At 42.3% G+C, this 72,089-nt stretch overlaps 1 protein-coding gene across 1 annotated transcript; it reads right to left on the reverse strand.

The window, feature by feature from the left end:
• Positions 1-12,523: 12,523 nt before the first annotated feature.
• On the reverse strand, positions 12,524-50,672 carry LOC105007854 (NLR family CARD domain-containing protein 3-like). The gene is made up of 14 exons (XM_034295647.1): positions 50,455-50,672; positions 50,227-50,343; positions 26,982-27,150; positions 26,785-26,889; positions 26,095-26,208; positions 23,016-23,100; positions 22,651-22,879; positions 20,613-22,404; positions 20,238-20,411; positions 18,798-18,854; positions 17,546-17,685; positions 15,714-15,769; positions 14,831-14,969; positions 12,524-13,888 (listed from the first exon to the last, which is right to left on the reverse strand). Exons 3-14 carry the CDS (start codon positions 27,107-27,109, stop codon positions 13,332-13,334), a joined length of 3,576 nt encoding a protein of 1,191 aa, XP_034151538.1. The 5' UTR covers positions 27,110-27,150; positions 50,227-50,343; positions 50,455-50,672; the 3' UTR covers positions 12,524-13,331.
• Positions 50,673-72,089: the final 21,417 nt, after the last annotated feature.

The raw sequence follows: 72,089 nt of genomic DNA on the forward strand, positions 1-72,089 counted from the left end.
TAACACACCAGAGGCTGTGACCGCAAGACAGCTTCCACTGCTGCTGCCACAGCCTTCAGACAGTAGGGGAGCACTTGTGCCACAGCCTTCAGACAGTAGGGGAGCACTTGTGCCACAGCCTTCAGACAGTAGGGGAGCACTTGTGCCACAGCCTTCAGACAGTAGGGGAGCCCTTGTGCCACAGCCTTCAGACAGTAGGGGAGCCCTTGTGCCACAGCCTTCAGACAGTAGGGGAGCCCTTGTGCCACAGCCTTCAGACAGTAGGGGAGCCCTTGTGCCACAGCCTTCAGACAGTAGGGGAGCCCTTGTGCCACAGCCTTCAGACAGTAGGGGAGCCCATGTGCCACAGCCTTCAGACAGTAGGGGAGCCCATGTGCTACAGCCTTCAGACAGTAGGGGAGCCCTTGTGCCACAGCCTTCAGACAGTAGGGGAGCCCTTGTGCTAAAGCGTCTAATTTAGAGGAGAAATAAATAATTGGTCTTAGTCTTAGCCCATGGACAGGAGACATGTAACCATCCTTTTCACACACAGCTTGAATGAACTTCTTTTTTTGGATCAGGCAGGCCAAGTGTGGTAAACAATGACATAAGTATATGATACATTAGAAAAGCATGCAATAAAATGCTAATTAATTACTTAAAGATCATACAATGAGATTCTCTGGATTTTTGTTTTAGATTCCGTCTCTCACAGTTGAAGAGTACATATGATAAAAATTACAGACCTCTACATGCTTTATAAGTGGGAAAACCTGCAAAATCAGCAGTGTATCAAATACTTGTTCTCCCCATTCTAGTATATGACTTGACTCCATCAAGCAAACAAATGTTTGAAAAACATTAATAATATAACCAACATACATGCTACCGCATCAGCCTTTTTTTCTATGTATTGAAATCATGTGATATCGTATTTATTCCCAATAAAAGGTTAAAACCACAATTTTGTGCATGTCATCCATTTAACATTAGGGTTTTAATCCTGAAGTGCTACACCTGTTGTTGAATTCCTTAATACATTTTACATGATTATAGGTTTGTATTTTTAAAACACACATATCGATATCCTGAACCATTATGGTCTGTTCATGAGCTTGTCAAACATGAGCTTCCGGAACATAGTCTTCCATGTTTCTATCTTCCATTCTACGGCCTATTTCATAAGTCAGGCTACCACAGGTGTATCGCTCAGTACCAAAGACATTACTGTTCTATTCCTTCACTATTCACTCACTTTAAAAACCCTTCACACAAATCTTAAAACAAGTCACAGATCTTGAAACTTAGGAAAATAAAAAAAGCTAGTCATTAAACTATATCCACACACACACTCAGACACACATCCTAATCCTCCAGGGCAACCTCATAAACCCCTCCAACCTCCCCATGAGAAGCTGCGCTTCTTTGGTGAATCAAATATTTCTGAAAGTCACTTGTATATCGCTCAGTACCAAAGCCACTATTGTTCTTAAGCAGTCACTTGAAAAAGATCATCATCATTATCTTCTTCCGCTTATCCGGGGCCGGGTCGTGGGGGCAGCAGTCTAAGCAGAGATGCCCAGACTTCCCTCTCCCCAGACACTTCCTCTAGCTCTTCCGGGGGGACACCGAGGCGTTCCCAGGCCAGCCGGGAGACATAGTCCCTCCAGCGTGTCCTAGGTCTTCCCCGGGGTCTCCTCCCGGTGGAAAGGCGTTCCGGAGGCATCCGAAACAGATGCCCAAGCCACCTCAGCTGACCCCTCTCGATGTGGAGGAGCAGCGGCTCTACTCTGAGCTCCTCCCGGGTGACCAAGCTTCTCACCCTATCTCTAAGGGATCGCCCAGCCACCCTGGGGAGAAAGCTCATTTCGGCCGCCTGTATCCGGGATCTTGTCCTTTCGGTCACGACCCAAAGCTCATGACCATAGGTGAGAGTAGGAACATAGATTGACCAGTAAATCGAGAGCTTCGCCTTGCGGCTCAGCTCTTTCTTCACCACGACAGACCGATACATCGACCGCATTACTGCAGAAGCTGCACCGATCCATCCCCGATCCATCCCCGATCCGTCCCCGACCCGTAGGCGCAGGGAAACGACCCTCTCATTCACCGGGGTAAACTCCAACACATGGCGGCAGAGCTGGGGAGCTATAAGCAAACCCACACCAGCCCGCCGCCTCTCACCATGGGCAACTCCAGAGTGGTGAAGAGTCCCTCCTCTCTCAAGGAGTGTGGTTCCAGAGCCCAAGCCGTGCGTAGAGGTGATCCCGACTACCTCTAGTCGGAACCTCTCAACCTCACGCACTAACTCAGGCTCCTTCCCCGCCAGCGAGGTGACATTCCACGTCCCTAGAGCTAGTTTCCGTGTCCAGGGATCGGGTTGTCTAGGCCCCCGCCTTCGACTGCCGCCCAATCCTCTCTGCACCGGCCCCTTATGGTCCCTCCTGTGGGTGGTGAGCCCACGGGAGGACGGCCCCATGTCGCTCGTTCGGGCTGGGCCCGGCCACCAGGCGCTCGCGAACGAGCCCCAACCCCGGGCCTGGCTCCAGGGTGGGGCCCCGTCTGCGCCATGCGACTGTGACTTGAAAAAGATCTTAAAATCTAATGGAAATTAAAAAGCATAAGGCCAACCCAGTCTTTGGCCAAGAGAAAACCTACCCCTTTTTCTTAGTTTAAATCCTAGTTACCAAACACATCCAGGCCAACCTCATAAACCCCTCCAACTTCCCTGAAATAGGCATCCTTAAAAAACAGCTTCACTTTTGAGGCAAGGTCTTACACCCAAACCTACCCATCACCCCTCCCTACCCTGAGAGCCCCTAAAACCAGACCCCTTATTATTGTTCTTAGGCAGTCACTTTCTTAATACAATGCTCTGGTGTAATTCTCAGTACCACAGCTATTATTGTTCTTAGGCACATCTTTAAAAAGCTAAAGATCAGCTATGGCCAAGAGGAAAACCTCCCTTTTGTTTATGACACTCCCTTCCCTGAGAGCCCCTTGACCATCCCCCCTCCCTACCCTGAGAGTTCCAAAAACCAGCCCCCTTCCCCCCGAGTGCCCATCATCCGTCCCCTCCCCATGAGAAGCCCAGCTTGACCAGCCCCTACCTTTCCCTAAGAAACCCAGGCCCATCACTCTCCTGTGAGAAAAACATTTAAAAAGCATCAGACACCTATTAAAACAAATACATAAAACACTTTTATACCTCATAAAAACCATCCCTCCCTAAAAGACACCCGTGAAGTCCAGAAATTAACCCTGTTAACCTTTGACATGGTCGTTAAAATATGAATCCCCATAATCCCTTTGATCCTCGGTCACACCACTCAAAGGTCAAAGGTCAAGCCCTAAAGCCCTAACTCAGACACATTTTTCACAAAATGCGATAAACAATATATTACTTCTCTCATATTGCACTGCTGTTAAAAAAGAAAAACATATTTTGGCTAGATTTAAACAATCTAAAATTGTGATTAATTGCAATTAACTACACAAGATTATTTGAGTAATCGCAATAAATTGTTTCAATTGTTTGACAGAGCTGGATTGAACATAAAGTTTATCTGTACTTAACTAATATGAAATTTCTGTTGATCTCAAAAAGGACATGTATTCATTTCAAAGCTATGAAAGTGCACACCTTTTGGTTTCATTTTGGGTTTTTTAGATTAAGGGCAGGATAAGGTTTAATGAGTAATTATTTTTTGTTTTTCATGGAGTTGATAACTTTGGTCAACTATCATTTATATACTGTTCACTTAAAAGCTGTGAATTATACTATATTAAAAATGTTGTGTACATTTCACACAATAAATGTAAAATGGATTCAAGCCAACCTTTAGGTTTAGTGTTGCACTACAGGAACGTTAAAGGGGCAGATGAAGATAAAACCTTATTGACCACCTGCAGCAATTTCTCAATTTCTTTATTATGCTATGATCTTAATGAGTCTAGGGTATTTGTTATAATGTTTACCTTGTTGTGTGGAATTCATGAGTTTTTCATCTATGTAATAAATTACATATGGTAGATCAATAACTCCTAGTCATTTTTAAGCCTATGATCTCCGTAGTCCTATTTTATGTAGGCTTCAATACATTTTGGAACTTTTTGTCATAGTGGCTTTCTGACATAGTGGCTATTCCTCTGGGTTTGAACATTCAGACGATGAAAACATTTTTTATTCACTGCTCCGGAACTATAGAAGTTGGATGCTTAATTCTTCTTCCACGTTGTTATGGATATTCTACTGCAAATACCAACGTATCTTGTGTGTACTTTCGTCAACTAGAAGCCCCACAGTCGCGATCACAAAACCGCTTGTTGGCGCGCAGCGCGTACTAGGTCACAGAAGTTAGATGCGTCATTTCTTTTGCACGAGAACAACGACATTCCGCTGCAAATAACGTTTGTGCACTTTCGTAAAGCAGAAGACCCGCAAATATTGATCACCTCTAGTCTTTCCGGATTTCAGCAGCAGCCCTAACTAATTATACTTGATCTTATTCTGTTGTTTAGAAGTGTACATAAACCAATCCAATGCGAAGTCTATCCAGGGCCGTTTGAAGGAATTTGGGGGCCCCAAGCAAAATGGACATGGAGGCCCCCCCACACGCACCCAAAGCCTACAGGAACCACAGCATAGCCATACAGTTTAAGTTCACCCACATTTATTTATAAAAAAGGTTTACAGTGCAAAAACTGCTGTTGCATATACTGTGCATAAATAAAAAAAGTTTACAGTGCAAATACTGATGTAATGTGCTATGTGCATAAGTTTTGAACATTTTGAACAATTGAACATTGCAAAAAAAAAAAACACCACTGTACAATAAAATCAAATATACATTAAAAAAAGTGCACAATAACTAAATCCAACATAATTTAACACACACAAACATTAAAAATGTTCAGTTTTTACAAACGTGCAATTTAAAACTGCTGTTTGCGAGCCTTGTCTTCAGCAAAGGCAATCACGATGTCCTCCATGTCCAAAGACCGGCGAACATCACGCTCAATTGACATAAGTGCCAGTCCTGTGAGCCTTTCTTGGCCCATGGTGGACCTCATGTAATTTTTTATCAGCTTCAAAGCTGAAAAGCTCCTCTCACCAGAGGATTATTATTTTGGATAGATTATTTTGGTAAATAGATTATCACGGTGGAATAATAGTTCATTTCATTAGCACTTTCATCAAAACCTATTACAAAACTACAGCAACGTCATGGAATTAAACAGCGATTTTGGAACAGATCTGCGTCTTCCTTATCCCGTTAAAAAACATATTACAGTATTTAACCATATTCCGTTTGTTCAAAAAAAAGTTAGACTAACTGTTCGTTACAAGCAGCATTTGCCGTCAGGCAGGTAGCTAACATAAACACATTTTTACTAGCCTACCTGCTGCAAAATTACATCATTTGCACAAGACAAGTAGAGCTATTTTATCCAGTGTAAATTATTACTTACCACTATCTTGTTTTTTCTTATCCTCCTCTTCCTTTCTCTTCTTTCGTTTCTGGCTTCCAGAAGCATAAATCCGCTTCATGATGACTGCCGAGGTTTTGTATTTTGCCGGCAGCAGAGATCACGTGGTTGGCTGGCTGCTGTCAGCGACTAGTAGTGAGAGGGGCCCCCTTGAGGGGGATCCCGATAATAACAGTGTCATTGCACTTTACTGCATTGCATTGACTATCAAAGGGGCACAGTTTGTCGTTGCATTTATTCTCAACCAGTCGTTGTCTTGGGGCCCCAGGCCAGCTCGAGGCCCCAAGCAATTGTTTGGTTTGCTTGCCTTGTGGCGACAGGCCTGAGTCTATCAATATCACCCCCCTCCCCAAAAGAGAGAGAAAGAGCGAGCGAGCGCACCAGGGGGATAGGCGCGTGTCTTACTTACCATATTCCCAATAAAGTCATTATGCACTTGGATTGCATTGAAGACGCATTCAGTTGCTACAATAAATTGTTTTGAGAAAAAATAAATGGCCAAACGGTTACAAGGCGAAAGAAGTGGAATAAATGATTATGGAGAGCAAGGATATTGAAAATGGGTCTGAACATTCAGACCATGAAAAGTATCAGGATGGAATCCACCCATTGGTAAAATAGGGTAAGTGTAGCCTAAATGCTATTCTATGATAATGATTATTATTATTATTTTGCATTGTTTTAGTGGAATTACTAGGCTTATGGAGATTATGGAGATTGATAACTTGATATAACGGAATGGTAGCCAGTGGTCAAATGTGGGCCTATTCTGTGTTGTGTAGAGGGTCACCTGTGTATATAACCTTCCAAAGGAAGACTGTACACAACCCAGTTCTAATATCCACAACTTCCAGATATGGCACATGTAGGGAATTCCAAAGGAAATAAAGGCACCCCCTATTCAAGACACCTCATATTGGCATTTACAATGATTTTCAGAATGTTTGAGAAAAACATTTATGTGGACAGAAGTTCAGGTTCATTTTATTATTTTATAAATTTTAAAACCATTCAACTTGTACTTATTCTGAACCCCTGGGGATATCCAAATGTAATGTAAAACCTATTATATTTTACTATTCTATTTTAATATAAAACCAAAATATGTCCAGTTGCGTTTTCTGACTATTTCACATTATTACTCATGTAAGTGTCAAAAAATAAATAATTCAATACAGCCTTCATGTAGCTGAGGGTCTGCAGCATTTCCTTCTACTATAAAGGATGACCATTTTAGAAGCCACTTTACAACCCTAGACCTCAGATGATTAAAAAGAAGTGAAGGCCAGCTTTTTTATTTCAATACATTCTGCATTCTCTGTAAATTCACTTAATGGAAAGACAATCACCCTGCACAGATATTGAATTGAGCTTGTTAAAAGAAGTGATTGTTGGTGTATTGATTATAGAACTACTGAAATTTAGATTAGAAAGAATAGCGGATGTGGAGGGATTTCTTATAAAAACTGCCATCGTAACTAGAAAGACGGAGTATGAACCTATTAGAAACTGCTATCGTAACTAGAAAGACGGAGTATGAACCTATTAGAAACTGCTATCATAACTTCAAAGACGGAGTATGAACCTATTATAAACTGCTATCGTAACTAGAAAGACAGAGTATGAACCTATTATAAACTGCTATCATAACTAGAAAGACAGAGTATGAACCTATTATAAACTGCTATCGTAACTAGAAAGACGGAGTATGAACCTATTAGAAACTGCTATCGTAACTAGAAAGACGGAGTATAAAATTTTAGAAACTGCTATCGTAACTAGAAAGACGGAGTATGAACCTATTAGAAATGATTGTTTTAGTCATATGGAATAAATTATGTATTGATAATGTGTAAGTAGCTGAGAAAGGATGAGGTTGATTAAAAGTAAGATTCATATTGTGCAGGAGCGAGAATAAGATAATGCATAATATGTGGGGATTTGCACCGGTTACGGATGGTAAACTGTTAAGTCTCCTGTGACTAATGTTTGGAAGTGATGGGAATACAGGAGAAAACAAGAATGTAGTTTCAAAAGAAAGACAAACATCAAAGAATAAACTACAGGCAACACTACTAATATAGGCCTCCTTCTCCGAAGTGGGCGGAACCAGGGAATGGGAAGAAGAATTGGATGTGATTGAGGCCATGAACAGCAGGGGATCCAATGTGTCTCCTAGCCAATTTGCCCCTGACTGGGTCTCAGGCCCAGGAATGCAATCCTACTTCAGATTAAGTCGTCAGGTTGACAGTTGACACTTTTCCCTGAAGCTCCATAGCTTAGCACAGTTCTTGAACATTTATGGACAAAGGTTTGAATGGGCATTGATAAGACACACAAGACTGAACAAATCTTCAACGTAAGTTTACATAGACCACCCTATGCATCTCAGTGACCGCTGAGAGTGGCAGCTGAGAGCTAGTTTTGATGCATTGGTTAATCATGCTGTCCATGAAACCTGTGACTCCCCATGTCGTACATTGACTCTTCCGGTAAGAAACACATTTTGACAAGCATAATTTTTTGACATCAAGGACTAGAAATTCAGCAGTTTTTCTTTTCTTTTCCTTTTTTTTATACAGAGACAGACTGAGACCAGGGTCTCTTTTTCAGCTGAGCCCTGTGTACAGCACTTAAAAAACAGAAAAGTAATTAAAAGAAACATACAATTTACAAATAATAGCTTTTACATTAAATAAAAATGTTATCCGTTATCACTGCTTTAAAATGTCTTGTAGAAACCAAGACATCTAGTTTAAAATTCTCTTGAAGTTTATTCCGGGAATGAGCAGCATTGTATTCAATGGCAGTTTTCCCTAGATATGAATGAGCCCGAGGAATCACCAAGACCAACCAATCAGTGGAGCGAGTCACATAACCGTCAATTGTGCAATACATTTTAGCAGTATGATAGCTGGGACATTTGTGCAATAAAATCTTATAAACAAACATTAACCAGTGTCTGGACTTTCTGGATATTAAGTCCCAGGACACTTGAGTGTACAAGAGACAATGGTGAGTGTTAAATTAGGAACCAGTAATAAACTGCAAAACAGCATGATAGACTGCATCAAGAGGCTCCAGCACAGAAGCTGAAGCTTCTATACAGTATATCACCATAGTCAAGTACTGCCATGAAAGTAGCTTCTACAATGTTGTGGAAAATGTTTGCGATTTATACGAGTAAAAACTTCTCAGTGTCTGGTATAACAGTTGATTGTTTAATTATGTGCACATGGGAACAATTGCTTTCACAAAACAGAGTGTAAGTACAGAGACCAACAGAGTAGTGTCATAACATCTGTTCTGATCACATATTATGGCTTCTAGCTCTTTATACTCCCCCTGTCAGAGCCCAAAATATTATGTAATACATACAAAACAAGTCGTCATACTAATAGGAAAACAAGATAGAACCCTATACTGCCGTGGCAACCATAGTTCCAGGTCATAGTTACCAGACCTCCTGATCAGAGCCACCCCTAGTGTCCTACACAAACGGAAGAATACAGAGGACCCACAGGCAACTTTACCTTGGAGCCAACTGAACAGGGTTGTAGATAAAATAGGGTTGAGGCCTGGCGCCTTGGATGTGGCCCTAATCACTTATAAGAACAGGGCATGCTGAACTAGGTCTTCTTCTAAATGTGGCAACCATGAACAGTCTAAATAAATTTCAGGCCTAGTCTAAAACAGTTCATTTATTACAGTTAATTTACAGAATAAAGGATAGAATAAGAATAGGGTAATAAATTGATCCTTAACAATGTCAACTCTATGATGGTAAGACAGACATTATTTGTTTCTGTAAAAGAAACCAATCCTAAATCTTAGCTTCTTCACCAAGTCAGCAATATGTGTTTTAAAATAAAGATTTTCGTCCAACCTAATACCCAGGTATTTGTAAGAGGGAACATGTTGTATAACAGAGCCATCCAGGGTAGTAATTCCAAGATCATCGGAAGGTACATTTCTGGACTTCAAGGAGAAGAGTGTATTGGGTGTATTCATTTTACTCAAATTCAATACTAACTTAGATTGGAGATAAGCAAGTGCTAGAGCATGGGATGGGGCAGTAGCTTAGAAATGATATTTACAGTCCCTCATATTATCACAAATATAATTTATGTATAGAGTGAACAACAAAGGACCTAAAATCAAACCTTGAGGAACACCCTTTTGCACAACTAAGACATTTGACTTCATACCATCTATTACAATGGCCTGGGTTCTATCACTAAGATAATTCTTAAACCACAAACAAGTGTCACCCACCAGACCCAGAGAAGACAATTTCCTTAACAAAATTGAGTGATCCACTGTATCAAAAGTATTAGCATAAAATCTAAAAATCATCACTGCATTTATCCAACAATATTAGGGTGCATTTAACAAATACACTGTCAAAGAGAGAAGGTGGACACCAGGGTGAAACACTGGAGCAGAGAGGGCAGGGAGAAGATCCTAGCTATTAGATCCTGTTCACCCTGAAACACAGGAAAAGATGTGTTTGATCTCAGATCTGTCTTCTTCCATTCTGTGGTAATTTCCACAACATCCCTCAGCATAGCAAATATGTATCCTTGAATTGATTTTTACTGTGGTATATTTCTGAGGCAATGCAGCCATGCTATTCTGTCTAGTTTATAAATATGGCAAACGGCACATAGCAATAAGGCAAGACTACAATTAACACGTAGTTACTCCTGGCTAATATTCAACATGCAAGGGTGGGATCAGGGGGGTTGTCCCCAGCCAACCATTGACTCAGCCTCTCACCCCAATGTCTCAGATGAGATGTTTAAGATGGCTGATGTATATGGAATAATGGAGGAAGAACTTAAGGGATTGTCATTCTTCTTGTCAATATTTCTGCCACCGCTTGAGCCCACTGGCCATCTCATTTGATATGTCCTGGACACCACTGAAAACATGGCCAATTGGATACGGGGTGCTCTATGCAACTAACACTGTGGTTGCTGATGTATTTAGTATTGAATAATCAGCATGCACATGCTTTATTTAAAGTGACAGTCCACAGAAACACAAAACACGCAATTCGATTTTATTTAAGTGCTAGCCAATATGTTCTGTATATAAGTGGGTAAAATATTTTTTTCGCTATGATTTATTCTCAGTGAAAATTGTACATTAATGCATAACAGCTGTATGCAGAGATGGGCAGTATTTTTGATACATGTATTTCAAATACCTATTTCAAATACAAAATAGGACTTTGTGACTCAAAATAGGACTTGGAGTCACATTATGAGTTGCCGTGATGAAATTCACACAAGTTGGAACAGCCTGTGTGTCTATTGTTTACATTTCAATACGTTTCAATCCAGCCCACAATCCAGAAGTGCAAATAGCATGGGGGTGATGGGGCAGAGGCAGCAGGGCTCACTGCACCATGTTCCACCACATAAAAAGCTTTGTTGTCCTGACGGGCCCTGAGCCTCCGCCGGTCCGGGTGTGGTCGTCCCGGTCTTGCGGTCGGGAGCCCGCGCCTTTGGGGGGGGGTACTGTCACGTCCCGGCTGTGCCCCTAGCCATCTCTGCGCTGGGCTCGGGGCATAGCCAGGACAGGACAGGAGGTGGCCTTTAGCCACCTCTACTCCTATTTTTTGGTTTCCCCAATTGGAGGCAGGTGTTAGTTATTGCCTCCAATTGGGGACCCTATTTAAGTTTAGTTTGTTAGGCCCCAAGGCGTGGTTCATTTTGGTTTTGTGTATCCTGTGTAAGGAAGACCCACGTCACTGGTTGCTGCCTTTTTGTTTGTTGGAGTCCTTCTTTCTTTTGTTTGATTAAACATGGATTACCTTCCCTACCTCTACTCTGCGCCTGTGTCCTTTCCATCCCACGACCGTGACATTTGTTTACAATTATATACCCAATAACAATTACTATTTAACACTATACTATGTCAACATTTATACAGAATAAGTTTCACTATTTCAGTAAATCCTGGCATTGATCTGAGCTGTTGTTGCTTATTTTATGAAGTATTGAATAAAGAAATCTACTGAATACGTACGTCCTTGAACTTGGACGTGCACCTGGGCTGCTGGTGGGGTGGGACCAGGGTCTTCAGATTAATTATCAGTTATTTAGTAATTTGATAAAAATACTTTTGGTGTTTTACATCATCATGTAACAACTCAGCATAAAAATTATTCTTGAAAATTACAATTGAAAGCAGATTATCTAGCCAAACTTTTGTTTCGTCATAAAATAATGACCAGGTCTGTTTTAATTTTTCATTGATGCGTAACCTAGCCCATCATTTGGCAAGTAATATGTCTGATTTAGGTAGGCTGTGGCATTTAAACGATGCCCAATTGGCACTAAGGGACCTAAAGTGTGCCAAGAAAACATCCCCCACACCATTACACCACCACCACCAGCCTGCACAGTGGTAACAAGGCATGATGGATCCATGTTCTCATTCGGTTTATGCCAAATTCTGACTCTACCATCTGAATGTCTCAACAGAAATCGAGACTCATCAGACCAGGCAACATTCTTCCAGTCTTCAACTGTCCAATTTTGGTGAGCTCGTGCAAATTGTAGCCTCTTTTTCCTATTTGTAGTGGAGATGAGTAGTACCCGGTGGGGTCTTCTGCTGTTGTAGCCCATCCGCCTCAAGGCTATGCGTGTTGTGGCTTCAAAAATGCTTTGCTGCATACTTCGGTTGTAACGAGTGGTTATTTCAGTCAAATTTGCTCTTCTATCAGCTTGAATCAGTCGGCCCATTCTCCTCTGACCTCTAGCATCAACAAGGCATTTTCATCCACAGGACTGCTGCATACTGGATGTTTTTCCCTTTTCACACCATTCTTTGTAAACCCTAGAAATGGTTGTGCGTGAAAATCCCAGTAACTGATTGTGAAATGCTCAGACCGGCCCGTCTGGTACCAACAACCATGCCACGCTCAAAATTGCTTAAATCACCTATCTTTCCCATTCTGACATTCAGTTTGGAGTTCAGGAGATTGTCTTGACCAGGACCACACCCCTAAATGCATTGAAGCAACTGCCATGTGATTGGTTGATTTGATAATTGCATTAATGAGAAATTGAACAGGTGTTCCTAATAATCCTTTAGGTGAGTGTAGATCTGTCAATGTCCAGTCAAATCTGTTAATGTTTACATAGATCTGTCAATGTCCAGTCAAACCTGTAAATGCTTACATAGATCTGTCAATGTCCAGTCAAACCTGTACATGCTTACATAGATCTGTCAATGTCCTGTCAAACCTGTAAATGTTTACGTAGATATGTCAATTAAGACGGGTATCTCAATTTGCTGTATTTTTTTGGTCTCGTTCCCCTCTTCGGACTGAAGCAAAATTTGACTTAGAGTCCAGAGGGTTTAATAGGAAATATGCCCTTTTTTTAAATAATGGTATGACATCTTATGATAATACATTGCATTTCCCAATATTTATTTTCATAAAATCATGGCCTTTTCATAATATTGTGAGCCATTTCAAAACGTAATGAAATATTTCAACATTTAATGACATATTTTAAAGCGTATTTTACGATCACAAGCGATATGTCAATCAAATCAAAGTGGTTGGTCTTTAGCCGCTGATCCAGCAAAATAACAGTTGCTCGTTTATTCAAACTGGATTTTGCAGGATTTTGCAGCATTAGCACTTGTGCTGAGTAATAACAATAAATGAAAAGGTTTTCTTGGTGATTCAACAAGTTGATTCATTCAATTGATTCATGACTCTAGTTTACAGGTTACATCTTCAGTGGTGTCAATCATGTATTTACTCGCTACTAGCGAATTATTGTCAATGTTTTACTACAGTGTGCCCTACTGAACATGACCATGAATAGAGTGAAACATCATGTTGTGTTTGACACAGGGATCATCTGACACAGAGACACTGAGGAGTCATAATAATAAACCCAAAACCCTGGATAAAGGGCCTCAGTGAATGTGCTGTTGAATGTGTACAGGTGGGTCAGTGTGTCAGAGGAGACCCTGTAGAAGGACAGAGTGCCGGCTGGCCAGTCCAGATACACTCCTACTCTGTGGGAGCCTGAGGAGGTATCAGGTAGGACAGATCTCTTGTTATTGTGCCAGGCATAGTAATTGTTACCATCACAATCCAGTCTCCAGGACCTCTCATTGTATCCAAGACAGCAGTCATCACCTTGTCCTCTCCTGTTGATTCCTTTATATGTCACTCCTATCCCAGTCCCTCCTCGACTCCACTCTACCTCCCAGTAACAGCGTCCAGACAGACCCTCTCTACACAACACCTGAGGCCAGTAGTCAAATCTCTCTGGGTTATCAGGATACGGCTGCTTCTCTTCCCCATATGTCACCTTTCTGTCCTCCTCAGACAGACAGAGGTCTCTGTTTACTGTGTTTAGGTCCAGTGTGAGATTACAGCACCCTGATGGATGAGACCAAGAAACAATATAACACATCATTAACATTCATATTATACACACACATGCATATTGTATTTCTTTATTGTCCTATACTGGATATCAAGACACTCAGACAAAACACACAAACACACACATACAGAATGAAACATACACACACAGACATGTGAACACACACACCAGCTGTACAGTGAGGGAAATAATTATTTGATCCCCTGCTGATTTTGTACTTTGCCCACTGACAAAGAAATTATCAATCTAAAATTTTAATGGTAGGTTCATTTGAACAGTGAGAGACAGAATAACAACTAAAAGAAAAACACATGTCAAAAATGATATAAATTGATTTGCATTTTAAAGAGGGAAATAAGTCTTGGATCCCCTCTCAATTAGAAAGTTTTCTGGCTCCCAGGTGTCTTTTAAACTGGTAACGAGCTGAGATTAGGAGCACACTCTTAAAGGGACTGCTCTTAATCTCATCTTGTTACCTGTATAAAAGAAACCTGTCCACAGAAGCAATCAATCAGATTCTCTCCACCATGGCAAAGACCAAAGAGCTGTCTAAGGATGTTAGGGACAAGATTGTAGACCTAAACAAGGCTGGAATGGGCTACAAGACCATCGCCAAGCAGCTTGGTGAGAAGGGACAATGGACGGGGCCATGTACCATCAAATCTTGCATGAGAACCTCATGTACTAAGTACTAAGTCATGTTTTGCAGAGGGGTCAAATACTTATTTCACTCATTAAAATGCAAATCAATTTATAACATTTTTGATATGCGTTTTTCTGGATTTTTTTGTTATTGTGTCTCACTGTTCAAATTAACCTACCACTAAAATTATAGACACATAATTTATTTGTGAGTGGGCAAACATAAAAAATCAGCAGGGGATCAAATTATTTTGTCCCCTCACTGTATGTGTACTGTATAATAAATCACTTACATTTCTTCAGTCCTGATTTCAACCTCCACTCTCCACCATGATCCATACTGTGGAAGACGTAGAGGAGCAGACTGACATTCAGTGATACACAACTTGTCTTACACACAAACAGACACACACAATCACACACCATAATGTACTTCCAACACAAACACAATATACACAACCCCCTCCCCATCACACACACTAGATCCTCCCCCCATCACACACCACACTAGGGTTGGCAGATGAATCAAATTAGGATCCAAATTGCGATATAGACATGGACAATATTTTGGTTGCAACATGTACCATATCTAAAACGTTTTAAAAATGAAGGAGCCAAATGAACGGTTCCATTTTCCACTGTGAATGTTTACCAAATAAAGCAATTCAAAAAGAGTTGTTTGTTTGTCAATAGTGTTATAGAAATTATTGAACTGATGTATACTTAGTCCTATACATGTATGAATGTCCGCACCACTATCCGCTCCACTACCCGCCACTATACGCACCATCCTCCACTATCCGCACCACTATCTGCACCACTATCCGCACCACTATCCGCACCATCCGCCACTATCCGCACCACCATCCGCCACAATCCGCACCACTATCCAGACCACTCTCCGCACCACTATCCGCTCCACAATCCGCCACTATCCGCACCACTATCGGCACCACTATCCGCACCACAATCCACCACTATCCGCACCACAATCCACCACTATCCGCACCACAATCCACCACTATCCTCACCACTATCCGCTCCACAATCCACCACTATCCGCACCACTATCCGCACCACAATCCACCACTATCTGCACCACTATCCGCACAACTATCCGCACTATCCGCCACTATCCGCACCAATATCCTCACCACTATCCACCACTATCCTCACCACTATCTGCATCACTATCCACCACCATCCGTCACTATCCGCCACTATCCGCACCACTATCCGCACCACAATCCACCACTATCCGCACCACTATCCGCACCACTATCCGCACCACTATCCGCACCACTATCCACACCACTATCCACACCACTATCCACACCACTATCCACCACTATCCAGACCACTATCCACACCACTATCCACACCACTATCCACACCACTATCCACCACTATCCAGACCACTATTCACACCACTATCCACACCACTATCCACACCACTATCCACCACTATCCACACCACTATCCACACCACTATCCACCACTATCCACACCACTATTCACACCACTATCCGCCACTATCCAGACCACTATCCACACCACTATTCACACCACTATCCGCACCACTATTCACACCACTATCCACACCACTATTCACACCACTATCCGCCACTATCCAGACCACTATCCACACCACTATTCACACCACTATCCGCCACTATCCACACCACTATCCACACCACTATTCACACCACTATCCGCCACTATCCAGACCACTATCCACACCACTATTCACACCACTATCCACCACTATCCACACCACTATTCACACCACTATCCACCACTATCCACACCACTATCCACACCACTATTCACACCACTATCCGCCACTATCCAGACCACTATCCACACCACTATCCACACCACTATCCACCACTATCCACACCACTATCCACACCACTATTCACACCACTATCCACCACTATCCAGACCACTATCCACACCACTATTCACACCACTATCCGCCACTATCCAGACCACTATCCACACCACTATTCACATCACTATCCGCCACTATCCACACCACTATCCACACCACTATTCACACCACTCTCCGCCACTATCCAGACCACTATCCACACCACTATTCACACCACTATCCACCACTATCCACACCACTATTCACACCACTATCCACACCACTATCCGCCACTATCCAGACCACTATCCACACCACTATTCACACCACTATCCGCACCACTATTCACACCACTATCCACACCACTATTCACACCACTATCCGCCACTATCCAGACCACTATCCACACCACTATTCACACCACTATCCGCCACTATCCACACCACTATCCACACCACTATTCACACCACTATCCGCCACTATCCAGACCACTATCCACACCACTATTCACACCACTATCCACCACTATCCACACCACTATTCACACCACTATCCACCACTATCCACACCACTATCCACACCACTATTCACACCACTATCCGCCACTATCCAGACCACTATCCACACCACTATCCACACCACTATCCACCACTATCCACACCACTATCCACACCACTATTCACACCACTATCCACCACTATCCAGACCACTATCCACACCACTATTCACACCACTATCCGCCACTATCCAGACCACTATCCACACCACTATTCACACCACTATCCGCCACTATCCACACCACTATCCACACCACTATTCACACCACTCTCCGCCACTATCCAGACCACTATCCACACCACTATTCACACCACTATCCACCACTATCCACACCACTATTCACACCACTATCCACACCACTATCCGCCACTATCCAGACCACTATCCACACCACTATTCACACCACTATCCACCACTATCCACACCACTATTCACACCACTATCCACACCACTATCCGCCACTATCCAGACCACTATCCACACCACTATCCACACCACTATCCACACCACTATCCACACCACTATTCACACCACTATCCACCACTATCCACACCACTATCCACACCACTATTCACACCACTATCCGCCACTATCCGCACCACTATCCGCATCACTATCCGCACCACTATCCGCACCACTATCCTCACCACTATCCGCACCACTATCAGCCACCATCCGTCACTATCCTCACCACTATCCGCACCACTATCCGCACCACTATCCGCCACCATCCGTCACTATCCGCACCACTATTCACACCACTATCCGCTCCACTATCCACACCACTATCCGCCACCATCCGCTCCACTATCCACACCACTATCCGCCACCATCCGCTCCACTATCCGCCACTCTCCGATGAACTATATTTTCCTGATCTGTCTGATATGTATGGAGGACTAAATGTGCCATAATATGAAATGAATAAATACATGAATAGGTATATAAATAAATAAATACACATTAAATTTGCATCACCCATTTGAGTGAGCTGCCCACATTAGACTGTGTTTTATGCTTGAAACACTGTGATTGGACACTTGAGAAGAAACCATCAGACAAGGGCTGTCAATCATGTCGCACACAAACGAGTTTCAGTGTTTCCTTGTCCGTTATGGATTCATAATTGGATCACTTTGAGAACTATTTAGCCAGAGACTTTATGTCATTAGTATGTGTCAGGTGGAGGACTGGAGAAATGGGTATGTCTTGTTTGTGCCAGGCTGCCAGCACTGATCTATAGCTCAATAGTAGGCGTAAACCTTTACAATGTATGAAAAATACAGATTTCACCGTAGCAATGTTTTTTAGTTGCCAATAGAATACATTGAGGCTCAGAGGGAGCTGAGCCAGGTCGGGGCAGGCTGGGCAAAACAGACACAACTCAAGCAATATTATTTCCTAGGAACAATATACATTTTCAGTTTCAACATTTGATGTGTTGTCTTTTTGCTATTCCCTTTAGAACAAATGGTATATGTTTTTAATTACATTTTACACAGCATCCCAACTTTTTTGGAAACAGGGTTGTATTTAAATATAAGTAATGAATAATAATGGGTTTTCTGCATAATCACAAATTTCTGGCTTGATATCATATGTTTATGTTGACCTTGAGTACAGATTGGCAGGTCTGTATTTGACACATATTACATAATGCAAAGAAACATGACAGCTTTATACCACATTATTGAAAACATCAACAGACATACTTGAGTTTCTCCAGTCTACAGGTTGGATCCTCCAGTCCAGCAGAGAGCAGTCTGACTCCCGAGGCTCCTGGGTGATTGTAGCTCAGATCCAGTTCTTTCAGATGTGAGGGATTTGACTTCAAAGCTGAGACCAGAGAAGCGAAGCCTTCCTCTGTGACCAGACAGCCTGACAGCCTGTACAGAGTTGATGAAGTGTAATGAGAAAGTGCAATGAGAAATAAGAAAAAAAACATTATTTGAACATCAATGGATAGTGTGGTTTCAACTGCAAATCTCGTCACCGCCTGTAACAATATACAACTCGTATTTTGTTGGTGACTTGTACACTGTAGGTCTGTGGATAAGAGAAGTACTACAAGTGGTCCATGTCCCCCTGGTTGGGAACCACTGCTGTACATAAAGAGCTTCAACTGAGTGATAGAGAGACACGTCCTGATATACTGAAATGTAGCCTACTTCATAGGCACACTATTGTCTAATTCCCTCAGATTTAACAGATCAGTACAAAAACATTGTTAGGGTTAGAAATGTAATTCAACCTGCCCTTTACCCAAATAATATTTAGTGACCCTCTGCCTGGCTGCACCATGGATATAACCCCTGGGCTGTGGGTTATGAGACAACCAGTACATCACTACAAGGCCCAGAGACCTGTCTGAATTAGCTCACAGCTTCTGGCAGAGTGCTCCGGTGTTGATCAACTGTTGAAATTAGTGAGGCAGGTTATATCAGCAACTGCACACACATTTCCAGCACATTTTAACAATACGGCGATAAAACTGAAAACCGTGATAATTTTGGTCACCATAACCATGCAATTAAATATTCATACCGTTTCGTCTATACTATAAGTATGTTTCACAGAGCTGTTCTGATTCTTAGCACACTGCTCGCTCAATCAGGAAGTGTTTAGCTGTGCTTGAGGGTAACACATTCCCCATCTTTACAACCATGATTGAGAATGCAGTCAGCTACTCTACCACAAGGAGTGTAGTAGAGTACAGTGCAACGTGGCAAGGCAGCCCGGTGTGACTTCCACCCATCCACCCCGGAAGCACTGAGACAAATTACTCTGTACTATGATGGATCCACAGGCAGAGTCAGTATGATGTAACCAGGCAGTTCCTGGAGAAATGTTGTAGATGGGAAATTCAAGTCCTTATGAGACACCATGGTAGAATGAAGGGATGTCTACAAAATGAAAGAGTGTAATAGTAATATACTGGGAATGAATGGTGGATCAGTGGACATCAGAGGGGTGGAATGAAGATTAGTTCTAATGTTGGATATACTTGGACTAACAGAAAATTATTATTTATTATGAAATACTGTGTTTTTGTTTGGCATGGTGGTCCTGATAGTTGTGGTGTTTCCTTCCAGCCCTGCTGGGATGTCTGACAGGGTTTGGTCTTTACCAGGGATGGAGGCTTGGACCTGCTGGCAGCTCAGAGCAGGTGGAGGTGGGAACACAGCAGGCATTGGTATTTCCCCTCTGTTGTGTTGTTGTCATGGTTATTGTTATGTTGTCAGTTGTGTTTTTGTTTATTAATTTCTCACCTCAGAGTCTCCAGTCTACATTGCGGATCCTTCAGCCAAGCAGAGAGCTGCTCTACTCCAGTATCCTTCAGGTCATTGTTACTCAGATCCAGTTCTTTCAGCTGTGAGGGGTTTGACTTCAGAGCTGAGACCAGAGAAGCACAGCCTTTCTTTGTGATTCCACAACTTGACAGTCTGGAGAGAGAATATCATGATGTCACAAACAGAATAATAGTTCAGAATAACATTTTACAAATGACATTGTAACATGACACTAGAATGTTTATATACAATCGTACATACAATCGTTAATGTTGACAGTCAATAAATGTACTGCAGATTAAAAAACAGGGTTTTGTGTGTGGCGGGGAGGGTAAATTGAATGACTTTACTTACAGAGCAGTTCTGCAAGTTTTGATCACTGGCAGCAACCCCAGAAGACCTTCCTCTGATGTGGAGTATTTCTTCAGGTCAAACACATCAATCTCCTCTTCTGAAGTCAGTAACACAAAGGCCAGAGCTGACCACTGGGCAGGTGACAGTTCTTCTCTGGAGAGACTTCCTGAACTCAGGTATCTTTGGATCTCCTCCACTAGAGTATGGTCATTCAGTTCATTCAGACAGTGGAAAAGATTGATGCACCTCTCTGAAGAGGGATTCTTTGTGATCTTCTCCTTGATGTACTTCACTGTTTCTTCATGGCTCTGTGAGCTGCTTCTGGTCTTTGTCAGTAGACCTTGTAAATGCTTCTGATTTGACTCCAGTGAGAGACCCAGAAGGAAGCGGAGGAAAAGGTCCAGGTGTCCAGTCTTACTCCGCAAGGCTTTATCCACAGCAGTCTTGTACAATGTGACTTCAGACTTGGAGCTGGACTTTCTGGAAACTTTCCTGACGGTTGATTGTCGTTCCTCCATTATATTCTCATTATTGTTGATGATTGAGTGAAACAAATATACAGCAGCTAGAAACTCCTGAATACTCAGATGCACAAAGCAGTACACCTTGTCCTGGTTCAGCCCACATTCCTCTTTAAAGATCTGTGTACAGACTCCTGAGTAAACTGATGCTTCATTGATATCAATGCTGCACTCTTTCAGGTCTTCTTCATAGAAGATCAGATTGCCTTTCTGTAGTTGTTGGAAAGCCAGTTTTCCCAGTGCCAGAATGTTCTCTTTACTCCAGTGTGGATCTGTCTCTTTTTTCCCATCATACTTTACATTCCTGTGTTTGGACTGAAACACCAGGAAGTGTGAGTACATGTCTGTTAGGGTCTTGGGTAGCTCTACTGTAACATCTGTAGTCAACATGTACTCAAGGACTGTAGCAGTGATCCAACAGAAGACCGGTATGTGACACATGATGTGGAGGCTCCTTGATGTTTTTGTGTGTGAGATTATTTTTCTGGCCAAGTCCTCATCATTGAATCTCTTCCTGAAGTACTCCTCTTTCTGAGGGTCATTGAACCCTCTCACCTCGGTCACCTGGTCAACACACCCTGAAGGGATCTGATTGGCTGCTGCAGGTCTGGTAGTTATCCAGAGGAGAGCAGAGGGAAGCAGATTTCCCTTGATGAGGTTTGTCAGCAGCACATCCACTGAGGTTGACTCTGTCACATCACAACAGCTCTTGTTGTTCTTGAAGTCAAGGTGCAGTCGGCACTCATCCAGACCATCAAAGATGAACACAACTTTGTATGTGTTGTAGTTAGAGATTCTTGCTTTTTTGGTTTCAATTGAGAAATGATTGATGAGTTGAACCAAACTGAGTTTTTCCCCTTTCATCAAATTCAGCTCCCGAAAAGGGAGTGAAAATACAAATTGGACATCCTGATTTGCTTTTCCTTCAGCCCAATCCAGAATGAACTTCTGGACAGAGACTGTTTTTCCAATTCCAGCAACACCCTTTGTCAGCACAGTTCTGATAGGTTTGTCTTGTCCAGGTGTGGGTTTGAAGATGTCATTACATTTGATTGCCGTCTCAGGTCTTGATTGTTTCTTAGTTGTTGTCTCAATCTGTCTCACCTCATGTTCACAATTGACTTCTCCACTTCCACCCTCTGTGATGTAGAGCTCTGTGTAGATCTCATTCAGAAGTGTTCTGTTCCCTTGGTTAGCAATACCCTCAAATAAGCACTGAAACTTCTTCTTCAGGTTAGATTTGTGTTCACAACAAATCACAGCAAGCTGACCTGAATGAAGAAATAACACAGAGTATTGTGTCTATAAACAGTGACAGTATTGTAGGATTGAGTTATAAAGTAGAAGAAATAATACTGAGTATTGTGTTCAAATTATTAAATGATTCAACACATCACTAATAGAAGATCACCAGGTGTCTAAAGGTCACTACATTATTAGTGAGTTAAACAGCTACAAAAAGCTTTTAAACATTCCTCATAATCCAACATTCAACAGTAAAGTTAGACATCTCTTACTTTTCTCCAGTAGGTCAGCAATCTCTTTCTGGTTCATGTTCCGTAGGACATGCAGGGTGATCTTCAGAACCCCCTCTTTAGCACTGCTCTCCTGCTTCTCTTCTTCAGGGTCCACACCTTCTTCATCCTCCTGCTGACTCTCAAAGACTTCTGGGAGATCTGAACTCAGCCTTGTCTTGAACCTCTTTAACTCTTTCTTCACAAATAGCATGATATTCTTTTCAAGTAACTGAAAGGGGGACAATGAAAAAATTCACATTGGACAGAATCAATGTTACTGAAATATCAGACAATACTAATAAATTCATGAATGATTGACAAACCTTACTTAAACTGAAACAAATGTACATAAGAAAACCACATACACTGAATATAGAGGACAGGTCTGTTTGATGACTCTGGACAGATTGACCACTGAGAATCTCTGACTCTGATCTCTCCTGTAGGTTTCTGTGGACATAACATGACATTACATCTACACTTCCAGAGTGCAAACAAACTTCCACAAATTTTTGTATTCCCACTTTCTGGAAGAACTTATTTTTTCAAATTCAAAAACTTACATTTCCTAACCTTTAATCTAAAACTGAATCCTAAAGAAAGAAAGCAATACAGGAAAAATAGGGAGGATAAAGCGATAAATGAGAAAGTAGAATTTGAGGTCAAAATGGGTTCAAGTTCAAAGTTTATTAATCAAATGCATCGAATAACACAGCATCATACTGCACAAAGACATTTTTGTGACATGGCACACAACATCTATGTAGTAAGAATTAAGAAACATATAAAGCAAAAATATAGCAATAATATACATAACAATGTAAACTAGCACCAATGTTTTAAAAAGTGGAATGGGGAATATGAACAATATGGGTAGAAGTATTGAATATTATAGATAAAATATAGATGTAATATGCCCATGTGTGGTGCATACAAAATACGTTTTTAATGTACATAGAATGTACATGGAAAGACATCAGAGCATCTGGAATGTTCAAGTGTGATCAGTATGATCATAGATCAGCATTTCTGGTTGAGGAGCCCTATGGCCTGAGGGAAAAAACTGTTTGTGAGTCAGGAACTGGAAGATGGTATCAGTGTGAACAGACCATAGCCTGGATGGCTGTAGTCTTTGATGATGTTCTGTGATTTCCTATGGCATCATGTATGGTAGAGATGCCTTGCATGGAGGGGAGACCTCCACAGACCTCACCACCCTCTGGAGGTACTTGTGGTCTGTAGTGGACCAGCTGCCGTGCCAGGCAGTAATGCAGCTTTAGATAATGCTCTCAATGGTGCACCTGTAGAAGTTGGGGAGAGTTTTTACAGACATGCCAAACTTCTTGAGTCTCCTCAGGAAGTATAGTTGTTTTTGGGCAGTATTCACTGCCGAGTTTGCATGCCTGTTCCAAGTGAGACTCTCTCCACTTCAGCTTCATCTCCATCGTTTTGCAGATGAGATGCGTGTAGTTTGTCCATTTTATTGTCCAAGGATTGAACATTTGCAAGTAAAATGCTCAGTAATGGCATATTAGTATCTCGTCCGAGATATACATAGGATACTGGCATGTTTGTCTCTATTCTTTCTTCTCTGTCGGCGTACTGGTAAACAAATCGGCAGCAGGACAGGAATCACAGAAAGCGTAAGTAGTGTAAAAGTCCATATTCAATGATGAAAGTTTTTCAAAAGTGCTAGTCGATCGTACTGTGTGAGCTACAGTTCAGCAGGAACAAAAATAAAAACAATATAAACAACGTAAATAGTAATAAGCCAAAAATTATGTATTGAACCTGGAGCCATTGTCAGTGCGAACTTTCTCTACGGCGAACATCCTAAAAAGGAAGAAATTAAAGGAGGAATCCTGGTATAGTAACCAAAAATGTGGCAATAAATGGTATTGTGCTCATAACGTAGCATTGACTATCGCAATAGAAACATGTATGTCACGTCCTGACTATGCCCCTAGCCATCTCTGCGCTGGGCTCGGGGCATAGTCAGGACAGAACAGGAGGTGGCACCTCTAGCCACCTCCGATCCTTTTGGTATCCCCAACTGGTGGCAGGTGTTAATCGTTGCCTCCAATTGGGGACACAATTTAAGTTACTTGTTTAGCCACACCGGTGTGGTTCATTTTGGTTTCTCCCTGTGTAGGATAGCCCACGTTACTGGTTGCTGCTTTTGTTTTGCCTTCTTTTACATTAAACATGGATTATTTCCACTACATCGACTCTGTGCCTGTGTCCTACCACAACCTCACACGTGACAATGTGGGTTGTTAAACCCCTTTATCTCACAGTTAAAAACCACAACACAAAATGTTTTTCATAAACCTTGGCCTAGATATTGTATTGTCAAAAGAATGAAGTGAGTGTTACATTGTTTTAACGAATAATTTAACAGGTTCATTGGTTCTTTTTTCAATAGAAGGCTCTTCCTTTTTCAAGGAAACTCCTTAAAATTAAGAAGATACTAAAACCATTTGTCCAAAAAGTATTGGTAGTCATCTCATCTCATATATTTTAATAATTACATTTTTATACATTTTAATATGTTCTTATTTCTAACAAATGCAAATTACAATGTTTCCCTGTGTGAATGACAGGCTAGCTTGACTGGCGCTAAAGCTAGCTTCAATGCTTACAGACATTTTATTTTACTATAAATTATATCATATATATTCTACTTAGCTTGGTGTTTCATATCGAATGCTTTATAAATTCCTCACTTTCTATAAAATGTTTTAAATAATGTTAATCTGGTTCCTCAGCTTTTAGTCATTTGTCTTACTCTCTATCAACCAGTAGCTAATGTGAGCAACAGTAAGCCCATGATGCTGAATATGTATCAATAACACAAAAACTACTTTGTGGGTTTATTAATAAAATGCATTCTACTGCCTTTGTACCAGCTTGATTTAATGCATCATAATAAATATGAAACTATACTTTTTGTTATTTATCTAGCTTGTTAATTACCATGGTACAACTCATAATACAGGTTAACCATAGTATTTCCATGATCCAAATCTATACAGTGATTTGATGCAATAAGATGATGTTATAAATGATAAGACCATCATAATTAAAGTCTGAAAAACATGACATGTTTCCATGATTCAGACTAAACCATGTTATAAGTGGAAGTGACTTTCATAGTAACTGTTTTATAAAACATGAAAAGGGGTTAGGGATAATAAAACCAACACCATGAAAGATAGAAAAACGTGTTACCTGTACTTGTTTATATTCTGATGTCTTTAAAGATGTCATATAGATGTTTTTGTTAAATCTGTATACATTGTAAAGATTTGGTTTGTCTGTAATGTCTTTTTTGTTGGTTTTGGACCCAGGAAGACTTTCATGGCATCGGATTATGGAGAATTGAATGAACAAATAAGAGACAATGTTGACAATCACTGAACTTGACACTTTATTTTTTATTACCTTTGTTTAGTAGAAAAGTCTCCCTCTCTGAACTCCATTGGATTATTCATAGACCGGTCACTCTTCATGGACAGACAGCTGGGTACAGGGGAGGCTGGTCTCTTTTTATGGTCCCTGTAAATAATTTAGTTAAATACAATAAAACAGTGTTATTGTTTATAGTGGACTTTCTTAGTATTTATTGTAGTATTTGGACACAGTGAGTCTTTCTCTCTTGCTGGACCCTATAAATAATACTGAAGCAGGACTCAGAGTGATGTGTATATATTGGCAGGACTCAGAGTGATGTGTATATATTGGCAGGACTCAGAGTGATGTGTATATATTGGCAGGACTCAGAGTGATGTGTATATATTGGCAGGACTCAGAGTGATGTGTATATATTGGCAGGACTCAGAGTGATGTGTATATATTGGCAGGACTCAGAGTGATGTGTATATATTGGACTTGGTGATTGGTGTGTGTGAACCAAGTAAGTGTTTCTGAACTGTCTTGTTTAAATGTTAAACTAAAATAGTATTTATTTTGTACAATTGAGGACGTAATTATTATAGAAAAACATGTGCACCAATATTCAATACACACATAGAAGTCAAAACACCTACAGATCAATAATAAATACAATCCTGGATAGTATTGGTTAACAGAACACTAATAAACAGATCCACCATTAACCTGTCTGTCTCTCACCCTGAAACTCCCTTTCTGAACTTCATAGGTGGTTCCATAGACCGGTCACTCATCTCGGACACACAGCTGGAGACAGTGGAGGCTGGTCTCTTCTGCCGTTTTACCCTTCAACACAACAAGGGGAAATATTCAGTCACTTTTCTACTCTGAACGCAGATGTGGAAACCCATTCAAAAACCAAATTATTATGTTTTCACCTCTTAGCTATGGTGTCATGTTCCCCAAAAATACTCATTTTAGAGGCAGTGTCCTCCACCCTCTCTCTCCCCAGAGAGATTTGTTTTGAGGCAGCAACCCTCTTCTTTCTCTCCCCAGAAAGACTCATTTTAAAGGCAGTAACCCTCTTCTCTCTCTATCTGCTTAGACCTGGAAACACATGATGGAGAGAAACACAAACTTGCTGGATCAAGGTCAAGATCAATACTGTAAAGAATAGAATACAATGTGTGGATCAGATACAAATTGAAGAATGACATGAATAAATATTTTCAAAAAAAACCATTCAATAACAAACATGCAATCAGATTATGCTTTGACTTCCCTTTACTTGCATTTTACTGAAAACAAAGACCAACTAATGAACTTCCTCTTCTAGAATGTGGACTAGTTAAGCTAAGCTATCAGAACATAACTTAACACAGACAATGACTTCCTCCAAGTGGTCACTCTCTCTGCATTGTTCTTAGAATAATACAGATAATGGACTCCAAACATGTATTAAATAAGATGACAGTAGGTGGAGCTCACAGATATTTGATTCTCATTGCTTAGACATTACAGCTCATATTACATATGTTTTAATCTTTTTTAGATTGGACTGTGCAGGCACAAAGTGCCACAATTCAAGAATAACATATCACAACATAAAATGGCAAAGAGTTTGGGGATCTCATCATCTACGCTACATAATATAATTAAAAGAATTTGGGGTGATCTCTGTATGCAAGGGAAAAGGGCAAAAACCAGTATTGGATGGCAGTGATCTTCAGGATCTCAGACGACACTGCATTAAAACAGACAGGATTCTGTAGTGGAGATCACTGCCTGGGCTCAGGATCACTGTGAACACTGTGTAGTAAGGGGTGTGAGAGTGGTTAGAAGGGTTTCCATTAGATGGTTATCGGGGGACAGCTAGGGAAAAGAGTGCAAGGGAACGTAACCGTAGTGATAAATAAATATAAATTATAATATAAAATATTATCTTACTCCATATTGTTTGTAAATTTATGTTATCATAAATGACCATAATATGTAGCTAGTCCTTAATAAAGGTTAGCTACTCCATTCGTTATGAGCCTAACATTAAAATGATGTGTTTCTGGGTCCACCCAAACTGGTCAGAGACCCAGAACTCAGGGATGACAAGTCTGGTCACTTCGTGTGTCTGCTTATACAGGTATCTCACATCTTTTCATGTGACAACACTGAAGAAATGACACTCTGCTACAATGTAAAGTAGTGAGTGTACAGCTTGTATAACAGTGTACATTTGCTGTCCCCTCAAAATAACTCAACACACAGCCATTAATGTCTAAACCGCTGGCAACAAAAGTGAGTAGGGATTCAATGATTTGCCCATGCGATGTGTAAAAGCAGCAAAAAAGTGAAGTGTAAAAGTGAAGCAAAAATCCATCCATCCATCATCTTCCGCTTATCCGGGGCCGGGTCGCGGGGGCAGCAGTCTAAGCAGGGATGCCCAGACTTCCCTCTCCCTAGGCACTTCATCTAGCTCTTCCGGGGGGACACCGAGGCGTTCCCAGGCCAGCCGGGAGACATAGTCCCTCCAGCGTGTCCTAGGTCTTCCCCGAGGTCTCCTCCCGATGGGACGTGACCGGAACACCTTCCCAGGAAGGCGTTCCGGAGGCATCCGAAACAGATGCCCAAGCCACCTCAGCTGACCCCTCTCGATGTGGAGGAGCAGCGGCTCTACTCCGAGCTCCTCCCGGGTGACCGAGCTTCTCACCCTCTCTCTAAGGGATCGCCCGGCCACCCTGCGGAGAAAGCTCATTTCGGCCGCCTGTATCCGGGATCTTGTCCTTTCGTTCATGACCCAAAGCTCATGACCATAGGTGAGAGTAGGAACGTAGATTGACTGGTAAATCGAGAGCTTCGCCTTGCGGCTCAGCTCTTTCTTCACCACGAAGCAAAAATGAAAACAACAAAACAACAAAACAACAACAACACGAAGAGCAATGTTTCTGTACTTTTCTCTTTTAAAGTCAACACCACAAGGTCACGGACAGAACAGGACACACTAACCCGTGAAGCAGGTGTGTCGGTGATGTGTGCTACTGCATCTCCTGCCAGCGGTTAGTACACTCTCCAGATCCTTCAGGTTTCAGGGCTGTCGCTGGGCAATACAGACTTTCAGCTCCCTCCAAAGATTTTCTATTGGGTTCAGGTCTGGAGACTGGCTAGGCCACTCCAGGACCTTGAGATGCTTCTTACAGGGTCACTCCTTAGTTGCCCTGGCTGTGTGTTTCAGGTCAATGTCATGCTGGAAGACCCAGCCACGACCCATCTTCAATGCTCTTACTGAGGGAAGAAGCTTGTTGGCCAAGATCTCGCGATACATGGCCCCATCCATCCTCCCCTCAATACGGTGCAGTCGCCCTGTCCCCTTTGCAGAAAAGCATCCCCAAAGAATGATGTTTCAACCTCCATGCTTCACGGTTGGGATGGTGTTCTTTGGGTTATACTAATCCTTCTTCTAAGCTAGATGAAGTGCCTAGGGAGAGGGAAGTCTGGGCATCCCTGCTTAGACTGCTGCCCCCGCGACCCGGCCCCGGATAATTCATTATTTAAAAATCATACAATGAGATTTTCAGGATTTTTGTTACAGAAATTACAGACCTCTACATGCTTTGTAAGTAGGAAAACCTGCAAAATCGGCAGTGTACCAAATACTTGTTCTCCCCACTGTAACTATTGAACACTATATGTGAACAAATCCTGTATGTTTGTGAGTGTATACATATTGCAAACATGTTTCTTTTGGCCACAGTATATTGTAAGGAGCTATGAGCAATGGGAAACGGGAGGAACATCTTAACATGCACAAACAAATGTATGACAGCCTGCCATTGGTATGCCACTGTATGCATTGTAAGGTACAAATGTTCAAATAAGCTACAGTAAAAATGTATCTCAAGCACTCAAATAGGATACAGTAAAAGATGAGTGTCAAGCACACAAATAGGAAACAAATTTAACACTCTGTGTTAACTTTAACACTGGCACAGGGTTTATATTGGGCTACTGTACTTTGAACACTCAGGGTGTTATCTTAAAACTGGAGAAATTGTTGTTTGGTTTCAATATCCCCGAGCAGAAGTCATGGATGAACAGAGAGGTCTGACAACTGCTAAAGACACGTGACGCTGCTTTCAGATCCAGCGATGCGGAGGCCTACAGCTCATCCAGGGCCAACCTGAAAAGGGGCATCAAGTTGGCCAAACATTACCACAAACTGCGGATTGAGGAGCAATTCTACAACAACTCCAAACCCATACGCATGTGGCAGTGAATCCAAGTGAAGTGACATTTTCACTTAGGGGTGTACTCACTTTTGTTGCCAGCGGTTTAGACATTAATGGGTGCGTGTTGTGTTATTTTGAGGGGACAGCAAATTTACACTGTTATACAAGCTGTACACTCACTACTTGACATTTTAGCATAGGGATGACCTGGGGATCAGCACTTCTCTCTGCAAATGGACTTTGGACTTCCTAACCAACAGACCCCAGTCTGTCAGGTTGGACAACTTCACCTCCTCCACCCTGATCCTGAACACTGGTGTACCACAAGGCTGTGTGCTGAGCTCACTCCTGTACTCCCTCTTCACCCACGACTGTGTTCCTGTACACTGTTCCAACACCACTTTGGTAGGCCGGGTCAGTGAGAATAAACTCAGGATGTTTAAGGCTTGGGAAATCTTTTTGTATCCAAATCCGGCTTTAAACTTCTCAACAACAGTATCTCGGTATCAACAGTATCAACAGTATCTCAGACCTTTTTCCAGTGCTGTATTTAAATATAATATGAACTACGTTTTAAGTTAAGCATGTAGACTTTCAGGTGTCATTACATGTGTTGGTTTATCAAACACTTTTTGAATATTTAATCATGCATTTTGACCTATCCCCTGGCACAATTGTCCAAATTAATGGTCATTAATGTTAAGGTGATTTATAAGATGATTAAAATGTTTCTTTTTTTATCACTAATGAAAAGTTACTTATGTCTTTTTCATTTTTAAATATATGCAGTATTTCACTACACACTTGTGAATAATAAAAATTAAAAAATCAACTTTTCTGTCAACCCTGTTACTTTGATAGAAATCCCCTTGTAATTATCAAACATTTGAAGTCACTTCACTTTCAGAAATTAATATCAACTTGTTTTTTCCAGTTTTCTGATGTTTGACAGAGAGCGAAACACTTAACATTATGCTTAATGCCAGTCCTTTTACCCTGAATTCACATGGTTAATCATTTAAATATTCGATTTCAATAAATAAAAAACATCCAGTTGTTTTCAACTGTTTAATTGAGCTGTTTATGGTTTCATAGTTGACCAAAAAAATTAACATGACATATTTCATCATTCACTTGTTGCAGGATTAGGCTGTTCTGACTCTTCTGAACAGGTCTGGATCTTATTTAAATCTACTCAAACTGCATGATAACTTAACAATAAAATCAACCTCTTACTATGCTCAACCCCGTTACCAAAGTATTTAAGAAATTAGTAGAATTGTCAAATAAATAACTAAAATGACTTAATAACATAAAGGCGTAAAACATTTACAGACCAATAATTCACTGTGAAATTTGAATTTGTACACCTATTAAATGTATAATGCAAGAGCCTCATATGTGTCTAGTAATAATAAAAAAAACATCCCGATGTTTTACAATACATTTTTGATACAGTTAAGGATGTCCTTTGTCCAACAAAATACCTTAAAGCACAGTAAAACATTTAAAAATAACTTTTCAAAAGTAAAAGGGAAACTATCTTGTAGAATGACTCAGTTATCAAGCCAGAACTTCAAACTAAAGTTCATTTAAGCAATAAGGATTGGCAGCAGCATATCTATAATGGCAGCAGCATATCCATCACACACACACCTGTTTTTAATTAGCCATTATTATGTCTACAGCTCTGGAAACAATTCAGAGACCACTGAACATTTTTCTTTCCTTTCCAAAAATGTGAAAAGGATGGTTTTGATTCAGAGACCACTGCAAATTGAATGCTTTTGTTCCTCACTCAAAACTTTCCTTTTCAACTTTTTTAGAAAGTAAAGATTATGGTGCAGTGGTCTCTTAATTTTTTCCAGAGCTGTATTTAGGGTCCTCATTTTCACCCTCACCTCACAGGTTATTATGTCAATGTTTGTTTGAGACCGTGTGCTGCCAGAAGCAATTCTTTGTGTCGGTGTTGTTTTGTTATTTTCTCCTTTACACACTTGCTACCCTAGAACCTCACAAGTAGGGGCTGACTGTAATCGGGAACAAAACATTTTCAAAGTATTTGTAAGTACGTACATTCTACAAAAATTTTTTGATAACAGCTACGCAAATATTTTTTATATGACAGGACCTAGTCCAGTTACCACCATTTTATGTTCCTAAACTGAAACATACTTGTCTCAGGTGAAAGGCAATGCAAGTATTTAATTAAGTGAAATTCATAACACTAAAATAAATGCATATTAATTTTGTTACACACTGGCAAAATTCTTACCTTTTAGCTTGATTTTGTCTCTTGAACATTTCAAGTCTTTGTCCTCCTAATGATGACTGCCCTTTATTATTCTCTATGGTCTTTGGATGCAATCTTATCTGGTTAAAGTCTAGTGCCATAAAACCATAGTGAACTATTACGAGCAGTTTGACTTTTGGGAAGAACAATCCCTATTGCAGTGTACTATAAAGTAGTTAATCATTAATGATGACAAAGTATCTCCAACTTCAAGGTACCTAAGTGTAGGTCACTTAGAAATATCTTTGTTTTCAACATGTTGCTTGCATCAAATTTAAAATGGGCATTTATTTTCCATAAACAATAACATTAATCTGGTTCAACATTTGATCTGTTGTCTTTGTACTATTTCCAAAGAAATATAGGGATTCAATGATTGGCACATCATTGCCTTCTGTTTTCAACAGCATTTTACACAGTTTCCCATTTTTTTGGAAACAGGGTTGTAGTTAGGTATGTTAGATGTTTGTAATTTTTTATATATAATAATTTAGCCAATTTAGCTAGCTAGCATTTTTTTTTTGCTAGAGCAAAATCTTGCGGCTCCAGGGCAGCTGGCTGCGGCTCCAGGGCAGCTGGCTGTGGCTCCAGGGCAGCAGGGGGCGCAGTCAGGCCAAATTCCCCTTGTAGAAGCCTGAGGAACACTTCCGCGGAACCACAAGGGAACCATAGAAAATTGTTGCTCTTGGTCTGAAAGTCAGTGATAATATCTTAAAATGTTTCAAAACCATACCACATGTATTGCGAATATCTTATTTAGAGGGGGAGATAATATATATAGGGGTCTTAATCTCAAGTATACCACTAATTCATGCCATATTTCTCAACGTGCTTTATTGCAGGTTATTTTAATGAAATTGTTTGTTTCAACTATGTTTTTGGATGTAAATAGATTGATTAATTAATCCCAGGTCACAGAAAATATGACACACGTTTTGTAAAAAAAAATGATACTTACTGCAACCACACACACAGAGACAGACAGACAGACAACAGCATGACTAGCCATTTGCATGATTCAAGAGCAAAAAATGTATTTATGTCTCTATGAACCACTCATGTGCTTCATAGACACACACAGGACACACAATTCTCCTTCATTCTTTTTTTCTGGTTACCTGTTGCAAACACTGATAAAAATATGTAGTTGTCAAATAATTCTTATGATGCACTTAGTGTGATTTGAATTGAAAATGTAAATTTCACACGGAACAGAAGAGTTGACTTGTTTGTATTAACCAACATGCCCCCATGACAGAAAATGTATACTTTTTTTTGAAGAAGTCTAAATAAAATAAGATTAAATAAATCAAATGTTGTTCGCTTCTGGCTATTTTGCTGAATAATAATGGACCCGAGTCAGGGAGAGAAGCATGCCTCGATGGACTAGTGGAGTCCATCGAGGCATGGACTCCACTAGACCTCTGAAGGTGTGATGTGGTATCTGGCACCAAGACTTTAGCAGCAGATCCTTTATGTCCTGTACGTTGCGAGTTGGGGCCTCGATGGATCTGACTTGTTTGTTTGCTTAGGTAGGTGGTACGTGTCAAAGTAACATCCACATGAATGGCAGGACCCAAGGTTTCCCAGCAGAATATTGCTCAAAGATTCAAACTGCCTCTGCCGGCTTGCATTCTTCCCATAATGCATCCTGGTACCATGTGTTCTCCAGGTAAGTGACGCACACGCACCCGGCCATCCTTGTGATGTAAAAGTAATCGTAATTCGTCAGACCAGGCCAACTTCTTCCATGTCCCTGGTGAAGGTAGCCTAGGATTTCACCGGAGCTCTGGCAGAAGCAGGAGTGGAACGGGAACCATCGGCGAATGCCTGAAAACCCCAGACTTCATGCGCCGGAGAGTCCACCGGCTTGACACGTTCAGCCCAGGAGCCGAAGGACATGTCAGAAGGTTCCTTCAGCGTCGGCAGAGGAAGCTGAATCCGTAGGGCCGCCCTCTCAATCATGCCCACAACCTCCACGTAGAGAGTGGGCAGTTGGAGGGGAGCGGCAGAGGAGAGGTCGTCCTCTAAATATCCCGGGAGAGAGGGAGGAGCAGGAGAGCCGGCACCACACCCCACGTGGGGAGGGGGCGGGTCCTTCTGAATCAGAGGAGTCGGGCCCTGCTTAGGACCTTCCTCCTCGTCCTCAGACATATCGTCGTCCCACTGGAGTCCAGCACAGCGGAGATATCCACTTCCTCCTCAAAGAAGTTTGTCCTCTCTACAGGTGTAGGGGGGGGTTGGTGAGACCCTCACGAACGTGGGCCGGCCCCAGGAAGGAAAACACAAGACCTATTCTGGAAACACGTCCACGCAAAGGCAGGCTGCAGCTAAACATTTCTTCTTCGTCCTATAGAGGGGAAGGCGTGCCCGGATAGGCTGTTGCATCTTGCATAATATGTTTTCAGTACGGCCTCTGACACAGCAAAGGGTAAACCACTATGAGCTAAAGCCCCTTATGGGGGCGGAGCTCCACGACATATAACTTACAGGAATTAGCAGCTGCTGCTTTGCCAGGCGCTGTTCCAAACTACTCCACTAGTGTGCACCAGGGACGTCACTAGAAAATCATGGATGGGGGGCTAAGCCTCGTTTTGGGTGTAAAATCTATCAGGATATGGTCAAGGTATGGTTCGAGTATATGTGTTAGGGCACATTTAAAATCTGCAGACAAGGTTAGGGCCTTGAATGTCTCACTTACGGGCCAACAGGTCTATTAACGATGTTAGGACACATTAATTAAGATGAAACTGTTAGGGCACTTCTATGCGTTAGGGCGCGGGTATATGTGTTAAGGGACATTAATTGAGATGAAAGTGTTAGGGCACTGTTATGGAAATTTTGAACTAAGGTACATTTGAGAAATGTCTGTCTTTCTAATGGCTGGTATGTAAATCTTTACTTTGATTGTGACACCCATGTCTGTATAATATCAGAGGATTATTAGGTATTTGGGCCATGTCCTCCTGCCTAGACAAAGAAGGGTGTCAGTCCTTTCTGTTCTTTAGGATCGTAGGAGAGAGGGATCTGGTATATGTCTTAGGGGTCATTCTTGATTGGTCACAATGGGTTGTGGGGTTAATCATCTGCCGACCTGGAGGTTGTCTAGATGCTTTAAGTTTCCCTTAAGGGTTGAGAAAGTTAACCACATGAGGGAAGACACCATGTCCCTTGTGTCAAGCCCAGGACATGTGATAGAACAAAGGGCATGTGTTTGATTGACATGAGACCGATGGGCAACAACTTACCACACCCCTTTTTCTATGTAATAAATATGGATTGTTCATGTATGGAGTTACAGACACCTCAGACGATTATGTCTCTGTGCATAATAGTTAATAAAACGGTTATAATGTACAAAGATAATTTTGTCTCTGTGTCCCTTACTCCGAGTGTCGATACATTGGAATTTCCATCACAGCACTTCTATGCGTTAGGGCGCGGGTATATGTGTTAAGGCACATTAATTGAGATGAAAGTGTTAGGGCACTTCTATGCGTTAGGGCACGGGTATATGTGTTAAGGCATGAGGGGTTCTGGCGTGAGGGGCACGCTCACGTGTAATGAGATGTATTAATAAAAAAGGGTTTGTTTCGCTGCTCATGTTTTTTCTGCATTTGATGTTGGGTAAGTGTTGTGGTACGTATTTGGCGACAGAGTTCATGTTTCTGTTGTCTGGCAATGTGAACAAATGTATCTTTGAGAGTTTTTAGGTTTTCTGGTAAATGGTGTTTTCGTGGCCTACCGGGCAGATTGGAGGAATATGGCCGAGGTGTCGTATGGAAGTTACAGAAGGTATAATATGAGGTTGTTTGGAAGGCGTAGGCTACGTTATGTAGAACGTGGTGACTGATGGAAGCTTTGGGAAAGTTTGTGTGGGGTTTATTGATCTCTGTGTTCTAGTTCCTTTTGCTCAGGTTGGATGGATCGCCCCTCTGACCGCCCCCACCCACCCGCTGTGTTCCGCCAGGACCATCGCTGGGACTCCTTGGAGGTTTGCGTGGTCCCATCCCACCCGGCAACATTGCATCGTTGGAGAACATTTCCCTACAATCGACGTAGCCAACCCCACTGGTGGCCGAGATAGCCCCCGATTGGTTTCGCTCTACGGACCTTTTTGTTGTGAACGTGGTGATGCAATAGGCCGTCTGGAGGCCGTTTTTGCTCCACTTTGGAGGGAGTGTTGAGGGAGTCTACGTGGTTCAAGAAAAGGTCAAAAAGGGGGGAGTAGTAAACACCAGATCCGTAAACTCCGGTGTTTGCAGCGACTGGTACCAAAGAACACTACAGACCCTGGATTGAGGAAGAGACTATGCTAACCGCTATGTTTAAATTTATGAAGCTACCGCTAGTCATTCACTGGGCTTTGGGTTTAGGAAGATCCCAGTGGGAATCAAAACACCAGCTGTTTAGAAGTTGTGTTCCCGCAAGAAAAGAGACAGTTCCGGTTCTTTGGCCTAGCCGCGGGCGATCCAAGGGGAACATGCAGGAACGCTGAACCGCCTGAAGGAGGGGTGCTGACGGTCAGAGGAGACGGACCTGAGAGTATCGACTAGTGAGATAATTCCTTAACACAGCCCTGTTTTTCTTCTCTGATGAATTTAGATTAAACAGGATTTATACCTTTTCTTAGGATTTAGTAAACTAGGTGGTTGGTTTCAGTATGTCACAATTGATGGATTTGAGAAAGTATGGTAACTAGAAGTTATTTTTAGGGTATTTCAGTTATAGCAACTGTAGTTTTTGTTCCATGTCCTGACAACAATTTCCATGCAGTTAGCCTATTGTGGGGCGTTTCGTGCAGGATTTTAAGCAGTTGGACTTCTGGAATATCTGCAATTTAGGTTGGACCTTTAAATATGCAGTTAAGGTTGGACATTATAGTCAAAATCTGCAGTTGAGGTTGGACCTTATCGTTAAATATGCAGTTATGGTTGGGCCTTATTGCTGTATATTAAATGCGAGAAAGATGTCTTGTTTGTATTTCGACAGTAGGGGAATTGTGCCCCTATGTCTCCTTGTGCAACCTGTATTATAGGTAGGGGAGATTCGGTCCGGTGAGCAGGCCTCGGGTTGATTTCCAACCACGTAGAAAGGGCACTGATGTATTAGGGGCTATATCTGTTGCACATTTATGTTGTGGGGTATAACAAAATGCTGCGCTCAGAGGACCTCATGGATTTTGTCAAAGCTCTGTCCACCAATTTCAGAGACTGTAGGATGGAGTAGGGATTGCTCCTGTAAAATGCAAAGTTGTTGGTCAGCTTGTGGTTGGCAAATAGAATGGTTAATGAAGCGTGCACCAATTGTATATGCGCGTGCACCGATTGTGCTTGTTCTGTATGGGATTGTGGCCAGAGTCCACAATATTTGATCTTGTTTACCGAGGTTGTTGTTAACTTGGAAGTTTTGAACCGCCACTATTTGGAGTAACATAGACATGCATTAAAGTTGGACTAATTCCCTAGACTTTAGGAGGTTACTTGAGCCATGATGTTTGTGTTGTCACAACTTAGTTTGGCCATTGCCTGTGGGAATGCACATTTTGATATGCTAATTTGGGAGTTTCGCTGGGTGTTTATGGGTTTTATGGGTTTTAATTCCTTCACACGAGTGACCATGTGGCACAGTTGTTTTTTGATTTTCTTTGTGGATTTTGGGTTTTTGATGGGTATTTAGTTTTTTTTACTGAATGAATGTTAGATTCCTCCCAACTATCGGTTTTCTTTTCATGTCCGTCCTGTCATGGTTCTGCTTTCACACTTGGAGTCATTTTCTGTTGACTCTGTCGTGAAAGCAGGGGGGGACTGTATGAAATTATTATCTATGATGAAAAAGAGTTGAACATAGAGTTTAAAGAGAATTAAATAGGTATTTAAAGAGTTACTTGAAGAATGTAGTTTTTCTTTTTCCATAGTTATAACAGAAAATTGGCATCTGCTAAAAGTTCACAGTGTTTGTCTAATTTGTGTTTTTGGAGAAAAAAAAGATTATACAAAATCTAACATGATTATGGTTGAGTAGATCAATCTTACCATTTTGACTAGGTTTAGCTAAGAAATAACTAATTTTATGGGATGAATAGTGAATATGAGAATGTGTTCAGTTTGTGTGATATTTTATTAGAAGTAATCATATTAATCTCATGCATTATGGAATAAGTGGGTAAAAAGGTGCAGGGAGCACATTTTGTTATTCCTTACATGTTTACTAAGTTTAGCCATGTTTTAATTGATACTGAGAAAGTGATTCTGCATCAAGTTTTATTCTAGAAAACCAAGTTGAGAAGTTTTACATAGTCTAAATTGTAAAGAGAAGTACAGACCCCCTGGAGCTCAACTCACTCACACAAACACCAGTGTGTGGGGTGGGGGCTGTTTGAGATGGGTTTTTGACTCTTCTAAAGAGTTTGAACTCTTTAGAAGAGAAACAGACTTACTGGTGACATTATCAAAATTGGGTATTCTAATTCGGCTACAGTGAATACTTGGTGTTCATTATTCTGGTTTTGACTTGAAGGAACCGGAAGTGTCAATTCCATGTTTATTTACATATTCAATGACTCTTCATTATTTTTATAGACATGTATACCTATGCACTTAATTTCTGTCCTAGTTGGCAATAATTGGAATGTTAATGGGTAACAGATTTTATGTGTGAATGATTTTAACATAAAAAGTTTTGCTGTACTATGTTATAGTTTTGTAAAATGAAAATGTGTGGTCTTGGAGTTAATACAAAGGTAATGGTCTAGGAGCATTTAAATGGGGGTCCAGACATTTCAGATTTGTTCCGTTCTCTAATCATTGGGGTAATGATATTGACTGGGTCATGTTGTTAAAGAGTACTGTTTAGTTGCAGTCTACATCTTAATGAGTAAACTGTTTAAGGAATGATACCAAGGGTTTATTTGGTATCAAGAGGATGGATTGTTGTGGACATTTTGAACTAAGGTACATTTGAGAAATGTCTGTCTTTCTATTGGCTGTTATGTAAATCTTTACTTTGATTGTGACACACATGTTTGTATAGTATCGAAGGAGTATTAGGTACTTTGACCATGTTCTCCTGCCTAGACCAAGAAGGGTGAGAGTCCTTTGTTTCTTAGGAATGTGGTCCTTGGGGGGAAGTAAGGTCAGTTGGCCCCTTTAAGTAAACCCAACAGTAAACATTATGGCAGGAAGGATAAGGTGGGGGGACAGCCCTCCCTTTAGGTAAAACCTATGTGACACAAGACAGATGGCCGGCAACTTACCACACCCCTTTTTCCTCTATAAATACCAACTGTTCATGTATTCAGTTAGAGACTCCTCGGATGATTATGTTTGTAAGCGTTTGACGCGTCTCTCTTTATTTGCAAATAAATAAACTTACATTTTGTCAAGATAATTTTGTCTCTGTACTTCCTCCTTTAAGAGTTCTGATCGATGAAATTACTGGGTCAGTGGAGTCAAGCCAACAGAAGGGCTCTCCTACTGAGCTCACCGTCGAATCAGTCTTAATCTGAGGAGGCTGATGAAAGGGCCACAACAGTAGGAACCTCCTCTGAGACTAGGAGCACTCTTAAAGGGAGTGCTCCTAATCTCAGCTTGTTATCTGTATAAAAGACACCTGTCCACAGAAGCAATCAATCAGATTCCAAAATCTCTACCATGGCCAAGACCAAAGAGCTGTCCAAGGATGTCAGGGACAATATTGTAGACCTACACAAGGCTGGAATGGGCTACAAGACCATCACCAAGCAGCTTGGTGAGAAGGTGACAACAGTTGGTGCGAATATTCGCAAATGGAAGAAACAAAAATGAACTGTCAATCTCCCTCGGTATGGGGCTCCATGCAAGATTTCACCTTGTGGAGTAACAAAGATCATGAGAACGGTGAGGAATCAGTCCAGAACTACACGGGAGGATCTTTTCAATGATCGCAAAGCAGCTGGGACCATAGTCACCAAGAAAACAATTGGTAACACACAACTCCTTGAAGGACTGAAATCCTGCAGCGCCCGCAAGGTCCCCCTGCTCAAGATAACACATGTACAGGCCCATCTGAAGTTTGCCCATGAACATCTGAATGATTCAGAGGAGAACTGGGTGAAAGTGTTGTGGTCAGATGAGACCAAAATCAAGCTATTTTGGTCTCATCTCAGACCAAACTCAACTCGCCGTGTTTGGAGGAGGAGAAATGCTCCCTATGACCCCAAGAACACCATCCCCACCATCAAACATGTTTTGATGGTGTTTTTCTGCTAAGGGGACAGGACAACTTCACTGCATCAAAAGGACAATGGACAGGGCCATGTACGGTCAAATCTTGGTTGAGAATCTCCTTCCTTCAGCCAGGGCATTGAAAAAGTGTCATGGATGGGTATTCCAGCATTACAATGACCCAAAATACCCAGCCAAGGCAACAAAGGAGTGGCTCAAGAAGAAGCACATTAAGGTCTTGGAGTGGCCTAGCCAGTCTCCAGACCCATCAAAAATCTGTGGAAGGAGCTGAAGGTTCGAGTTGCCAAACGTCAGCCTCGAAACCTTAATGACTTGGAGAAGATCTGCAAAGAGGAGTGGGACAAAATCCATCCTGAAATGTGTGCAAACCTGGTGGTCAACTACAAGAAACGTCTGACCTTTGTGATTGCCAACAAGGGTTTTGCCACCAAGTACTAAGTCATGTTTTGCAGAGGGGTCAAAAACTTTTTTCACTCATTAAAAAGCAAATCAATTTATAACATTTTTGATATGCGTTTTTCTGGATTTTTTTGTTGTTATTGTGTCTCACTGTTCAAATAAACCTCCCATTAAAATGATAGACCGATAATTTCTTTGTCAGTTGGCAAACGTACAAAATCAGCAGGGGATAAAATACTTTTTTCCCCTCACTGTATGATTGACACGTTGTGCCTTGTGTTCTCATGTAATGATATAAACTGCAATTATAAAAATCTTAATGATAAAAATTGTCATGATAAAAAGTGATAAAAATGTAAACATAAAACTGCAATTGTGTATTTTTATCAATTCCATTTTTAATTAGAGAGCATTTTAATCGGGTGCATTTTAATCAATTCATTATTTATTTATCATTTCTACATTTTTGTTACTTTCATCCCTCATAGCAGGGTGCTGGCAGAGCATTCCGTTCTCCATCACGCTGTCCCTCGCATGCCCAGGACCAGACATGAACACGTCTTCCCCGGGACTCGAGGAGGAACAGCGTATATTGATGACAATGGTAGAAATAAAAACCAGCAACGTGATCTTTATCAATGTGCACGAAGTGATATTCAGACTAGCTGAATAAAAAGGGAGGGTGAGTGCGGGTGCGCTCAGTGTATACAGTGGGGAGAACAAGTATTTGATACACTGCCGATTTTGCAGGTTTTCCCACTTACAAAGCATGTAAAGGTCTGTAATCTTTATCATAGGTACTCTTCAACTTTGAGTGACGGGATCTAAAACAAAAATCCAGAAAATCACATTGTATGATTTTTAAGTAATTAATATGCAAAAAGAAGCCAATTTAAATATGCAAATAATCCAAAGTTTCAAGAAGTCGTATGCAAGTACAGCAAATATAAATATGAGCATGATGAAAAGTTTCAGGAGGATGTTTGTGCCTATAGCAAAGATAAATACAAGAATGATACAACAGTTCAGGCCTCTGTACCAGCATATTTCTTCGAAAATATATCATAAAGATGAAATATTCAGAACCGCTTAAAAAAAATTAGGATGTGATACATATGCTGAACAGAGAAACAGAAAAAGAAACACTGATTTTGCAATTGCATGTTTTCAAAATGTTATCTAAGCTATGGATTCGCTTTACGCCACAGAAAAATTCTCAAGAACAAAATGCCGGAAGAAAGTGTTGCTAATAACCTACACATTGAACCTGTGCCTCCAAAACTGAATTGCCTGAACTCTCTAGAACAGCATCTCATTGCTAAACACATTCCGTTTATGAAGTTGGTGGCATTGCCTAAAGGTGGGCAGAATGGTGTCCATGGTCCCGTGGTGTGTGTTCCCTCTAACATAACAACTGTCACAAGTGTGCTGCCTCGAAATGGATATGACAACTTGATGATACCGATTAAACTGAAGTGGAAAATAACGTATAAGGGGCATTATGAGTATCAATATATCCAAACGGATCATGTGAGAAATTCTTTGAAGTATTTGATACAAAATAATAAATTGTATCATGATGTAAGTTTCAATGATGAGTGGATTAATCCTTTGTGCAAAACTGACAATGTGGACACAATTCCTGAGGAAGATGAACAATCTGAGTTGCATGAAGTGGATAATCCTGTTGAAAATGAAGATGAGTTCACATACACAGAACAACAACATGGAATGTTTCTGGATTCATGCCTCAAGTGTTGACCTTGCACAAGAAATTCTGGGTCAGAATTTTGAAAGTATTATAAGCATCGCTCCAGGTGAAGGTAATGATTCTGTCAGATTATTGATGGATAAGACAAATGAGGCCAAGTCATTTCCAGTTTTGTATCCTAAAGGAAGTACAACCTTTCAGAAGAACTACCTGAGCGAATTACCATGTCACGATACTTCAACACACGTATACCTAATGTTGATGGAAGATTTGCAAAAAATATTGATTTCATATTTTATGCTCAGAATATTTCAGTGATAAACATATTGTAGCAAATGTTTCAATTGCTGTGAGAAAAGGCTCAAACAAATGAATGCCTGATATCTTGACAAATCCAGAGTCTTTAAGAAAACTTCTGCATTTTGATGAAGGCTATAGGTTTCTAAAAGCTATTAGTGGAAGTCCTCAATTTTGGCAGTCTGCACAGAAAGACTTATTTGCAATGTTAAGACAACTTGGAATTCCAACATGGTTTTGCTCATTTTCTTCTGCTGATATGAGATGGCCAGAGATGTTAAATACAATGATGAAACAAGAAGGAAAAGCACTGAAATTGGAAGAACTAGACTGGTCCCAATGATGTAGCATATAAAAACGAATGATCATAGATGGCATAGTTTCTTGAAAGCTGTTATGTCTCCAGCTGCACCTATTGGACTAATTAAAGACTATTTCTACTGTGTTGAATTTCAGCAGCGTCTTCTGGGTTGCCTCTTCTGGGTTGAAACACTGATGCAGAAGTTGTGGATTTTATTGATGAACATTTAACATGCACAGTGCCAAGTAGTGACAATGAATTACATGAGATTGTAAACAGTGTACAAAAACACAACACAAGGCATTCAAAGACATGCAGGAAAAAGAAGACTGTTTGCAGATTTAACTTTCCTCGACCACCATCCAATCGGAAATATATCTGTAGACCAAAAACGACAAAATAATTCAAAGGTGTATCCGAGGACTATGAAGATGGGCCATCTGGAAATTAAAATGAGACCTCAAAGCCAAAGAGGAATTTCAACTGAAAAAAGAGACCTTGAGAAAAATCATTGAGAAAGTTAAAGCAATGATTTCCAATTCTGATGTAAACTGAACTGATTCAGCTGATAATTTTTCCTCAGTTGGTATAACACAAGACCTTTATGAATTTGCTCATGCTGCACTAACCAACAAAACAAGTGTTATTCTGCAAAGACAACTAAATTACGTTTGGGTTAATCAATACAACGAAGATTTGCTGCGTAGTTGGAATGCTAATATGGACATTCAATTTGTCACTTATGCTTTCTCGTGTGGTGTACATCATTTAATATATATCAAAAGCAGAACGAGAAAATGGCTTATTGCTGGAGTGTACCCAGAAAGAAGGAATTCATGGAAATGTGGATGCAAAGCAAACTTTAAGAAGACTTGGTAGTATTTAACTTCACAACAGACAGGTGTGTGCTCAAGATGCTATTTAACATTTGACGAACACGCATTTAAAAGAATGTTCTCGCAAAGTCCAGTTCATCCCGTTGTGGAAAATCCAGTTAAAATGAGTTTGCCTTTGAATTTACTTCAGAAGAGAAACAATTATGATACCAGTGATCAAGGGCGTAGGAACCGGGGGGGACGTGTCCCCTCCAATATTGGAGACAGTCGCAATTGTCCCACCCAAACATTATACCGCGGATAAGAACAATATTTTATTTTGAAATCTGTAACTCGCTTGCTTTATTTTGAAAGCGCAACACAGCGTCTTGCCTCCGGCCACTCAACGGCTCAGGCTCAGAGTGCTTGGGAAACGGGAGTCTGTAGCTGTTAAACGGCGACTGGTCAGAGGTTAAGATGAAAAGACAGCAGCTCAATTTAAGAGATTTCTTTCTCATGGGGAAGAAAAGAAAGAAAGGGAATGTGAGTTGGTAATAATTTTGTCCAGGATAATAATATTTTCTAAGTTGTTGATTTTAAGCTGATGTTGTGATTCAACTAGTAGCCTATACACTCTTGCTAGATAAACGTTGTTACTATTAACATTACGAGCCAACGTTGGCTGGCGAAAATAAGGCGGACTTTCCAGTAACGTAATGGATAAAAGCGATTTGACACAAAAAATTGTATTGAAGATGATTGTAAAAGAACAGGATTTTTCTATTAACTTAACCTATGTAACTTGAAAACGAATAACGTTACACATCTCTCACATCTAAGGCAAAAAAGTCTAAGCATCTCTGTCACATAGAATATTGGACGTGTGAATCGGTCTATTTAAGCTCTTGCACTTGTGCCCTAAGACACTATATGATATGTTATGGAAATTATTCTTACAGTTTTTTACAATCGCTATGAAAGTTTTTTCAATACATTTAACAAGTTTCCTAAACTCTTAACGCACCAACACACCTAAAACACACAATTGGCAAAACGGTTAATTTCATGCTCAAAATCACACATTGTAAACTAAACTCCAAAACTAATTTACAAAATACAATAATACACTAACACAATACACTATGTCTAACAAAACACTGCAGACATGTTTCAAAATCAAATAATTATTCAAAACACTAACACATGTTCTCTTCCAACAGGAACATTTAGTCAATCATAACACAATGACAAAAAAAACACTATCATCAGCTGAAATTACAGAAACTGCATTATTTTATGTATCAGGTCTGCCCTTATACAATTGACAGTATATTGTATTGATCATAGATTGTGTTTTGCACTGCAGTTTCTTTTGATGCGTCTCTACATTTTTGTTTTGTTGGGTTTAGTAAATGCATGCATTTTGTTTCTTTTGCTGCAGAAATTCAATACAAAAAATGAATGACCATCTAAGAGTAGCTTTATAGAATGTACAGTTTATGAAAAAAAAAAGACAGAGACAGAATTGCTGCAGTAAAGACTTTATTTGCAAAAGGACATTGCTGCAAGATATACAAACAGAAAAAGCACTGGAATAATAATAACAAAAACAAAGTAATCTTCTAATCTGCCCGGTCTTCTGCATTTGGCCACATGTTCTCATCCACATCACACCTGATATCTTCATTGGCAAGGCATCGTGGGAAGAATCGTCACATATATTGGCAAGTGGTCTCCCACCTGTCCCCTTTCTACCTCTGGCACCAGTCTTTCGTGCAGGTCTTCTAAAAACAGGAGAAGGCGGACTGTGTTGTAGGGGCCAATCTCTCATTTATGCAGGAGTGCACCGTTGTTGGAGATTGCGGCGCACATGGTAATGTTGGCTCCTCTCTGGCCCGGCACGGTAACTGTGGCCCTTTTGCCTTTTGTTTCTCCCACGGCGACGCCTTTTTGCCAAGTTGATGCCAGCCTCGTCAACATAGATAATTTAATGTGGGACTTGATTGGCTTCCAACTCCATGACTCTCTGAAAGTAATTAGACACAGTGTATGTAAATGCTGTGCTGTACTGTATATCTACTGTATGTCCTAATGTACTCCAGGTTTATAGAGTAGTTTACTGCAAAACACACTGTGTATAGTACAGTAATGACTGTATTGCATGACCTTACCTGGACGTATTGGTGACGGAGTTCTTTGATGCGCTCACTGTTCCTTTCAAAAGGAACTTTGTATAGTTGTTTCATTCGGACTCTGTGTTTAGCTAGAGTCCGAGAAATGGATGTTATGCTGATTGCTGCAATGTTCCCAAAGACAAGGTTGTCCTCTACAACTCTGAACTGAATGTCCTTCAGTTTTATTTCATTGTCAGCAATCACCATGTTGACAATAGCACGTTCCTGTTCTTCATTCAGGAGCTTTCCTCTGCCCCCTGAGGGAGGTAGACGTTGAATCCTTAGAGGGACAAAATACAGTTACATTTTAGAGACCGGAGGCATACAGTCACTCTAATACTGTAAATGGTAAAATTACTGTATTTACACTTTGCTGTAGGAAAAGCAATATCCTACCTGTTGGTTTCTCTGAAAATACGGACAATGGATGCCACTGTGTCCCGGCTGAGATTTGGCTGTACTCGTTCACCAGCCTCTCTGTATGATAGCCCGTGGTTTATGACATGGTCAATGATAGTAGCTCTTATTTGATCAGTTACCCTAGCTCTGGTCCTTCTTTGAGCGCCACCACGCATTCTAACTCCTCTCCCTCTCCCTTGCCCCACTCCTCTCCCTTGTCCTTGCCCCACTCCTCTCCCTTGTCCTTGTCCCACTCCTCTCCCTTGTCCTTGTCCCACTCCTCTCCCTTGTCCTTGTCCCACTCCTCTCCCTTGTCCTTGCCCCACTCCTCTCCCTTGTCCTTGTCCCACTCCTCTCCCTTGTCCTTGTCCCACTCCTCTCCCTTGTCCTTGCCCCACTCCTCTCCCTTGTCCTTGCCCCACTCCTCTCCCTTGTCCTTGCCCCACTCCTCTCCCTTGTCCTTGCCCCACTCCTCTCCCTTGTCCTTGCCCCACTCCTCTCCCTTGTCCTTGCCCCACTCCTCTCCCTTGTCCTTGTCCCACTCCTCTCCCTTGTCCTTGTCCCACTCCTCTCCCTTGTCCTTGTCCCACTCCTCTCACTTGTCCTTGTCCCACTCCTCTCACTTGTCCTTGTCCCACTCCTCTCCCTTGTCCTTGTCCCACTCCTCTCCCTTGTCCTTGTCCCACTCCTCTGCCTTGTCCGGGTACTCGTCTTCCTCTCCCTCGTGCAGGCATTTTTTTTCTCTTTTAGAACATATGATCATGCGATTGAAAGAACCTCAACACCTGAGTGCGCTTCCTAGATGGGAATCAGCTGTGATTTATATATTTGCATAACTTCAATAAGCTGTTTCTCATTAGCAATGGAATAAGATACAGGGAATATATTTGTGTTTCAATTCACAATATAAACAGCTGTTTACCTTGACTTTAGCCTGTAAGGTTAGGTTTAGAACATGGTGTTATCTGTTCTGAAATACAGTGTGAAAGCATTTGTAGATTTGACTGTAAAATTACATTGTTTTGGTCTTGGTTGAGCTTGTGTGTAAAAGAAGTTCAAGCATTTTAAATTTGTGTTAACTGTATGCATTTTGTGTCAAAGCAACAAGAAATGTGTTAATTGTATAGCCTACAAAGATGGATGTTGTGCTAGCCGTGTTAAGAGTTTAGGAAACTTGTTAAATGTATTGAAAAAACTGTCATAGCGATTGTAAAAAACTGTAAATATTAATGAAGGGAAGTATCGAACATATGAGATGCCCTTGAATGGTACATTGTTATGTACTGCAATGGGCTGCTTGTAGTATAGCATGACACTTGAAATGCCAGGTTTGTGGTTTATTTAGGGGCGGGGGGGCAATATGAAAGTTTATGCACTCACTCCTATCGCCCTGGGTAAGAGTGCCAGTTAAATTATGTAATTGCCTTCCATTGTTATAATACTCCACGTTATATTTTTTGTTTGGTATTCATTATTTATTTATGATAAACATTAACTTTTTAACTAGTTGTTTCACTTCTTTTGTAGATACTATGACAACATTGTATGTCCTAATTTAATTGGGTGTGCATGCTACAGAATCGCATGGCTGTTCCACAACTGTACGCGTTAACCGTTAGTTGGTGTGATAAACAAGGGCTAGAATTATGTTTCGGAGACAAGGGTAGATCCCGATGGTCCCAGCCTGGTTTTCTTTTTTTTCTTTTTACAGAAAGGACGATAGACTTGGAATTGTTTGAGCTGCAATCAAATGAAATATATTTATGAAACACTAAGACTTTTGTGAACATGATGTTCTTTGAAGCTCACAAGCCACAAAACAATAGAAGGTAAGGAGTTCTACAAGGAGATCATAGGAAATCCCAGGACATATTGACTATAATTCTGTATCAAGCTCACCTAGTTCATGTCAAACTACAAACGCCACACAGTTGTCACTGAGCAAGTGCACATTTTCAGCAGTGAATATTTAGTTGTTTTGGCAATTGCAGGAAACCTTTTAAATTAAACATGTATAATACTGTATGACATTTTTTTTTGTATAATCACCGGTAGCCTAAATAACATTGATGAATGTAACATTTTATGTAAAGTACTTTTGCGTTCTATTTATAGTTCTTGCTGTCCATCATTTTCTTTTCAATCTACTGCCTAGCCTCTCATGGAAAGGCCGTGTTCAATCATTTTTGCACAAATTTCATCAAAACCTATTGTTCTAGGTAGGGACGTCGCTAGGCCTATTTCAGGGGGGCTTTAGCGCTTTCAGAGGGGCGTTTGCATGTTATAGACTGCCTATTAATTCAAGGCTGTCTATAAACACACAAGGTATAATTTACCAATGCTAAGTATGACTATTGTATGTTCAGAAATCGCTACTTTCTTAAGTCAAACTGATTGGAAATATTCACACTGAACACTTGAGTCCTATCAAAACACACAGAACTACATATTAAATAGATATTGTGGTGTGAATACATTAACAGTCACACTGTAGTCAAATGTATCCCCCCAATATCATTGTCACTCCTACGCCCTTGCCAGTGATGTACAAAACACATGGATGACATCGTTAGTGGACAGATACAAGAACAGACCAAATACAGAATAATTTTTACACTCATGTCTTGCGTCATTTCGTTCTGATTATAGTGTTATCAAAATCTGAAGTTTCTCCTCACAATATTGGAAGCGAAGTAGTTAAATTGAATGATGGTTATGGTTTTGTTAAAAAGAGAACCCGAACTGAATCAGCAGTTGTGTCACGGTTAGGTGAGCAGCAGCGCCACCGTTCCGTGCATCTTCAGTTTCCCATATCACACAAATGCATCCCGGACTTGTTCTGTGTCACGTATTCAATTATCGTTCATACCAGGTCCCTGTTTGCTAATTTGTGTGTGTTTAAAATGTTTCCCCTCTGCGCCCCACATTGTGGATTAGTGTTGCTGTTACGTGTGAGTTTATAGTACCTGTTGCATACTTTCGTTTTGCTGCGTTAGTCAGCCCTTTTCTTTCGTTGTGTTTTTTGCTCGGTGTTTGGTTGTTTAATAAAGACGCATCACCGACTACTCCTGCCTGCACCTGGTTCCTTGCCTCGCAACACTACACCCCCACCTGTCAGAAGTTGTTCGATACCCACGATTTTCACCTATTAAAGACCCAGAGAAATTTTATCACACCTTGTTACAATTGTTTTTACCTCATTACATTGACAATCTATTAAAGCCTCAAGGTTTTGAGTCATTTGAAAATTTCTATAATGATGGTGTTGTAAAAGGCAAAGACTCTTTTGTTGCAGTAAAAATTATTGTTGAGACAAATCGGTCATGTTATGAAAAAGAAGCGGACTAACTTGAAGAGGCACAAGAGGTTTTGGAACAGATTGGTGAGTTGAATGATGCTTGGGCCCAAAGATGTCCATAATCTGAAATGGTTCGATTGGAGTGTATTCAACTGAAGAAGCACAACACTGAAAGAAAAGAAGGCAAAGATGAAAACATCCCAGATCTAGCATTCAATGTGAAAGAAACGTACTCTGTGGAACCTAACAATTTTAAAATGTCTAGAAAAGATGCATTACATTTACTGAGATCATTAAATGAAGAGCAATCAACAATATTTCACAAAGTACGTCAATGGTGCTTGTCAGAAAGTCTTGGACAAAATCCGGAACCTTTTGAAGTCTTCATCACGGGTGGTGCTGGTACAGGAAAAAGCCATTTAATCAAACCTATATATTACGAGTCGACTAGAATTTTGTCACACGTGCATCAACTCCGATGACACCACTGTGTTGCTGACTGCTCCAACGGGTGTGGCTGCTTACAACATTAATTCCGCAACTATTCATTGCATTTTGTCTATTGGGACAGATATCAGATTGCCATACCAACCTCTTGGTGAGGAGAAAATTAACTCTTTATGTTCTAAACTCGGAAATCTGCAAATGTTGATGAAATCTCCATGGTAGATCTCTATAAAGCAATGTGGTGATTATTCTTTGTTTGGAAATATAAGCATTATTGCAGTGGGTGATTTCTACCAATTACAGCCTGTGAAAGGAACATCTTTATATACTGATCCAATGGGAGTAAATTTGTGGAATGATCACTTCTCAATAGCAGAACTTACAGAAATTGTCAGGCAAAAAGATCTGGAATTTGCTCAAATGAAGAACAGATTAAGAGTGCATAAAAAGAAAACTGATCTACACAATAAAGACATCACTATGTTAAAACAATGTGAAACACGTGAAGAATCTGATGCAATTCACATATTTGCAACTATTGCAGAAGTTGATAGACATAATATGAATATGCTTCATTCAACCAATGTTATAACCATAGAATCACATGATTTTGATAGAAATGCTAAAACTGGTAGGATGGAAAGAAAAATAGCCTTCCATTCCAAAGTATTTAATTCATGCTTACAACTCATAGGTGCTCTAGTAATGGTAACAAAAAATATTAACACTGCTGATGGCTTGGTTAATGGAGCATTTGGATTTGTTGTACAAATAAATTCTGAATCTGAGTGCTCATTTCCTTTTTCTATTCATGTAGTGTTCGATAATCCTAATGCTGGTAAAACGCAACAAGCCATAACTTTGTTAAACTTGTAGATCAAATGAACAGTCACCATGGTGGAAAGTAATAATGGGAGTTTTAATGAAAATCTTTTTAGGTCAAAATAGATTTGAAAGCTTTTAGAGAAATATGGATACATGCAGTGTGTACAAACCGCAACAACAGAAAAAGGAACTCTAATTGATCATGTGTACATAAAAGATATTGACAATGTGACTGTGGAAGTATCACCAACATATTACAGTTTCCATGAAGCAATCATTATCACAATTTCTAGTAATAATAACATGCAATAATATTGAAACAACTGCATAATTTAATTATCTTCTTTCCAAGTTTTAGGCAGACCAATCAACTTTATCTGTATTCTTTTCTAAATCTGTGAGAAGTAATTAATGACTAATTGTCCTGAATTCTACTTAGCACACAAATGCATTTATTGCAAATGTTACATTAATGTCCTGGAACCTCTAACAAAAACCCTAATTCTAATAATCTTTCATATTTTTGTGGTTAGTTGCATTTGTTTTCTCAAATATCCTTTTGGTGTGTTTGAATGTGCTCTATAAATGCAATTTGTGATGATTGTTAGAGGCTAGAAGTGAGGTGGGATGTTTTAAGATTTTAGGGGAAGGTTGGGTGGAATGTTGTGGGATGCTTGATGATGGGTGAAACTTTATGAGATACTTGAGTTGATGTCCTTAGTTGATGTCTGTTAGGAGCATTTTGAAGAAAATGTTAGGATGTAGATTTTCATGGAAAAGGCATACAAGTTCACAGAACTGTTTAACAACTCCACCAGATGCACTACTTTCCAATCTGTCAGAAGGTATTTACATTTATGATTTCTCTGTGATATACATATGTGTTGTCTGAATAATTAACCTCATGTCCTCCTAAAGTTTAAAACGGGAGGAGACTGGGAGAATTCAGAAAATGCATTACTCAAATCAACGATTTATAGTGGAGAAGGAGAACTTAGTGGGGAAGGAGAACTGACCCAATCCCCCAGCACAATAGAATAGCAACATAAGACCTTGGAACTAAGCTTTCCAGGCTTTTACAACTTTTACAACCATATCCCTCAGGAATACATGGCAGACAAAGTAGACCCCAATCAGTTCTTAATCATACTCTTAGGAGCACATTTACCCAGTCTTGGTCAAACATTCTGCCGTATAGCTTCCTTTGCATCTTCAGTTCCTTTATGTACTGAAAAAAAACAAGTTTTGAAAGCAGCAGGATTGGGCCTGGTCCGCATTGTATTTCCAAGTATGAGTCTTTGAAGGTACCGTTTCACCCCACACTTACAGTGGGGCAAAAAAGTATTTAGTCAGGCACCAATTGTGCAAGTTCTCCCACTTAAAAAGATGAGAGAGGCCTGTCATTTTCATCATAGGTACACTTCAACTATGATAGACAAAATGAAGAAAATAAATCCAGAAAATCACATTGTAGGATTTTTTATGAATGTATTGGTAAATTATGGTGAAAAATAAGTATTTGGTCAATAACAAAAGTTAATCTCAATACTTTGTTATATACCCTTTGTTGGCAATGACAGAGGTAAAATGTTTTCTGTAAGTCTTCACAAGGTTTTCACACACTGTTGCTGGTATTTTGGCCCATTCCTCCATGCAGATCTCCTCTAGAGCAGTGATGTTTTGGGGCTGTCGCTGGGCAACACAGACTTTCAACTCCCTCCAAAGATTTTCTGTGGGGTTGAGATCTGGTGAATGGCTAGGCCACTCCAGGACCTTGAAATGCTTCTTACGAAGCCACTCCTCCATTGCCCGAGCGGTGTGTTTGGGATCATTTTAATGCTGAAAGTCCCAGCCACGTTTCACCTTCAATGCCCCTGCTGATGGAAGGAGGTTTTCACTCAAAATCTCATGATACATGGCCCAATTCATTCTTTCCGTTACACGGATCAATCATCCTGGTCCCTTTGCAGAAAAACAGCCCCAAAGCATGATGTTTCCACCCCCATGCTTCACAGTAGGTATGGTGTTCTTTGGATGCAACTCAGAATTATTTCTCCTCCAAACACGACGAGTTGAGTTTTTACCAAAAAGTTCTATTTTGGTTTCATCTGACCATATGGCATTCTCCCAATCCTCTTCTGGATCATCCAAATGCTCTCTAGCAAACCTCAGACGGGCCTGGACATGTACTGGTTTAAGCAGGGGGACACGTCTGGCACTACAGGATTTGAGTCCCTGGTGGCGTAGTGTGTTACTGATGGTAGCCTTTGTTACTTTGGTCCCAGCTCTCTGCAGGTCATTCACTAGGTCCCCCCGTGTGGTTCTGGGATTGTTGCTCACTGTTCTTGTGATCATTTTGACCCCACTGGGTGAGATCTTGCTTGGAGCCCCGGATCGAGGGAGATTGTCAGTGGTCTTGTATGTCTTCCATTTTCTTATAATTGCTCCCACAGTTGATTTCTTCACACCAAGCTGCTTACCTTTTGCAGATTCAGTCTTCCCAGCCTGGTGCAGGTCTACAATTTTGTTTCTGGTGTCCTTTGACAGCTCTTTGGTCTTGGCCATAGTGGAGTTTGGAGTGTGACAGTTGTGGACAGGTGTCTTTTATACTGATAATAATTTCAAACAGGTGCCATTAATACAGGTAACAGGTGGAGGACAGAGGAGCCTCTTAACCTTTTCACGCGTGAGTTTCAAATATTCCTTACCGACCCCCCAGCGTGAGTTTTTTTGCATGTGACTTCGGTACTCTGCAGCATTTGAACTCATGCCAGCCTTTGAACAGTCACCTTGCTAGGTAAGGAACACTACATGCATTGCATTGCAAGCTTCTCTCGTTGACTCGAATTCTAAGAGCTACAAAAGTTGGTTGATTTATTACTGTAGCTAGCTAGAAAACGTCAGCTAACCGCTAGCAAACGTCAGCTGCCTGCTAGCTAACAAATCGTGACCAGTTATTCAATGCAGTGAAAATGAATAAACTATATAAAATGCATACAACGGGGAACGTAACTTCTAGAAAGTTTTTGCAATGGTTTTGATCGGTAGTAGTCGCTAATATAATTCGTTTTTGTGCATTAGTGTTGGCTGTCTGTTGGTACGTAACTAACACTTCTTGTCCCGATTTGAATGCTTTCTACCTGGTTAATATCATAGTATGGTCTTGAAACAATTACAATCAGGAAATAAAGTTATAAACACTGTTTGAGCTAAATGTGAGTAAATAATAGCGCGGTTTTACCAGCCATTGTTACGTTACTTGTAGCTAGGTATGCTAATGGTGCGTTCTAAACATGACGTTCTAATCACACCGGTGTGATCGTACGCTCCAGGGACCACTCTAGATTGATCACACTGGTGTGATCGTACGCGCCAAAGGGTTAAAGAAGAAGTTACAGGTTTGTGAGAGACAAAAATCTTGCTTGTTTGTAGGTGACCAAATACTAATTTTACTGAGGAATTTACCAATACAATCATAAAAAATCCTACAATGTGATTTTCTGGAATTGTTTTCTCATTTTGTCTCTCATAGAAGTGCACCTATGATGAAAATTACAGGCCTCTCTCATCTTTTTAATTGTTTTTATTTTAGTATTCATCACTACTATGGTACTTCATCTTATATTACAAATCTATAAAGAATGTAGTTGTAATTCGTTTTCTTTTTATTCCTTCCTTTTAGATAAAGATGGAGATTTTGAACGTTTGCAAAAACATTACCGGCTGAATTTCCAAAGATGAGGTAAGTTAAAAGTTGATATTTATTGAAGAGTTTGAATAATAATAATAGATTTCTCAGTACCTGAGAAACAATGCCTTTGTTAGAAAGGATGTTGTGTATGTACACCCATTACAGCTTAAACAGTGTGGTTGGCAACTGCACTATCTCTGCCTGGAAAGCTTTGCAATGAGAAACCCACTAAATGCTGCTTGCAGCTTTAATTGAAGTTGGAAATGTAAAGACAGTTGCTTAGTTACAGTAACATACACATTCCAAGGTGCTTCACAGTTTCCTTTTGTCATTACTTGGTCCCCTTAATCGCTGCTAATATTTATAATTACAATTTCTCTGGTTCCATTTTCAGAGGCCCGTTACTCGGCCATATGTGGGTCAATTTGCATGAAACTTTGCATACTTGTTGCCATGAGAGGCCCAAAGAGGCTCTAAGGACATCTCTTCGGAGACCACTGAACGGATTTGCAAGCCGTTTGCTGAGAAGGACCCTGGGACCAGTATCTTCAATAAAATTATTTGGAATTTTGATATCTCAAACGATTTGACTGCAATAAGTGAATGACATAAAATCACCTAAACACCATCTACTCTGATATCATTGAACGGATTGGCATGCTGTTTGCTTCTGAAGGATCTTTGGACCATGATATTTGAATGTTCTATATCGTCATCATTTTCTTCCTCTTATCCGGGGCCGGGTCGCGGGGGCAGCAGTCTAAGTAGAGATGCCCAGACTTCCCTCTCCCTAGACACTTCCTCCAGCTCTTCCGGGGGGACACCGAGGCGTTCCCAGGCCAGCCGGGAGACATAGTCCCTCCAGCGTGTCCTAGGTCTTCCCCAGGGTCTCCTCCCGGTGGGACAGGCCCGGAACACCTTCCCAGGAAGGCGCTCCGGAGGCATCCGAAACAGATGCCCAAGCCACCTCAGCGGACCCCTCTCGATGTGGAGGAGCAGCCGGTCTACTCTGAGCTCCTCCCAGGTGACCAAGCTTTTCACCTTATCCCTAAGGGATCGCCCAGCCACCCTGCGGAGAAAGCTCATTTCGGCCGCCTGTATCCGGGATCTTGTCCTTTCGGTCATGACCCAAAGCTCATGACCATAGGTGAGAGTAGGAACGTAGATTGACCGGTAAATCGAGAGCTTCGCCTTGCGGCTCAGCTCTTTCTTCACAACAACAGACCGATACATCGACCACATTACTGCAGAAGCTGCACCGATCAGTCTGTCAATCTCCCGTTCCATTCTTCCCTCACTCGTGAACAAGACCCCTAGATACTTAAACTCCTCCACTTGAGGCAGGCACTCTCCACCAACCTGAAGTGGGCAAGCCACCCTTTTCCGACTGAGGACCATGGCCTTGGATTTGGAGGTACTGATTCTCATCCCCACCGCTTCACACTCGGCTGCAAACCGTCCCAGTGCATGCTGAAGGTCCTGGTTTGAAAGGGCCAACACGACTACATCATCCACAAAGAGCAGAGACGAAATTGTGTGGTCCCCAAACCTGACACCCTCCGGCCCCTGCCTGCGCCTAGAAATTCTGTCCATAAAAATTACGAACAGAACCGGCAACAAAGGGCAGCCCTGCCGGAGTCCAACATGCACTGGGAACAAGTCTGACTTACTGCCGGCAATGCGGACCAAGCTCCTGCTTCGGTCGTACAGGGACCTGACAGCCCTTAGCAAAGGACCCAGGACCCCTTATTCCCGAAGCACTCTCCACAGGATGCCGCGAGGGGAAACAGTCCAATGCACAGGCGTGTCAACCAAGACAGCCCCACAACATCCAGAGACTTGAGGTACTCAGGGCGGATCTCATCCACCCCTGGTTCCTTGCCACCGAGGAGTTTCTTGACTACCTCTGTGGACGAGTCCACCTCTGAGCCCTCATCCTCTGCTTCCTCATTGGAAGACGTGACAGCGGGATTGAGGAGATCCTCGAAGTACTCCTTCCACCGCCCGACGACATCCCCAGTTGAGGTCAACAGCTGCCCACCTCTACTGTAAACAGCGTTGGTAGGGCACTGTTTCCCTCTCCTGAGGCGCCGGATGGTTTGCCAGAATCTCTTCGAGGCCAGCCGTTAGTCCTACTCCATGGCCTCACCGAACTCCTCCCAGGCCCGAGTTTTTGCCTCCACAACCTCCCGGGCTACAGTCCGCTTGGCCTGCCTGTACCCGTCAGCTGCCTCAGGAGTCCCACAAGCCAACCAGGCCTGATAGGACTCCTTCTTCAGCTTGACGGCATCCCTTACTTCCGGTGTCCACCACCGGGTTCGGGATTGCCGCCTCGACAGGCACCGGAGACCTTACGGCCACAGCTCCGAGCGGCCGGTTCGACAATGGCGGTGGAGAACATGGTCCACTCGGACTCAATATCTTCAGCCTCCCTCGGGATCCAGTCGAAGCTCTGCCGGAGGTGGGAGTTAAAGATCTCTCTGACAGGAGACTCGGCCAGACGTTCCCAGCAGACCTTTACAGTACGCTTGGGCCTGCCGAGGCTGTCCAGCTTCCTCCCCCGCCATCGGATCCAACTCACCACCAGGTGGTGATCAGTTGACAGCTCCGCCCCTCTCTTCACCCAAGTGTCCAAGACATACGGCCGCAGGTCAGATGAAACGACAACAAAGTCGATCATCGACCTACGGCCTAGGGTGTCCTGGTGCCACATGCACTGATGGACACCCTTATGCTTGAACATGGTGTTTGTTATGGACAAACTGTGACTAGCACAGAAGTCCAATAACTGAACACCGCTCGGGTTCAGATCAGGTGGGCCGTTCCTACCAATCACGCCCCTCCAGGTGTCACTGTCGTTGCCCACGTGGGCGTTGATGTCCCCCAGTAGAATGATAGAGTCCCCAGTCGGAGCACTTTCCAGCACCCTTCCCAGAGACTCCAAGAAGGTTGGGTACTCTGCACTGCCGTTTGGCCCGTAGGCACAAACAACAGTGAGAGACCTATCCCTGACCCGTAGGAGCAGGGAAACGACCCTCTCGTTCACCGGGGTAAACTCCAACACATGGCGGCAGAGCTGGGGAGCTATAAGCAAACCCACACCCGCCCGCCGCCTCTCACCATGGGCAACTCCAGAGTGGTGAAGAGTCCATCCTCTCTCAAGGAGTGTGGTTCCAGAACCCAAGCCGTGCGTAGAGGTCATCCCGACTACCTCTAGTCGTAACCTGAATGTTCTATATGAAAAATTTATATCTCAAACAATATGGCAGCATTCAGTCCCCAACATTTTTTTTGTTATTTTCTTTCTCTATTTTGGACTATTATTTTTACTATTATTTTATTATTATATTTTGAAGGAAGAGCTGATGTAATGAGTGTGTGAACCTGCTACAATGTTTATTTGGAGTTGGTGGTTCTATCAGCAGTTATGGAGGGCTATTTTTGATGTTATGGGAGAAGCCATGGCAGTGCCTGTGAGTCAATGGGGAATGGGTGGGGTGTTGAGAGCATATTTGAGGGTATTCTGGGTAATATGTTTGACTAAAGCATTTGTTTCTGTATATAAAAAAAAAATTGTCTAGAGTATGTGTCCAGTGAGATTAGTTTCTTGTTAAATGTTACACAAATCATATATTATTGTACACAGATATATGTTTTTAGCAGATATTTTTTCTAATTTCCCTATGTAAGACTTTAGATGGTTCGATGAGTCTTTCGCACCTATACCCAGGTCGGACGACCGATTTGCACGTCAGGACCGCTACAGACCGGTAAGGTTTTTCGCCATGTGACCTCCTGTCAATTAATAATCAATGACCTTGTCATGTCCAATCCCATCGACAGCTTAAATTGTTTGTTAGGTCACACCTGCTCCCTTTTACAAAGTGGTAGTATTTCGGAAGATTACGAGCTTTCCAAGAGTACACAACACTGTGTATTCAAATCGTAAGTAGGCCTGTTGGAATTGAGGGGAAGTTTCAAATTAAGTTAGGTATTGTAATGGGGATATAGCCTATTGGGTAAATTATTGTTGCATATTTTGGAAACGTTTATAGATATAATTGGCCTAATTGTTGCAACATTTCCTGTCAAAAGTGATCTAATGTAGCCTGTACACTGGAAAAGGAGACTGTTAAACAAGTTATTGGAAAGCCACATTTTTTAAAACGGTATGTTACGAAGGCAGACATTTTACTAGGGACTTGTCCCCTCCACATTTCAAAATTGCATTATTGTCCGCCTCGTCCAAATTAGGACGACGTGCTTCAGCACCTGGCAGTAATTTCAGAGTGGCAGGCAGGCCAGGGCAACAAAAAAACATTTAGTTTCATAGTCGTTTCTGGTACTGGTAAGTGCAGCTAGACTTCTTTGCAACAGAAGCTGCTTGCGCGTCAGTTTTCCTGAAGCGAAGCATTATATGGCATAATAAGGTGACTTTGATTGAGCTAGTTAGCAACCTAATTTCTCACAATTTGTGCACAAGCAGGTAAAACATACATTGCCCACTCTCTCATTGATATAGCGCGCTAGTTCCTGTTTCAAACAAAGTTGATGGCAGATAACAACCAAAGATCTTATAGCTGTTTTGTATGCGTTGTTGTAGCTAGTGTTGAAGTCAACACTTCCCCGAGTTGGTTTGTTGGAAAGGAGAATAAAACACCAGGAGTCAAGTCAATTATCGTATCGTATATCCATTTATTACAGAAGCTTCCGGAGACAAGTGACGCCGCACAATGTCCAAGGATCAATAGTCAAAACAGCATTTATACTTCAACTACGCCCAAAAGATAGAGGCGTTAAGTTAACAAAGCAAGTGTGCCATTGGCCAAATCCCAGTTCTATTCCTTATAAGGATAAATGCAAGTATCCTATTGCCCCCTTGTGGTTTCTGTTTTGTCTGTCCGACTATGTGTGTGTGTCTCTAACCTGTTTCCTGTTTCTCAAAAGACAGACATACTAAATCTTTCTCTCCCCGGCAACAGCTTACAACAGTTCACTAACTTTTACAATCAATATATATACAATTCCCCCTTTTGATCTCTCCCCAGAGAGATCACCCCTATTCGCCAAGCTCCAGTTCTCCCGGGTCATGCTGCTCCAGTAGAGGCATCAGCATCCCTGGTGGCGGTAATGGAGCCTTCTCAATGGCTGTAGAGATCACTCTCATGGCAAGCCTTCTTATGCATGGGATACAACAACACCCACAAGTAACCATTATAGCACCAAATGTAGCAAGCGATAAAAGAACAGACATTATCAAACCTTTCCACTGGCCAAACATTGAGGTCATCCATTCCTCCAGCGGATTATCTATCCCAGAATGCTCAAATGCGACCCCTTGACATAGTCCAATTCAATCCCCCAAATTTCCTCAAACAGGTGTCCTCAGGTGGGGTCGCTGACCTCTTCGCTGGGGGAATGAAGACCCGATGCCAACCTGGGAAACCTGTAACAACACACAACACACATCATTATTCCACCAATTCCCATATACCATTTCACTACTATCATCTCCCCAGACCTTTCTCTGTGACCCTGTCATCTTGGTACGAGTGGTAGGAGCCACTCGGTGTCCTATACCCCCTTTTGTTACAGTATTCTTCAGTTCCTTCCCCTAAGAGTCTATTCCCCTGGCGCCGTCCTTTGTCTCCTTCACTCGCTCATAGTCCCGCAGTGTCCTGGGGTCCGCTCCTGGCACCGGTCCGGCTGGTGTTGGTCCTCCTTCCGTCCACACTGGGGAAAGCTCCTCCTTCCCGGTTTGGATGAGGTCCGTCAGCGACCTCCCTGGCTCCTGCGCTGGTGTACACTGGCTCCAATGGTAACACGTCTCTCCTTTGTCCCTCAGGCGGACCGCATGGCTCGTTCTCTCCACCACCTGATGAGGACCCGTCCACCTTGGATCCGACCACTTTCGCTTGATGACCTTCAGCAACACCCACTCCGCCTGGGGCAGGTTCTGGTCCAGCGGCTACAGTTCCCTCCGTTCTCCAACTCTATTTGAGAATTCTGAAACGAGAGCTCGCAATTCATCAAAATACACTCAAAATACACAGTGATCTTTGGGCCACTTTTCCCCTTCCGGGACCGCAGGCCCCGCGGGTGGTCCTGGAAACGGTCTCCCCGTCAGCAGCTCGTATGGGGTGAACCCAGTGGTCTGATTTAACGAGCATCGAATCGTCATGAGTGCCAGCGGCAGTGCATCCACCCAGTTCAATTTAGTCTGTGCACATATCTTAGCCAACTTGTTTTTTAAGTTTTGGTTCATCCTTTCTACCTTTCCCTGGGACTGTGGATGGGATACAGTGCCAAAAGCATGTTTTAGGCCCAATCAGCTCTCTACCTTCTGTAAATCACTGTTCTTAAAGTGAGTCCCATTGTCTGACCTGATTTTCTCTGGGAAGCCATGTCTGGGAATGTACTGGTTCACTAAACACTTGATCACTGTCTGACTGTCCTCCCTTCTTGCCGGCCAGGCTTCTGGCCACCCTGTGAACATGTCCACACACACTAACATGTAGCGGCACCCCCGTACTGTTTCCCCCATGTCCGTGTAGTCTATCACTATCTCTTGTCCAGGTGTCGTCGTCATGGGGAACGCCCCCATCTCAGGTTTGATCGTCCGTTTTGGATTGTGGTGAGTGCCGAGGGTGCATGTCCTAGTGTAGTTATGTACCATGTCTACCATAAACGGGTGCCACCAATGGCACAAGTTCCTCAACGTCTGCGGTGGCCCTACATGGCCCAACCCATGGGCTTCTGCAAATGTATCTCCCCGCATGGCTGGTGGAAGTATTACTCTACCGTCTGGCCCTCTCCAGAGCCCTCTCGTCTCTGTTGCTCCTCTCTGTTGCCAAATTGTTTTCTCTTGTGGGGAAGCCCCCTTTTGCTGTCTCACTAGCTCGTCTCTCTCAAGGCCTTCTCCCCCTTTTTTCTGAAACAGGACCCCGTTCATGACTTGACTTGTTTCAGAAACATCTAGAAAAAAGGGGTTTGTGTAGTCTGGAATTGCCAAATCAGCCGCGGTGGCTAGTTGTTGCTTCAGCAAAATGAAGGCCTGGTCGGCCGGGCAAGTCCAATTGAGAGTGGCTTTAAGTTTACGCAGTCCCTGCTCTTTAACTAGCTCTCTAAGTGGCTCTGTGAGCCCTGAATAGTTTGGGATGTAATTGTGGCTGTACCCCGTGAGCCCCAGGAATGATAGCATTTCCTGAACAGTAGTGGGTTTAGGATGGTGGAGGATGGTTGTGCGGTGAGCTGGGGAAAGCCCCACTCCCTTCTGCGAGATTACTCTGCCCAGAAAGGAGACCTGCGTCCTTACCAGCTGTAGCTTTTCTTTTGACACCTTGAACCCTTTCTCTGCCAGTCTGGTGAGGACCGTCATTGTAGCTTGGATGCAGGCGGCCACCGTCGGGGCTACCAGCAGCAGGTCGTCTACGTACTGGACCAAAGTTACCCCTGTCGGTAGGCAGCATCCCTGCAGCGCTTCTCTCAGTACCTGGTTGAATACACCAGGGGAAAGCGCAAACCCCTGTGGTAGTCTAGTGTATCGCCATTGTCGACCCCTATGTGTGAAAGAAAAAATATCACGAAGTTCCTCTGCTAGTGGGAGACAGAAAAAAGCATTAGCCAGGTCAATGCAGGTGAACCATTTTTGATCAGGGGTCAAAGTAGTGAGTGCTACATACGGGTTAGGTACCGGTATAGTGGGTGTGAGTAAAATGTTGTTAATAGCTCTGAGATCATGGGCCATATGGTATTTCCCTGTCCCTTTCTTTTCTACAGGGAGGATAGGCGTGTTGCACGCGGAACCTGACTCCGCCTGTGTGGGTATTGGGGCAGCCATATGGGCTCTCCCGGTCCGATTTTAAAGGTGACCGGTGGGCAGTCGGTGAGCCCCACGTCCGTGGGGCCCTTGGACCACAGTGAGTCAGGTAACTCATTAAGTCTGGCTGTGGCTACAGGGTGATCCATCTTTTCCCTCCCATGATCCCGAGTTATCTCCCTTCGCTCTAAATATACCCAATCCGTCCCTGGTGCCTCTAACCGATACGTCTTACAGCTGGGTGAGTACCATACGTTTGACGCCTGAGTGAGTGTCCAATCAGTGCATTCGACCGCCCTTTTAACCATGGGCCCCAGGTCTTTTGCTTGGTGTTTAGGATGCAGGGCCAGTGACACATGCGGGACGGACTCCTCCGCCATCATGTACCACTGATCCTGCTCCTCTGTCAACTGTACATCTGCCGCTACCACTTCAGGGCCTACATATATGAATTTAGACCCGACCTGCCACGTGTCCCCACACCCTACATCCCCAAACCCCTCTCTATACACCTCATCGCCCTGCCGATCATAAAATAGGGTTACATGTGGGGGGTCTGGCGGGGGAAAGTACGGCTCGAGGAGGGATATCCACGGCCCCCACTTACTGGGACAAAAAAAAAAGTACTGGGACAAAAATACCCTGTTTGTCCGGCTTTTCTGGTATCATTAGTCCCCAGTATATCTCTGCTATTTCACCTTTCACCGGTTGTACCAGGTACTGCCCTTTGCATGTGGTTTCAGGTCCGCACACCGCCAATGTCCCGTCTGGTAACGTGACAGTTAGTCCATCTGGAGAACACAAGATATTAGCCCCCAGTTTTTCAACAAGTCTCTCCCCAATAAGTTCACTGGTGTGTTTGCCGACACCACATACGGATGGCTGAGGGCCTGTTTACCCAGTATCGTTTTAAGAGGAAATGTCACTGGCAAAGTCTGTCCCACTCCTTCAAACCCCACAACTTCCACTGTCTTGGAGGATAGTAGTCCTGTGACGGGAGGGGCGGTGATGGTGGAAAAAGTGGCACCTGTGTCAACCAGAAAGGGGAAGTCCTTCCCGTCGACATTCAGGGACAGCATAGGGTCTGCCTTTCCCCCGCTGTCCCCTCCCCTCCCTGTAGACCGTCATTCCTGTACCCACCCTCCCTCATAAGAGAGTGGGTATTGTCCAGGTGCGCTAGGTGGTGGGACGGCGTGTGGGTTGGGAACTGGAGCTGCCCCTTGGTTTGGGTATCCTCTGCCCCTTGCAGTGTTCTGTGGGCAGTTTCTGGACCAGTGGTTCGGGTCACCACACGTAAAGCAGACTCCGTATGGGACTTTGGCTCCTGGAGCCCCTCTGCCTCTACCCCGCCCCCTACCATAACCTCCCCTCGGAGTCCCTGGTCGATAAGGCGCGGTGAATGTCCCCCGGCCACCGTGAGGTTGGGGTGCCCATGTGGGAACAGGGTATAAATCGGGTGTGTCAGGTTCTCCTGAGCCTAGGGCTGCCATCTGTCTGTGTTTCTTTTTCCCTTCATTGAGCCTCCCTTTGGCTTCACCCAGCTGTAAGCGCAACAGGTTCTCTTTTAGTCCCTGTATCTGTTTGTCTTTCTCTGTCTCCTCATCTTTTGCCCTCTGTAAATGATGCACTATGTGTCTTTCCCATACGTGTGATTCACTATCCGGCAAGTCCGGATTTGCCATCATTGCCTCTTTTATTTTCTCTGGAAGTCCCTCTAAGACCGCCCTTCTAAACCACTCCTGCTGCAGACCCCCCTTCCCCGGGTGGTGCCCTGTGTGTTTGGCCCATGTGTCTTTACATGCTTCTAGATACTGTCTAGGGTGTTGCTCTTTTTCCCAAGGTAACTTGGGCATCGGGGCCCCAGCGGGCAAGGGAAATCGTTCCCTCAGGGCCGTGGCTATGCACCCGACCAACTGACTGAAAGGGGTGTTATCAGGGCTCCGCCTAGTGGCGGCCCCTTTTTCTATCTCAGTCATAGCCTGGGCGGACATGGCTCGGGCGGCTACTGCCCTCCAGTCCCCCAGTGCCAACATTTGACCAGCTGTGAGTTTATCAAATTGTGACAACCATAGTCCACCTCCCTCTCCCATCGGGGGTCATTTATCTACCAGTGCCTGTACGTCTCCCAGCCCCAATGGTTTATATTGCGGTTCACCGCCTCCCACTCTAAAGAGAGGCAGCTGAAACCCAGCACAACCAGCTTCCCCTGCTTGTGACCGCGTACACATTTTATTTTTAGTCCTTTGAATCGATTCTACTGCGTCATGGTGTAGTTTTTGTTCTGGTGGGGGTGAACGCGGCAGAGGGTATACATCTGTGTCTCCCTTACTCCAATCTCCACTACTGTCTGCGTCAGGGTCTTCGTCTGAGTCAGTCCATCTCCCTACTGCTTGCCCGGTGAGTACCACCCGTCCTCTATGTGAATTCCCTTTTTTCTTTCTAGTTTTTGTCCTTCTCATTGTGTCACTATCGTCCGACCCCGACTTTGAGTCCTCACCTAACCTGCCTTTAGTACGGCCTGACCTTTTCTTTATGGCGCTTGTAATCTCATCCTGTTTATTCTCTCCTAGTTGTCTCCCCTTCTTGCTCCTCTCATCGCACCTCCCGTACTCTCTCTCTGCCCTTGCCTTGAACGGTTTCACCTCCCCCTCAGTGTCTGTTTCGCTCTGTGACTCCGCCTTCCTACTCAACTTTCTCTTATCTTGCTTTCCTGTGAATTGAGTTACGGGCTTGCTGTTCTGGGGGTCTAAAGACAATATCCCACTTTCTAAACGTAACACTGGATACAGTGGTACACGCGGTGTACTAGGCAACACCGGGTCATCTTCATATGCTGGGGGTTCTATCTCTCCTCTCTTTTTCTCCTCCTTAATTTTCTGTTCCTTTTTCTCTTTGTTCAAATGGTCTACACCCTGACAACACACTGCTAATTTACACCATTCTTTTCTGTGCTTTTCCCATTCCTTCTCCTGTTCTCTATATCTCCCTCTCTTGACCACATTTGCTGTTTCCTTCTTGTCTCTAACTCTATCTCGATTTTTGGTACAATCCTTCTCCTTATTCCACATGTAATGGTCTCCTTTCCTCCATCATAATCCTGCCTCACTCACCACTTGTCGCAATTTCTCTTCTATCTCTTCTTTTTCTTTCTGAATTGGGTCCATCCTGCCTATAACAGTCATTACATTTGCCACCTGTATCCCCAATCGTTTCCACTTTCCCGTGCCTGGACCCCACCCATCGTCATCTACTTCTCTCTCAAACTCCCCGTCCATTTCACCCTGACTTATGTTACTGTGAGTCCCAGACTCAGAATGATTAACAAATGATTAACGGGTCCCTGACCCAACACTTTTGGGACTTGAACCCAGTTCTCAAAAATTTGGGGAGTTCCTAACTCCCCGGGCCTCTAACCCAGCTGAACGTGAACCTTTACACACAATAAATATTTCGAGGTGCCCCTAAGTCCTCGGGCCACTAACCCGACTGGTTGCCAAGACTCTCGGAACCTCCACCGTCCCCGTCGGGAAGTGGTGTGGGGTAGTCAACCCTAGAACGATTAACGGGCCTCTAACCCGACTTACAGTGAGACTCTAACTCACACACCATTAACGGGCCTCTAACCCGACTTACAGTGAGACTCTAACTCACAGACCGTTAACGGGCCTCTAACCCGACTTACAGTGAGACTCTAACTCACAGACCGTTAACGGGCCTCTAACCCGACTTACAGTGAGACTCTAACTCACACACCATTAACGGGCCTCTAACCCGACTTACAGTGAGACTCTAACTCACACACCGGTAACGGGCCTCTAACCTGACTTACAGTGAGACTCTAACTCACAGACCGTTCCTCTGACCTCCTGAATTTAAACCAGTACCACTACGTTCTCCACAGGTCCACAATTTAGTTCACAGCCAATATGCAGATTTAGATATAACAGGCTCTGCTTACCTTTATCATGAGCCGGCTCGGAACCTGTGAATCTCGTGTAGGTTGTCTGGACCGGGTCAAATTCCTTCTCCTTTTTCCAATCCCGGAACGAGCCCCCAAAATTGTTGAAGTCAACACTTCCCCGAGTTGGTTTGTTGGAAAGGAGAATAAAACACCAGGAGTCAAGTCAATTACCGTATCATATGTCCATTTATTACAGACGCTTCTGGAGACACGTGTCGCCGCACAATGTCTAAGGATCAACAGTCAAAACAGCATTTATACTTCAACTACGCCCAAAAGAGGCGTTAAGTTAGCAAAGCAAGTGTGCCATTGGCCCAATCCCAGTTCTATTCCTTATAAGGATAAATGCAAGTATCCTATTGCCCCCTTGTGGTTTCTGTTTTGTCTGTCCGACTATGTGTGTGCGTCTCTAACCTGTTTCCTGTTTCTCAAAAGACAGACATACTAAATCTTTCTCTCCCTGGCAACAGCTTAGAACAGTTCACTAACTTATACAATCAATATATCTACACTAGATAATTTACTAATTGAGCTACATGAAGTTTGCTAGCTAGTTGATTAGTGGTGTGCTGGAGAGCTATGATAGATAGCTAACAAAGCTGTTTTAAGACAGGCTATAAAGCACTCTTCTAACATCAGTCTAGATGAAATCATGTAAGAAATTGACAACCGATATTAAGACATTTAAGGAGAATTATCAGTTATCTACCAAATTCTTTAATATTACAACATTCTGTCACGCTGTAATGATGTTCTACATGTTTCACTGTCATGGTAATTCAGCCAACATGACTTGGTGCACCTTGTCTCAGCAGGATATTCAGTTGTGTACAATTTGAGAATTCAGGAGCTTTACAAAAATGTTTCACACTCACTTAAAAAAACAGAAGTTCCAACCCTGTATTTCACTCATTTAAATGTCAAAGTTGCTTGGCTAGTTCTAAAATAATTTTTAACTATCTTTTGTGATGGCAATTCCATCAATCAACTATTTTATGAGGAAGTAAAGAGACTAAATTCTCTTGGCACAATTTAACAGTTTATTAATTATTTGCAAATTAGAGAGACGCGTCAAACGCTTACAAACATAATCGTCCGAGGAGTCTCTAACTCAACACAGGTCATTCAACAGTATATATTACATATAAAAAGGGGTGTGGTAAGTTGTTGCCCATCTGTCTTGTGTCAGGTTTTACCCAAAGGGCGGGCTATCCCCCCACCTTATCCTTCCTGCCATAATGTTTACTGTTCTGTTTACCTAAAGGGGCCAACTGACCTTACTCCCCCCAAGGACCACATTCCTAAGGAACAGAGAACTGACACCCTTCTTTGTCTAGGCAGGAGGACATGGCCCAAATACCTAATAATCCTCTGATATTATACAGACATGTGTGTCACAATCAAGGTAAAGATCTATATACCAGCCAACGGAAAGACAGACATTTCTCAAATGCACCTTAGTTCAAAATTTCCATAACCCTTTGCAATAGTGCACTGGCATGTGTTAAGATTGATATTAGGTTACAAATGGCAGAAAGGAATTAAATGAAGCTGAGGACGTGAGGTGTCCATTTCTGAAATTTGACACAGACTATATAATGCTTAATAGCTTAATAGCTTTTAGCTGTTGTTAGCTGTTGTTGCCAATGTGATGTTCTAGTACCACATTGGCAATTTGGCACAATCACTCAAGGAAAAGGTGTTGGAGTAATGGTTGTTGGAAATGAGGCCTGTGTAGATTTAATCAAAAATACTTAAATAGTCATGTTTTTACATCGTTGATGTCCCGACTATACTTTGATTAGTTGAATAACACGTTGGTGAATAAGAGTAAAAATGTCCTTTCAAAACATAATTTGTAAATTATTCCAAACTTTTGGCCCCCAGTATGTAATTTATTGTCCTGTTAGATTTCAGATCAATTCCATGGCTAAAATAAAGGTTTCCATAAAATGTATTTCAAATTGAATTAACAATATTATTTGTTTTATAGATGCCACGCCAACCTGGATTCATGCTGAGTGTTTTGTGCGTGTGTTTAAGGGGCTCTATAGTTAGAGTGAAATTTGTAATTGTAAAGTTCTGTTTATACAGACATGTGTGTCACAATCAAGGTAAAGATCTATATACCAGCCAACGGAAAGACAGACATTTCTCAAATACACCTTAGTTCAAAATTTCCATATTGACAACAATTGAGCCAAATGTTGTTGTGTCCTAGGGCAAGGCACTCTACCCTAATTTACTCTCGGAAATGTAACTGTACTCATTGTAAGTCGCTCTGGATAAGAGCATCTGCTAAATGACTAAAATGTATACTGTACATATTTTTTATATTAATGCATTTGATTTGTCTGTAAACACACTTACTCTGTAAACACACTTGTCTGTAAACACACTTGCCTCGCGGCATCCTGTGGAGAGTTCTTCGGGAATATGGGGTCCTGGGTCCTTTGCTGAGGGCTGTCAGGTCCCTGTACGACCGAAGTAGGAGCTTGGTCCACATTGCCGGCAGTAAGTCGGACTTGTTCCCAGTGCATGTTGGACTCCGGCAGGGCTGCCCTTTGTCGCCGGTTCTGTTCGTAATTTTTATGGACAGAATTTCTAGGCGCAGCCAGGGACCGGAGGGTGTCAGGTTTGGGGACCACACGATTTCGTCTCTGCTCTTTGCGGATGATGTTGTCGTGTTGGCCCCTTCAAGCCAGGACCTTCAGCATGCACTTGGACGGTTTGCAGCAGAGTGTGAAGTAGTGGGGATGAGAATCAGCACCTCCAAATCCAAGGCCATGGTCCTCAGTCGGAAAAGGGTGGGTTGCCCACTTCAGGTTGGTGGAGAGTGCCTGCCTCAAGTGGAGGAGTTTAAGTATCTAGGGGTCTTGTTCACGAGTGAGGGAAGAATGGAACGGGAGATTGACAGACTGATCGGTGCAGCTTCTGCAGTAATGCAGTCAATGTATCGGTCTGTCGTGGTGAAGAAAGAGCTGAGCCGCAAGGCGAAGCTCTCGATTTACCGGTCAATCTACGTTCCTACTGAGCTTTGGGTCATGACCGAAATGAGCTTTCTCCGCAGGGTGGCTGGGCGATCCCTTAGAGATAGGGTGAGAAGCTCGGTCACCCGGGAGGAGCTCAGAGTTGAGCCGCTGCTCCTCCACATCGAGAGGGGTCAGCTGAGGTGGCTTGGGCATCTGTTTCGGATGCCTCCGGAACGCCTTCCTGGGAAGGCGTTCCGGTCCCGTCCCACCCGGAGGAGACCCCGGGGAAGACCTAGGACACGCTGGAGGGACTATGTCTCCCGGCTGGCCTGGGAACGCCTCGGTGTCCCCCCGGAAGAGCTAGAGGAAGTGTCTGGGGAGAGGGAAGTCTGGGCATCTCTGCTTAGACTGCTGCCCCCGCGACCCGGCCCTGGATGAAGCGGAAGAAAATGGATGGATGGATGATTCCTTTATTAAAAACTTGCTAAATTAGCAATGATTTGACTGGTTACCTACTCAATTCTGGTTACCTACATTATCTAGCCTGGCTAGTTTATAATTATATTTTTTTTAACCTAACCTTTCAAATAGTCATTTCCATTTTCAATGTGTAGCTTAGAAAAATTAAGCTTTTCACTATACAACATGTTCTGTGAGTGTGACATCCATCAACAATCTACTTTTATTACACTGATGCTGAGAATATTTGGTTGTAATAATCTAAGCTATTCCACAATCAATGTCAATTGATAATGTGTTTCATTAGGGTTTTAACAGTATGCCAAAACCCTATTATGTTTGTACCAGTTCACTAATATGATTCTTCTGGCAACAAAACTGTCCTTTTTGCAAATTCCTGTGAGTTAAAATGGTGTAAATGTACCCAAATCAATATAGTAAAGCGTCAAGAAACACAGCTTCTGGTGCAGTGCACATGCCAATCATACATGCCTCATGGTGAAGTTGGACTTTTTGAAAGGTCACCTCACTATGAAAACTTTTGCCACTGAGACCCAAAAAATCGCCATCATGGATTTTCAGCCATCTTAGTTATTTAGAAAAACGCTTAAAACACTACTCATAGTGCAGCAAATGACCAATCTTGATGTAGTTTGACATTTGTTATCAATGTATGAAGATCTTCAAGTGTTGTATAAATCCAGACCAGTATGTCAAAAACGACATGGGGTCACCATGGGACAGGAAAAAACATCCAACGTTGGGTTAATGTTTATACAATTGTGCAGTTTGTCTTTTACCTTACATATCATATTGTATTATTTTCATTCTAACTAAATATTGAAACCCACTAAATGCTGCTTGCAGCTTTAATTGAAGTTGGAAATGTGAAGACAGTTGCTTAGTTACAGTAACATATACATTCCAAGGGTCTTCAAAGTTTCCTTTTGTCATTACTTGGTCCCCTTAATCACTGCCTGCAGCTATATTTTCTAAATGTTGTTGACATTGCAAGTCCAGCAGTGATGCAGTTGGTAGTGTTCTCTTATGATGCAAGATCGAATCCAGATCATGTTTAACTTTTTGATTGCAAACGATACTGTTTATTGTTGTTCAAATAATGTTTTATTTTGTGTATCTTAGGACACTCTTGCCATAATAATTCAAAACATTAAAATGGATGCAGAGTTGGAAAATGCAAGCTGGAAAAGGCAAGAAGAACATGGGTTATGAACCGGGCATTTTTATTTCCCTTCAGAAAGGGCATGCATTAAATGCCCACTGTGCTATAAGTCATGTTGGATACTGTGGAAAATAAATCTATATGAATATTTAAACATGTTATATTTATTCCTGACCAACAGATGACATCACTGTGCAATGAGTTTCAGAGGTTTGAGAAAACTAACCGATTTTCAAACCATTTTGATGAAAGCCTCTAGCGCTTCAGAAAGCCTCAGTTGCCCATCACTATGCAAGACACAAGCACAGAGTAGTAGCACGACATAACTTTAATGTAGGCTTACAAAAACAAACCAGACACAACTGAAAACTTAGGTACATCGCACAAACAATAATCCACAGAGTGTGTGGCAAAACGCTGAACTAAATAGGATCCCCAATTAGAGGCAACTATGTACAGCTGCCTCTAATTGGGGAAAACAAAAAAAATGTATTGTGCAGAGATGCCTAGAGGCCTATCCTCTGCCAGGTCCGGACTAAGGCCCCCAGACCAGCGTT

The sequence above is a fragment of the Esox lucius genome, chromosome 11 (genome assembly GCF_011004845.1).
Source record: "Esox lucius isolate fEsoLuc1 chromosome 11, fEsoLuc1.pri, whole genome shotgun sequence".
Classification (NCBI taxonomy): domain Eukaryota; kingdom Metazoa; phylum Chordata; class Actinopteri; order Esociformes; family Esocidae; genus Esox; species Esox lucius.

Coding starts and splice junctions, on each gene's coding strand:
- LOC105007854 (XM_034295647.1), bottom strand. CDS start 27,109: ATGAGTCTTTCTGGGGAGAGAAAGAAGAGGGTTGCTGCCTCAAAACAA. Junction 26,890..26,981: donor CATGACACCATAGCTAAGAG/GTGAAAACATAA, acceptor GTTGTGTTGAAG/GGTAAAACGGCAGAAGAGAC. Junction 20,412..20,612: donor AAAACTTGCAGAACTGCTCT/GTAAGTAAAGTC, acceptor TTCTCTCTCCAG/ACTGTCAAGTTGTGGAATCA.